Source organism: Vulpes vulpes, chromosome 11 (genome assembly GCF_048418805.1).
Source record: "Vulpes vulpes isolate BD-2025 chromosome 11, VulVul3, whole genome shotgun sequence".
Taxonomy (NCBI): domain Eukaryota; kingdom Metazoa; phylum Chordata; class Mammalia; order Carnivora; family Canidae; genus Vulpes; species Vulpes vulpes.
The window spans coordinates 94,130,185-94,202,273 of NC_132790.1; the positions used below are offsets into that span (position 1 = coordinate 94,130,185).

General features: G+C 37.6%; 1 protein-coding gene across 3 annotated transcripts; it reads left to right on the plus strand.

Annotated features, from left to right (window-relative positions):
• The first annotated feature begins 9,917 nt into the window (after positions 1–9,917).
• On the plus strand, positions 9,918–57,239 carry AGTR1 (angiotensin II receptor type 1). 3 transcript variants are annotated; one of them, XM_026015774.2, is made up of 4 exons: positions 10,109–10,246; positions 15,778–15,868; positions 19,609–19,693; positions 55,225–57,239. In XM_026015774.2, the coding sequence occupies exon 4, from the start codon at positions 55,275–55,277 to the stop codon at positions 56,352–56,354; it is 1,080 nt and encodes a 359-aa protein (XP_025871559.1). In that variant the 5' UTR covers positions 10,109–10,246; positions 15,778–15,868; positions 19,609–19,693; positions 55,225–55,274; the 3' UTR covers positions 56,355–57,239. The 3 variants fall into 3 exon arrangements, with proteins under 3 accessions (XP_025871558.1, XP_025871559.1, XP_072583202.1); XM_026015773.2 differs by lacking the exon at positions 15,778–15,868 and having other exon boundaries at positions 9,918–10,246; XM_072727101.1 differs by lacking the exons at positions 15,778–15,868; positions 19,609–19,693 and having other exon boundaries at positions 10,114–10,246.
• The last annotated feature ends 14,850 nt before the right edge of the window (positions 57,240–72,089 follow it).

The window sequence follows — 72,089 nt, forward strand, 5'->3', positions numbered from 1 at the left end:
TAGTCAAGTAGAAGAAACACAGGTAATAATTTTTAAAACATTTTTATGTGAAATGTTACATACATATAGAAGAATACCTGAAATAAATATATGACAGGATGTCTGGGTGGCTCAGTAGTTGAGCATCTGCCTTCAACCGAGGATGTGATCCTGGAGTCCTGGGATCGAGTCCCACATCGAGCTCCCTGTGTGAAGAATGCGTCTCCCTCTGCCTATGTCTCTGCCTCTCTCTGTGTGTCTCTCATGAATAAATAAATAAATATTTAAAAAATAAACATATGACTTATTTTGCTTAGCATTACAGTCTCTAGCTCTATCCATATTGTTGCAAATGGAAAGATTTCATTCCTTTTTTATGGCTGAATAACATTCTATTGTATATATACACCACATCTTCTCTATCCATTCATCTATTGATGAACTTGTGGGCTGCTTCCATAATTTGGCTACTGTAAAAAAAAATGATGCAATAAACATAAGGATGCTAATATCCCTTTGAACTAGTGTTTTTGTATTGGAGGGGGCAATAAATACCCACTAGTATGATTACTGGAGCATAGGGTAGTCCTATTTTTAACTTTTGAAGAAACTCCAAACTATTTTCCACAGTGCCTACACCAGTTTGCAAGAGGGCTCTTTTTTCTCCACCTCCTCATCAACACTTGTTGTTTCTTGTGTTTTTGATTTTAGCCATTCTGACAGGTGTGAGGTGGTATGTCATTGTAGTTTTGATTTGTAGTTCCCTGATGATCAGTGATGCTAAGTATCTTTTCATGGGTCTCTTGGCCATCTGGATGTCTTCTTTGGAGAAATACCTGTTCATGTCTTCTGCCCATTTTTAATCAGATCATTTGTTTTCTGGGTGCTGAGTTTTATCCAATTTTTATATATTTTGGATACCAACCTTTTATCATATGTCACTTGCAAATATCTTCTCCCATTCAGTAGATAGCCTTTTAGTTTTGTTGACTGTTTCTTTTGCTGTGCAGAAGCTTTTTATTTTGATGTAATCCCAACTTCTACTGTTTCTTTACTAATATAAAACTCCTTTTCCCAACATATTTTTCTTATGACCTGAAATGTTTTGACATTTATTATGTTTTCATACTTGCTTATTTTTTCTTTTATTTTTTTTTCATTTTTTTTCTTTTAAATAACTTTCCCTGGAAACCAAATCCTAAAATGAAAAAACACCACAAAAAATACTCTTTAGTCATCACCTTTCCCTTAAGGTAGCACCTTAATTCTGTCTTTTCCTTCCCTAACAAACTTGTTAAGAAAGTCTATACTTATTCTGTCGAACTCCTAGTTATTTCCTAACCTGTTACAATGGGGTTTTGCTCCTCCATTCTACAGAAACCACTTTTGCTGGCCATGAACCTCCTCCTATTTGAGGAGGAGGAGATTCAGTGATATTTTTTTGGGTTCACATGTTTGCATCTGACACTTAATACTCTCTTTTTCTTTAAACCAAGATTTAGCAAAGCACAGCCTGCTCCCTGCTTTTATAGGGCCCATGAGCCTAGAATAGTTTTCACATTTTAAAATGGTTTAAAGAAAGTTAAATGAAGAATAATATTTTGACATATGAAAATTATATGAAATTTGAATGTCAGTGTCCGTAAATAAAGTTTTATTGGAACACAGACATACCTACTTGCTTATCCATGGCTGTTTTCTCCCCTCATAGGCAGAGTTGTATGGTTGTCTAAAAAGCCTAAAATATTTACTATCTGGCCCTTTGCAGAAAAAGTTTGCCAGTGCCTACTTAAAAGTTACTCCAGCCAAGTTTTCAGGATGCCTGGAAAAGCTCCTACTTCTCTGATAAGATCTCCCAGAGCTGTTGTGAAAATTAAACTAGACAACATATGCAAAATAAGTAAGACTGCATCTGTCTCACAGTTTGTGTTCGAAACAATGTTAGCTCTCTTGTCTGCTGACTCTTCCCCCTCTGTCTATCACTTAGATATGTGTTTCTCGAGACTTCATCTTAATTTTTCTCCTCCCTTTTCTCTTCACTCTCTTCTGTAAACCTCATTTTCTCCCATAACCTCAAGTATCATTTCTACATTCACGAGTCCCAAAACCACATATCCCAGCCCAGATCCTGATTTACTTGGATGTCCTTCAAGAAACCAAGCTGAACACAGCCAAATTTAAATTCATCCTTTCTTTAAAATATGTTCCCCTTTGGTATTCCTGATTTCAGTTAATAGCACTGCCATCCACCCAACCTCCCAACCCAGAAATCTCATCTTTTCCTTTGTGCCTCTCTCTCACCCTTCATATCCAACTAGTCAGTTGATGAATCCTTTCCATTGCATTTAAGAAACTTGTCCCGCCATCCACAGAGCCAGCACTTTAGTTGAAGTCCTCTTCATTTTTCTTCTGATATTTTAAATTTGTCTCCTGGAATTTCTCACTCATTGGGCCCACAATCTGGTCCCATTAGGATATATCCTTTACATTTCCACCAGAATTACTTATTTCCTTCTTATATAACAAATGATAGGACTCCCTACTCAATGACCTCCATGACTCTCATTACTCACAGGATAAGTCAGATACTTGAACCTGACCTTTCAAAATCTTACCCTCACCTCATCCATTCATCCCTTCATCAAATTTTTATTGAGAGTGTACTATGTGCCAACTGTTATGCCAGAATATGGGTACAGAAGTGAATAAGGCCACCGTGATCTTTGCTTGCTGGGGGATTCCAATAGAGCAGAAGAGATCAAGATTAAACAAAGAACCATTACCCTCCTCCCCATATTGGAAAAGATACATTGTCATGGTGTCATCTGTACATGTAGTGACCTCTGTCTAGAATACTATAACCAAAGCAAAGCTCAAACATCCCCCTGGTATGGTAACTTTCTCCAGCTGGGCTATCAGAGTTAATTCTGGACTTCTTTGCATTCCCTGAATATATCTCTAATGTTTAAACATAGTGTTATACAGCCCTGCTAATTCTGTGTTTTTTTAGTTTTAGCCATTCTTTCATTTGCAAATATCTCCCTGAATTGTGAGCATCTTATATTCAGAGGCTATGTCTTATTGATGCCCTCATGCCTAATCCAGTAGTTATTATAGGTGCTTTAATTAATTAATAGTATCTCTTCTGTGACCAAAGGCCCAAAATTGGCTTTTGTCTACACTATAATAATAAGCAATATTTGAAACCAATCAAATAGTAAGAAAATATTTAAAGAGACAGCATATGTTGTTCATCGATAAATGATATGAATAAAATAGCACTTTATTTGCATTTTTAAGTAATTAATTTAAAATTTTTTACTTTTACATTTTGTTCATTGAGGAAAGGCCAAATGATTTGCCAATAAAAGTATATTTTATCTGTTAATGCATAATTTTTATCCAGTAATTTTATGTCTTATTTTAATATGTTCAAAGTATAGTTTCATAAAATATAAATCTCTTTGCTAAGAAATATTAGAAAATATTATCCTCACAGTAAGATATTTGTCTTTTACGAATAATATATTTACATCCTGTTGATCTTCAAGTCATAAACAATGCAGAAAATAGAGAATGATGGATGGGCTGCAGAAAGATTCAAGAAAATAATTATAATAATAACTATTCTAATCTTTAAGATGTGCCAAAGGGGAGATCCAGGAAATTACCAAGCAGTTAATATCAATACTAGGAAAGAATAAGAACAAATAATAATAGAATTGATCAAGAAGTACTTAGGCAAGAACAACTTAATGAACAACTAGCAGCATGAGTTCATGTAGAAAGATCGTGGAATATTAACCAGACAGAAAGTGTGAGTACAAGCAGAGTCAGGCAAAAGAACCTGAATTTGTCTATTTAAAATTATACAATAGCCATTGAAAACGTGTCTTAAAATAATCCTATAAGGATAAATATAAAATTAACTTTTGGCTGATATACTAGAAAAGATAGGACCTCATTTTTAAAAATTTGCTAGTCAGAAGAAACCTTCAACCCAACCACACTTCCACCAGCGGATTCAAAGAGGTACATAGGAGTGGTGCTAGTATTACTTCAATACTCTTACTTCATCTCCCAACAAACAATTGCTCAAACTTTGCTAATAAGTAGTTTTCAAGCCATCCAAATGTAGACTGTTCATATAGGCTGTCTTTGTGAATGCCTCTAACATGAAAACTAGTGTAGATGAAATCCTAACTAGATGACTTCTGTTAGCAACACAGGGGCAGCAAGTGAGTAAATTAAGTTTTGTGTTGTTGTTGTTGTTTTCTTTTTAAGATAATTTGCTTATGTGTAGGGAAGTATTTTGGGACTGCATGGTCAAGTTAAAAATTGTAAATGGGCCAGAGGAAGCTTCATTCAATAGGAATGGTCTCTAACCCAGCAAGGCTCAGAACAGCTATAAACATCTCCCCTTTGCCTTTCACTGATTAGAGAGGAGCCTTCTGCTTGGACCAGGTATCCTGCAGCTCAATCCACCGGGCAGGAGTATATTCTAGGCCAGCATGGGTGTTCTCAAGATGGCCAGATGCCAAAGAAGCATTAGCCAAGTGGGCAGCCTGGTATCATGACCTATGTAGTGACTAAAGGACAGCCAACATGATTGTGTGAATGAACAATCTGACAGTAAGTAAAGGGTCACCCACCAAAACTGAACCAAAACAAATAATGTGGTGGAAAATATTTAGATAGTACTATTCTGAAGACAACGGGAATTTAACTAAAATTGGGATGGCCTAATTTCCTTATCTTTCCTCAACCACTTAAATTCAAACACAATTTTACAAACATCACTCATTTTTCTAGAATTTTTCATCTGAAAGTCTGTTGAATTCTTTATATGGTCAAATTATATCCTGCTTGCCACCCTAAATGCCTACCTTATTCTTCCTAAATACTTCATTTCTCAACACCTTCACTGTTTTAGCAATTATATAAAACCTCCTTCTTTTAAATTAAATATTCAATGAATTTATACAACTCTTATGTATGTCATTTCCTCTATCCCAATTAAATGATTATTAATAATGAGGTTCATAGGGGCATCAAAATGGGCATCAGTCACTTAAGCATTCAACTCTTGGTTTCAGCTCAGGTCATGCTCTCAGGGTCCTGAGATCTAGCTGTGTGTTGGGCTCTGCTCTCAGCAGGAAGTCTGTTTGAGATTCTCTCCTTTCAAATAAATAGATCTTCAAAAAAATAATGATGTTCATAAATTTAAAACACTGACATATTACAACTCTCTTGTTGGGAATTTTATTTGTGTAGGATTTTTTTAAATTCTTTCCTATCATCTATCAACATTTTTATTTATAGTATCAATATACTAACTTTGCTTTTTTTTTTTTAGAGAGTGAAATTAATTCAATACTAAATCGATCCATCTTCATTTACTACATCTGATTTCATCTCTAAAGTTAAGAATAGCTTTATTCCTACTAGTTTTTCCCTCATTCCTCATGAACATTTAAATAAATATTAAATGTTTAATCATAGTTAAAGTCAAATATAACTTTGAGTAACAGATTTTACTCTTAGATCTTCCAAGCCTCTACAATTATATCACATTTGCCAGTTTCTTGGATAACATTTATTGGACTATTCTTATGCTCTGGTGAGTTATAGAACCTTGCAAATGTTCATTCTCTATCTTTATAAATGAAGATAGTAAGAAGTAGTAGAAAGGCTGTTTCCTTAATGATATATGAAGTTCATAACTTGTTTTTTTTAAGAGGTTACATCTGTAAAAGAATATTCAACAATGCTCTTTTGTTGTCATAGTCATATCTTTCTCTATATTCCTATAAAACTATTTAAAGCAGGGATATCAATTTTGGTAAAGTACATTGTATAAGACAGATCTATATCTTATCAAAAATATTTCTTAGAATAGTGACTATATTTGAATAATTGGACAACATACATGCTTAAATTATTGGAGTTAACTTTTTTTAAAAGCTAACTTTAAAAAAAATACTAACTATAGAGCAGGCTCTGTTCTATTTGCTTTACATGTATCAATTCGTTTACTCCTCACTCACAATGAATCAGGTACTATTCGTACTCACACTTTAATAATAATTAAACTCAAGTACTAAAAGGTTAAAAAACTTGCTCGAGTTCACATAACTTATAAACAGAATATTGAAAATTGGAAAACCTTATTTTATGGAAAGATCTAGATGTCCACTGGTTTGGCCAACCTTTACTGTTGCCTCTTAAGAAAACAGAAAATGGACTCCAGGTCTCTAAACATCTCTTTCCATAAAATCATGCTACTTTATATTTTCAAAAACAGTCACATAAAGTTCAAGGGATTAAGTGATAACCTCTGGCAGATGTGAGTGGGAAAATTAAAAACTGGCATGTGATCTGAGTCTTTGAAGACAGCCAAGTTTTCAAATGGCAAAGGTTGGAAGGTAGTCGAGAAATGGATCAATATGGGCAAAAAACCTGAGGAGATATGAAAGGCACATCTGAGAGAATCTAAGTATAAGGTAAAAAATTTAAAAGCTGGAGAGAGAGAAATTGGAATCAAAATGAAATTCTTTCTGTAAGTTTAAACTTGACAAGGCTTAATGATATATTCTTTGAGGAAAATTTTAGAGCAAGAAAAATATAGAAAACATAGGTGTTTCTTTCCATTTTGAGTACTGTAAGTGGCCTGTGCATGAATGCCAATTTATAATCACCAGTAGCTATACAATGAATTATTTGGAAGTACTATACATAGGATAAGAGTACATGATGCGATCAGCCTTACCCAATCAATGTTCTCTCGAAACAATAAACCAAAGTACATGCAGGAGTAGATTACATTAATGTCTGCCATAGTATCCATCTCAAAAGCCTGGCTATATTCTCTGAGCAACTCAACAGTCACTAGGATGGACTCCATTTGGGAACAAACCTGAACACTGAATATTTATGTATGTTTATGAACATTTTTTCCTCATATAAATGCCAAGTACTGACTTGTCATAAATATGAAAGAACCAACTGCACATTCTAAACCATAGGAATGCCCTAGAGTACAGGTGGCACAAGGTGGCACACTCATGTGGTTGCAGCCATTAGACTTTCAAGTTTAGTGTCAGCAAAATGTGTCCACACAGTTGTTCCTTGTTTTCCAAACAGTTTCTGAGCCAAGTTCCCTACCTTCTAGTTCACCCTGCTATGCCGATGTAACTGTTATACAAAATTTGGGTAATATACACAAACATAAAAAGCAAATATAATCTAAAGGTATCCATAAGTATGCCCTTCAAATAACCACTGCTAAAGTACATCCATTTTTTTCTATGCATATGGGTGTGTGTATATTTGAAGCTGGGTTTCAAATCCCTGTCTCTAGTCGTAACTCCTTAGCTCACCCTTTCGCATAGGATCAATGTTTTATTATATCCAGAAAAGCCAAGTGTTTAAACCATACCATTTCTCAGCTGATTCACCACAATAATGATGCCATTAATTTCTTGAAAACTTTTCCTTCTCATCTGCTTGTTTCTGAGGATACAATATCCCTAAGAGCAAAGCCTACCCTTTCCAGAAGTTTCACCCAAAACAGCTGACTCTCTACTCAAGACTGGTCCTCAAAACTATCATCATTTCTAAAAACAAGGAGGAGTTTAGTACAGACACGATGGTGGTTAGTGATTTATAGCACTAAGTCAATTTTAAAATACGAGGTTCTCCTGAACTTCATATAATAATTACAGAAACATTTCCAAATTTCATTCGCAGACTCTGGCATTTGGTTGTCACATTAGTTGAAAAGACTATTTTCCATTATCCCCATTGGAATTGTCTTGGTACCTTTATCAAAAATCAAGTGAGCATAATATGCTAGAATTTCTGGACCCAATTCTATCCCATTGATCTGTATACCAATCTTTACACCAATAAAACACTGTTGAAGTTATTACAGCTTCACAGTAAATTTTGAAATCAGGAATGTGAGTCCTCCAACTTTGCTCTTTTCTCAGAATTGTTCTGCATATTCTGTGTCCCTTGCACTTCTACCTGAATTCTAGGATCATCTTGTTTATTTACCCAAAAACAGCCTATTGGGATTCTGATGGGAGACTGTGTTAATCCATATGTTATATGGAGATTACTGCCATTTTCATAATATTAAGTTTTCCAATCCATGAACATAGAATGTCATTCCATTTATTTAGGTCTAATTTAATTTCTTTCAATGTTTTATGGTTTTAGAATACAAGTTTTACACTTTCCAAAATTTATTCCTAAGTATTTATTTTTTTGACCTATGGTAAATGCATTTTTCCCTCATTTCATTTTTGGATTGTTTCTTGCTGACCTTGCTTATTAGCTCTAATAGTCTCTTAATTGATTCCTTAGGATTTTCTAAATATAAGATCATGTCATTTGCACATAAAAATACTTTTATTTCCTTTCTAACCTGGATGACATTTATTTCTTTTTCTTGCCCAGCTGCCCTGGCTGGAACCTATATAGCACGATTCTGAATAGAAGTGAGGAGACACAACATTCTCGTTTTAATCTTAGATGCAAAAACATTTGGCCTCTCATCATGAAGTATGATGTTAGCTTTTCATAGATGGGTTTTACTGACTACGTTCCTTTCTAGTCCTAAACTAATCTAGCATTTCTGTGATAAATCTCACTCGATCATGGTGTACAATCATTTTTATATGTCACTGGATTCAATTTGTTAATATCTGTCAAGGATTTTTACCTACATTCTTAAGAGATCTTTATCTGAGTTGTCCTTTCTTGTTCTGTCTTACCTGGTTTTAGTATCAGGCCACAGTGGCCTCACTGCATGAAGTGGGAAGTGATCCTCCTTTGCGTTTTGGAATAGCTTGTGAAGAAATTCTATTAATTCTCCCTTAAATATGTGGTCATATTTTGTTCTTTAACTTTTTCTATTTTTTTTTTTAAAGATTTTATTCATTTATTCATGAGAGACACAGAGAGAGAGGCAGACACCCAGGCAGCGGGAGAAGCAGGCTCCCTGCAGGGAGCCCGACGCGGGACTCGACCCCAGGTCCCCAGGATCGCGCCCCGGGCTGCAGGCGGCGCTACACCGCTGAGCCACCGGGGCTGCCCAGTGCTTTTTTTTTTTTTTTTTTTTTTTTCTACTTTTATTTTGTTTAATAATAAATTTATTTTTTATTGGTGTTCAATTTGCCAACATACAGAACAACACCCGTGCTCATCCCGTCAAGGGCCCCCGTGCCCGCCCGCGGTCCCCCCACCCCCGCCCTCCTCCCCTTCCTCCGCCCTAGCTGGTTTCCCAGTTAGCCGACACGGAGGCCGGAGACGTGCGCCCTTCACCGCCTGGACCTGAAACCCATCTACGCTGCGATCCACGACAGCACCGCCAAAGTCTGGGTCCCAGGAAGGAGACGTTGGCTGATTCCTCCTTAAAAAGTGCTCCCAGGGATCCCTGGGTGGCGCAGCGGTTTGGCGCCTGCCTTTGGCCCAGGGCGCGATCCTGGAGACCCGGGATCGAATCCCACGTCGGGCTCCCGGTGCATGGAGCCTGCTTCTCCCTCTGCCTGTGTCTCTGCCTCTCTCTCTCTCTCTCTCTGTGACTATCATAAATAAATAAAAAATTAAAAAAAAAAAAAAGTGCTCCCAGTCGAGCGCGGGCGAGCGCCGTCCCGCCCCCGCCCCGGGCCTCGACCCAGCGGGCAGCCCCGCGCCCCGCGCCCCGGGATGCTGCGCGCATCCCCCGCCTCCGCCGGCGTCTGGAGGCGGGAGGCGGGAGGCGGGAGGCGGGAGCTGGGTCCCGGGGGCGGGGCGGCGGGAGAGGATGCTCGGCGGGGCCTGGGCCGCGGCACCTCCGGGGCGGCGCCGCCCCTCGCTATAAACCCGGGGCTGCCGGGTCGCCGAGGACTGCAGCGCCTGGAGCGGGCCCCGCGGCCGCCGGTACCGGAGGGCGCAGCGCGGCGACCCGGGGAGCGCCCCGGAGGGCGGGCGGCGGGGGCGGGCCCCGACGGCTGCGGGCACCGCGGAGAGCCCCCGCACCCCCCACCCCCGCACCCGCACCCGCACCCGCACCCGCACCGGGCGAGGGGCGCAGGGCTGCGGGGACCACCGGGGACCTCACCCATTCCGGTTCGACCAGACCCTCTGGAGCCGCAAGGAGGACTGTGCGGGGCTGGGATGCGGCCGGGAAAACTTTCCTCCCGAGCTTGTAGCCGCAGCTCCAGGGCGAGGCCGGCTGAGTCCTGCGGGGCGTCCGTCTAAAAGTTGTGCTGCTTCTCAGGTGAAGTTCCCGGCGCCCCCAGCCCCCCCCCCCCCCACCGCCCCGCGTGCCCCTGAGCCCGCTGCAGACCGACTGCGGGGCCCCTGGTCCTGCCCTGGGTCCCCACCTGGAGCGGACTGTCCCGCCGTCAGCTGCTCCCGGAGGCCCTCTGATGCCCCAGACCGGCAAGGGGACAAGCCCGGGCGTCCCCAGGGCCCTGGCCCTGCACCTCGGGAACCCAGGCGGGGTTTTAAGAGCAGCCCCTGTTGGCTGCTTCCCTCCACCGCCTACCTGGAACCCCGTTCCCCAGCTCCCTTAACCGGCCAGCCCAGCCCTTCTACCCTGCCCCCCCCCCCCCCCGCCTTCTCCTCCCCAAGACCTCAGCAAGCCTCTCCCAAAGCCTCTCCTGCCCCCCTGCTTTGGGGCACCCAGGAGAGACCCCGCTCCTGAGCCCACCCGGGGCTGCTTTGCCTCTTCCCTGCTTCCTGCTGGGCCATCAGACTGCTGCGACCGGCCCTCAGGGCCCTCTCTTCTCGGTGGAAGTCTGGGTGCCCCTTTCCCCCACCCGGGATCAAATTTGGGACTTGGCTACATTTATTTCTAGTGTCATTCAGACAAGAGAAAAGTAACAGGGAGGGACGCGAGAAATCTGGGACCCTACTGTTCTGTCTTAGGACTTTGTGGAGCAACTTGTTTCCCCTAAAGGTGCCTTGTCCCCAACATTCGTTCGGTAGATACCGGGGCTGAGGGGCCTAGGTCCCCCCCCCCCAAGCGTTTACTTTAAGCTGTAGCATAAGCTGTGACCGTTTTTGTACGTTTTCTCTAAGGCACTGTCTGCTTTCCCGTGGGCTGTAGAGCGTCCCTAGCTCTAGAGGCCCCGCTAGATCGTCTCTGTTTAGGCTGTTCTGCATCTTCTAACCCAATTCCACGCAGACAGTGCAGGGGGGAGCACAGGAGCCCGCACCCAGAGACCCCCTTAAATGGCCCTGTGCTCTCAGCAGAGTATGTCACAACTCTGAACCTCGGGCCCCTGGCCATCAGGTTCCCTCCAGTGATGAAATCCCTTGATTCCTTTTGTTTCCTAGTGAGGTGCTTAAAAAATAGTACTCTAAAATAATTACCCTTTTAGCCCATGTGTGGGACCCTCAAAACTCTCTAAATAACCCCCCTGGTAAATTATCTGTTCTGGAAAATCATTAAGTCTCCAAGGCTGGTTCCAAAAGTCCATCCCCGCCCCCCGCCCCAACACACACACCCAGATTACAGCTGACAGTTCCCAAAACCTGGTTTCATGGTCAGGGAGTGTACCCCCGGTGCCAGTTCTCAGCATTTGTTAGAGTTTCACAATTATTAGTGTCATGTCTGTCATCTACTCTGTCTCTCCCTTTTTATTTCTGACTTGACTGTTTTTTGTGCCCATCACGAAGCCTCCAGTTCTGGTAAATCTCCTTTCTTTGACCATAAGCTGAATCAAATGCTCCAATGTCCAACTCAGAAGCAAGCTGGTTTCCTTCCACTGGTTCCAGTGACACCAAAGGAAGACTTCTCTTCCTTGAGACGTAGAAAATGTCTTCGAGTCACCGTTGCTTTGCCAACGCTGTCCGTCCCAAGAGTTCTGAGCTTAAAGCTTTCCTGTCGCTCTTTAACCCTAGTTCAGTGTTCAAAAGGGAAAGAAGCTGGATTGTTCAGGTTTCTTACACTGTGTTTCCTTTTTTTTTTTTTTTCCTAGTTTGAGGTAAGAAGTGTGTGTGTGTGTGTGTGTGTGCACACATGGGCACACATTGTGTATATACATTTTTTGGTTTGTTGCTGCTGCTTATTACTATTGTTGTGACTATCCCTGATTATTTGCCCTACACAGGAGGGAAAATAGTGGAAGAAAATTTAATCTGCTACTTAACCAAAGCCCAGGTCAAATACTTAGCTGAGGGAAGCCTAACACCAGTAGTTTAAATGTACGACGCACGTTTTCTATAGTTTGATCTGTGCCACTACATCCTTTCCAAGCAAATAACAGATTTGCTGTATTTTGTTTTCAGATTTGTTACAGGGACCTAAACCAAGTCCTATAACACGTGCATGTTTTGGCTGCCTGATGCAGGCTCCCATCCATTAGCCCCACACTCATTAGTTGACCTAGTGCTCTGACTGCTTGGCCATAACTGGGCTGTGCCAGAGTGTCCCAAGTAAGCTTGCCAATTAAGAATTTTATTTAGATATTTGAAGTAAATCCAAATGTTTCAAAGATTAGAAAGCTGTCTTAAAGACACACTGTGGCAAACAACAAATATAGAGCCAGATCAACAAACTGTGACAAAGCGGTCAAGGCCAGGTTGGGAATGCTCTTCTCCCACGCTGTCTATCTAGTAAACTGGACAAATCACCTTTTAAATTCATCACCACTCAAAAGTGCTATTTTTTTTTCTTCAAAATAGTTCTATGCCTTCCGTTCCAAAACTGCCTAAAGTCGTTGGATTACCTGGTTTGTGTTCCTTGTCATGTAGTTACTTATTAAAATAGTATATCAAAGTTCCCATGAGCAAAAGTAAGTTTTGTTCCATTTCCAGCCTAAATTTAGCTGTCATTTTATATTTTTCTATTTTATTCATTATATGAACTTTAGCTACCAAAATTCAACTTTTCAGCAGCTTGATATATAAAATATATCTTAAATCAAGGATGTCTATAGGGACTTAAGGTAATATTCAACTGATTTGGCATATGATGACCATTATCATGTTAAAGCTCTTAAATACATGCAAAATAAATCACAGCAAACACCACACACACACACACACACACACACACACACACACACACACACACAACTAAAGAGCTATACATGATCTATACATTTGCCAAATGTTTTATTATTCAGTGGCCATTTTAATGACAGATTTGACAATTTGAAATAGAAAATAAAGTATTTATCTAGAACTGTCATAGAAATGACAAGTGAATTTTGATAGTAGGTGCATTAACATTGAAAGTTTTGCTATCTGAGTTTTGATTTTCTGTAGCAGATGGTCACAAGGAAAAAAATTCCCTCGAATGTTAAAATCATCCTTCAAATATTTTACTAACATAGGTCACTATATGCTATAAATATTGTATGACCACTATATTTTACATTATTCTTACAGACCAGTTTAGAAGAGTTTTTGTCGTATTTGTCTGGCTCCTAAGTAGATGCATCATCCAAACGTCTTAAATAGAAATAAATGTCTAGATTTGCCAGTGATTATTATACTTTCCTTCCTATATCTAAGAATATTTTAAATTGGGTTGCTAGGCTTACATTTAATTAATTTTTTAAAATTTAATCGTTTATAAAATGGGTGAAGAAATGGATATGCTTTGTTTTTCCTAATCACATTGTGCCTTCATATTCTAAGTCCTAAGTCTAAATGTCCCTAAAATTTAAAATCATAGAATTAGTAATCATTCAGTTTGGGTCAAGTCTTACGTGATTTCTTATTCATTTTATGCACATATAAGCTGCTTTATTCTTCACCAAATGATGTTAAAACTTATTTAGATCAGTGGATTTAAGTGCTTTGAACGATTAACTTCGGAGTAAGAATACTGAAGAATACATACATGATTGTGTACTTGTCTTTAGATATTTACCAATTAATATTAATCAAATTTCCTCTATCCACCTTGGAAAACAAAGAATTACATGTATGAAATGTATCAGCAATAATAGAAGATACTTACAAAGGAATACTATGTGTTTGAGTGATATTAGCTCCTTAAGGACACACTAAAGTATAAAAATGGTCTTTGCCCTAGAGAAATATTGGCCAAGCTGAATACATATTCGGATATGAGTCTCTCCAATCATCTCAGTGCCACTGGAGTGGGAAGCCATTTTAAACCAAGCTTCCTTCTGTCCTATTTTTCAGACCAAGTGGAATGTCTAATGTGGTCACATTGTTTGATTCCATAATAACCACCCCAACTTTCCCTTCCTTATGGGAGTATACCCCCTTTGATACTATATGTGCCACATCTAATGCATCCTTGTATTCTATTACTAAATGTTCCACAAATCACTTTCTTGCTTGTTAGTTGTTTTCAGCTAAAACCATGGAAAATGTTTTTTTCCATGAAAATTAAAATAAAAAATACGTTTTTCAGATACCTATATTTTAGAAGAGATACACTAAGGAGAAACCATTTTTCTAATCTCATTTGGGTATAGAATCCTATTGCACACAATAAAATGACTTGAAATTGATGTTTTACTAACTGGGGGGACTAACTATTAGTACTGGTTTTTAGTCTAAAGCTGTAAAGACAAGGGGAAAGTGGAGGAAAGAGTAAGAAAAGGAGAAACAGAATAAAAGTTGAAATAGCAAATCAATAGTTCTTTAAGTATTAGGGAAAAGGTAAGGCAAGCATATTACAATCACCTGGGAGGCATGCTAAATCTGTATGTATTGTCTACACTTTGGTTATTCCCATTTCCCCTACTGAGAACCGCTGTGTTGTAAGTTGGGAGCAGCGATCCACAATTACCTCAAGTGTCCAGGCAAAGACCAGCATCGTGGGCATCATGTAGAAGCTTGTTAGAAATGCAGACTTTCTAACTCCACCCAGCCCCATTGGATAAGAATTTTCATTTTTACAAAATCCTCAAGTGATTCATATGCACAATGAAGTTAGAGGAGTCCAAGTGTACAGCACCTAGGCCTTGTTCAGAATGATTACCTAGAGGTTATTTTATTGGCTTTTTAATAGACTAGCATTTTTACATAAAGCTAACATTTATTGAGCACAGACAATTTGTCAGACACAATGTTCAGCCTTCAATATTGTTTTTATTTAAGCCTCACAACTTCCCTATGAAACAGGCACTGCTTTATCCTCATTTTATAGATTAGGATACTGAGTAATAATGGGAGAAGTAAGGGATACTGAGACATAATGAGATAAATAACTCACGCAAATGTGGTAAATGATAGAGTTAAGACATAAACAGGAATTTTGATTCCTGTGCTCTTTAGCTGACACCCCACACCGTCTGCTCTACATTAGGCTGCCTGCTTTTTATTTGAGAATTTATTTTATATTACAATTTGAAATCAAGCTCTGTTTCTCTCATAGAAAAAACGTGATCTATTCCGTTTCAGTTGTTGCATTTGCCTGTCACCTTACCTTTAAGTGCAATAATGAAGAATTCTAGAAATTCCTCCTTTAGTTGGAAAATAAATACTAAAACTATGACAGCTCATTATTTAAAACTTAAGTTGTGATATCTCTATTTTTTTCTCATAACTTACTAAAATTTACTCTTTTTACCTTTTGGTGTTCTGATTCTATAAAGAAATTTTTTTCTTTTAAGTCATTCCCTACCTATATAAACTATTCAGCCTTCCAACTCAAATTCTATACCACTCTTTTCAGCTTTAATATAAACATTTATCTACAAGCATGGTTCACAAAACTAGATGAACACAGTTACTAACCAGTCTGCAAGCAAATGGTGGCTTATTTTAAAGCCAGTGATTCTCCAAATGACTGAACCTCTGAACAATTTCTTCTAGTGCATGTAGATTCTCTGAGAGCTGTCAGTTGGATCTGGCCAAAAGCCTGTTGTTCTGACAAGGGCTCATTGATGTTGGTCAAAAGACTGAGGTGAGTCTGGGTTCCCTGTGATGATGTTTGAGAGGAGAGGTGTGTCAACAGGACTTAGCAGCTACAATTTTCCCAGTGATAAAGGAACATCCTTGGGAGATGGAACTTCACCAGCTGCTTAGATCTGGAGGTTAAGGCAGCACTTAGAGTACAGTATCTAATTTATAACTTACAGCTTAGGACACAGTCAACCCAGGGCTGCCATAATGCCAAGTTGTAGGGGCCTGGCAGGGCGGTAGTGCCCAGGAGATATACTGCACATAGCAGCAAAGATTCTTAGAGCTAATAAATGATAAAATGCCAGTGATTCTCTTATGATCCTTTACAGTCCTGCCAGTCTCACTGAGCCCAAATATTTGTGACTCTGGCTGCACAAGAATCTAGATCTGTTGTTTTTTTTTTTCCGAAATAAATTGAAAAACACGGCATTTCTTCTAGTAAACTTCATACATTTATACTTTTATCATCACTTTTTGACCCAAACTCCTTTTATTATCCAATTCAAATGCATTTTACATGCTTCTAAATCTGTGTAGTATGCCACTAGAACAGGAATGTTCCATTAACCCAGCTTTAGTAATCTTTCTGTTCAAACGATGTCACTTCACATGAAACACATTGTACCATGATGGATCCCAGCCCTTCACCTTCACACAGTTAATTGCTGCCACTTTATCAGGAATGGAAAAGAATCTGATGTGATCCCTACGTAATGATTTCTTGAGTATGTTCTGGCATTTAATCTTCTGGTTTAATAGAATAAATTTTTGAGAGAAACACAAATCTATTTCTTTGAGTTCCTATTAGGTTAAGCCATATGATGGGACATTATATAGTCATTTTTACATAGTTAATAATATTTAATGGCAAGGAAAGATAATCATAAGTGAGTAGAACAATACCTAAAACATAAATCATGACTGTGATCCAGTGTGTGTGTGTGTGTGTGTGTGTGTGTGTGTGTGTGTGTGTTTGATAGATTCTTGTCAGGTTGCCATTTGGCCTTACTTGGGTCATTGGTGTTCTAATGAAAATAGTTTTATTAGTACTGATTTGTGATTAAAGTCACTGATATATTTTTTAAATATCTGCATCTTTGTAGAACAGATAAGACTAGGAAAAATACATAACAATCTTAAAAGCTTTGGAGAGTTATTAAGATCAAGGCTAAGATCAAAAGTTACTTTTTTCTTTCCCCCTTTTTTGGTATGTGCTTTCAAAATCGCTATTACTTTTTTAATCCTTACTTTCAGTTTGTCTCAGAATTTCTATTACTTTCCTTCCAACTAACTCTAGATTTCAGATCTTTAGACAACTGCTACTCACTCTGTAGAGAATGATACTGGCAAATCTAACCTTTTCTCTGTTGTTTTTTTTTACCCCCTAAGGTACAGTAGTGCTTTATAGGAGTTCACAAGGTTTTATACCATGGTGGTATTTTTCTAAGAGAAATAATCTTATGGGAAATTTCTTTTTCTATAACAACAAAACCACTGAAATACTGGGATAAAAAGAGATTTTTCTAATGCCAAAAACATTCCATATAACAATGTTATAGTAAAGTCGGTATACGTTGTGTTTTAAAAAGTAACCTATATTATACCTATAGCCATCTTGAAAAACTCTTCAGTTTTACAAAATTTCTTTCTTGAAAATGTACCCCAAATCCATAATGAAAAATATCGGTTAATGTGGCTACATAAAAAAATTAAAATGATCATAAAGGAAAAAGACCCATAAACAAAGTCAAAAGATAAACAGGAACTTGGGAAAACTATTTGCCATATTCTATATTGTAAATGCCAGTTTCCTTAATATAACATGAGCTCTTTAAAATGAGAAACAGTGAACAACTCAGTTGAAAAATGAGCAAAGGGTCATTACTAGCAAACTAGTAGAATAACTATAAAAAATAAGAAAACAACAACAGAAAAGCTCACCCTCATTCATAACTAAAGAAATGCAAATCAAGACAAATATATACTTTTCATTTATCAGACTGAGAAAAATTTTGAGATTTGATATAAGCTAGATTTTTAGGATCATAAACTGGTATAACCTATATAGAGGACATTTTTCAAGTATCTCTCAAAAATGTGGATTATACAGTTTACTTCAACAATCATTTTGAAACTTTTCTGATACATAGTTTAGAAATGCCTATGTAAAAACAGGATCATTGAGGCATATTCTTAAGCAGCCCAAAAGGGAAACTGAAAAAATAAAACCATAAAGCCCATTAACACGGGGCTAGTTGAATAAATTATCATGTGTCAGTGCAATGAATGAAATACTGTGTAGTGGAGCACCTGAGTAGCTCAGTGGTAGAGGCCTGCCTTTGGCTCAGGCTGTGATCCAGGGTTCTGAAATCAAGTCCTGCATCGGGTCCCCGCAGGGAGCCTGCTTCTCCCTCTGCCTATGTCTCTGCCTCTCTCTGTGTGTCTCTCATAAATAAATAAAACCTTAAAAAAAGGAATACTATATAGTCATCAAAATAAATGAGGCAGATATATGGATACAGTATAGATAGCTCTAACCATATTTAATTTAACCAAAAAAGCAAAGAACAGAATAGTATGATGTGTAAAATGAAAAAAATGTGGCTATATACATTTGTATGCATGTGTATCCTCTTTAAAAGTTAAAAGGATACATATGAAACTGTTAGTAGTAAGTACCTCTAGGAAGTGGATCTGAAAAACCATTACAGAAAGCTAGGAGACATGTACTTTTATTTTTATACTCTTTTATAGCTTGACATTGATATCACAAGCATGTATCACTACAATGAAAAATAAAAACAGAAATACAGAAAAAAAGATCTCTTCAAAAGATTTTTTTGTCAGGATGCCTGGGTGGTTAAGCATCTATTTACCTTCCGCTCAGGGTGTGATCCTGATCCGGGGATCAAGTCCTGTACTGGGGTCCTTGCAAGGAGCCTGCTTCTCCTTCTGTCTGTCTCTCTGCCTCTCTCTGTGTGTCATAAATAAATAAATAAATAAATAAATAAATAAATAAATAAATAAAATCTTTTTTTTAAGATTTTATTTATTTATTCATGAGAGACACAGAGAGAGAGAGAGAGACAGAGAGACAGAGAGAGGAAAGGGGGGAAGGGAGAGAGAGGCAGAAACACAGGCAGAGGGAGAAGAAGCAGGCTCCTTCACTCAGGGAGCCTGATGTGGGACTCGATCCTGGGTCTCCAGGATCACGCCCTGGGCTGAAGGCAGCGCTAAACCGCTGAGCCACCTAGGCTGCCCAATAAAATCTTTTTTTTTTTCCCAATAAAATCTTAAAAAAAAAAAAGATTTTTTTTTCAATTCTGGTGCAATAACACTTATATAGGTTTATATTAAAAAGAATCATTCATCAAAGTTTAACTGCATATTCACAAGTATCTAATCTATTATATTTCTTATATTAGTAGTTACGTCTACAGAAGTATCTTAAATAAGATTGCACTATTTTACCTGAAAACATTGTTTTTTCTCCTCTAGTGTGTACCTGCAAGGGAATGGGGAAAGATGCGGACTATAACCAGGAAGAGGATGAAATTCCATGACAGACTGCCACTTAGCACAGCCTAACTCTACATAAGGACAAATATATCCTTGATAGGGACCAGATGATTTCATTCCCTTTAAAAATACATTTAAGATATAGTGTTAATAGTTACTTTGTCAATTAAAAATGAAAATCTGACCTTATTTAGTGAATCACATTAATCTTTTTCTTTCCAGATTTAATATATGATAAATTGGTCGAAAATGTCTGAGTTCTCATCTGAATGAGACGCAAAAGCCATCCCACAAGTTCTGCATCCAGGTAAAATGTCTTACACCTATAGCACTGTATCTGTCAGTGGCTTTTCTCTAATGTGTCAACAGTGGAGGTAGCACAAGAAGCCATATACACACTATTGTTTAGTGACAGAAACAGGAAGCAGAAAAGAATGTGACTCCAGTCTTATCCCTTATATGCACCTTAAGAACATATTTACTTATGTAATTTTAAATGTCAACGATGTTAGAATTATCATGATATTCCTGTATTGATATAAACCATGTGAGAGATTTGTAACCGCTTGGCAAGGATTTCCATGGGTGGATTGTTCTTCAAACTAGGGCTTTAAGAGAACCAGGGAGGAAATGACTGTCCTCTCCTCAGCCACCCAATGGGGAATTTGAGCTCTATGAAGCAATCACTTCCAGAAACATGTGTCCAAAGACCATAAACCTTGAAACTTGACCTGTTCACCTTCAGAAAATACAGATGTCTCTGAGTCTCATTCCTATAAAAGTTTCTCTTGCTACAGTAAGATACAGGTAAAAAGGCTATGTGGAATTGGAGACAAGGCACCCTTTAGTCCCTCTATGGTCTAGTCCTCTACTAGGCATGAATCCCTATGGAGTCACGAAGCCAGGTGTTATACTCAGAACCTGAAAGGGCAGTGTTGGTAATCAGGGACTTCTCTGTCCATCCATTTCCTATCACATGGCCCTGCCTGATATTTTTCATAAAAAAATTCCTGGGTTTTCCAGATCAAAAGGTTTTTTTGTTTTGTTTTGTTTTTTGTTTTTTGTTTTTTTGTTTTTTTTGATCCTGACAAAAACTCAGCTCAAGGAACAAGCCCTTAACCTCCTGAATTAACAAGGGAGACACTCCCTGGTCCCTCCAGGGGGAATAAAAAGAGTAGCTTGTCCCCTTCTGAATATTTTGTGATTATATTTTATCAAAGCAAAAGAAAGATAGGATAGGTGGTAACTGGGTAGACAAATGTTAGAGGTGACTTTATTCTTTGAGTCATTGGCAAATGGGAAATAGTTGCTGGAAGGCACTCCGTGGTGGTGTTAGGAAACCATTTAAGATTGCTTTAATCTTGGAGACAAAAAACAGTAACATTCTACAGAGTTTTGTTACTGGAAATCTTTAGGTTGGGGGGGATTTGTTCTTGTTGTTTTTTTGAGGTGTCGTTAAGCTTAGAAAGCTGGGCTGTACGTGTTTTCAGCAAAAATCCAGCCCTAGAAAAAGTACATTGAAATATATGTTCTCAATAGGAAGCTTTATTTTACATCCTAAGAGAACTGAACAGAAGGAACTCTTTGTCCATAATACCCCTTCACCCTTATTATAGAAGAAGCAAGGCAGTAATCCAGGGAGGTTCCTGATGGAAATAATTTTATGAACATCCTCTCTTCCTTGTTTTAGAAGCCCTCAATTTCTAACATTCACACATTTGTAGCAAGACTTTCAAAATAGTATGTTTTGCTTACAAATAACAAAACTGAAAAAAAGGAACACTATAAAATCTTAAGCCTGCTCAAACCATTAAGTTGCAGATGAATAGGCAAAACACGCTTAATTCGAAGAAGTTATTTTTTGGTTGGTAAAGAACTGATGCTATACCAATTCCACTACTAACTAGCAACTTTGCTTTTGGTCCCTTGTAAAATAATCTCCAAGGCCCCATCCCAAACCATGGGCACTTACTGAAATACGAAAGGTGTGTTCAGACCTTGTGAACATTAGCGAGTCCATTTTACCAACTTAACAACTAAAGAACTCTGATCTCTTATTGATTTAAACCAGTAATGTGTAAACAGCATTTCAGAGCTTGTTTTATAGGACCAGAGGAATTTAAGGTGGAATCTACTTATGACAAATGAGGAAAACCAGGACATTTAGAAGAATGAATAAAGACTATATTCAGTGGCTTAAAATCTGTAGCCTTGCACTGTCTGGTATGGTAGTCATGTGCCATGTGTGGCTATTCAAATGTAAATATAAATTAACTCTAATTAAATGAAATTAAAAATTCAGTTCCTCGGTTATACTAGCCACATTTCAAGTATTCCAATAGATACATGTAATTAGTGGCTACACTGCTGGACAGCAAAGCTTTACAACATTTCTATCACCATAGAAAGTTCTATGATACTATTGCTATTAGTAACTTACTAATAATTGTAGTGGAATTCCATTGTTATTTGGAAAGAAATTTTTTTGCTCCTTTAAACTTATTTGGAAATTTTTAAGTATTTTCAAATTCCAATTTTTTTCAGTTGTAGGTTATCTAGTATATGGTTCTCACAGTGCTTTTGTCTTTTTCCTATTTATTTGCATATTAAAAATACATGGAATTAAGTATCTTATGTCTCTTCTAAAGTTAGAGGTTCTCGTTTTCTTAAAAATCGTGAGAAGAGGTACATGCAATTATATTGAACTAATATATAGCTGTCGGGGGTTTTTTTACCTGCATCACTGACATCTCCAATCCACTGACATCTTGGAGACAAGGCACCTCTTAGTCCCCCTATGGTCTAGCCCTCTACTAGGCATGAATCCCTATGGAGTCATGAAGCTAGGTGTTATACTCAGAACCTGAAAGGGCAGTTTTTTGTTTATCTCCAAGTAAACAAAACTAGAAAAGATATAGGTCATTTCTAAAAACCTACATTTTTTTTTATTCTTTATATTCCGTGAGGGTTTTTTTTTTTTTTCTGCAGTGATAGATAGGTCTCAGTTGTATTGACGTAAGTACAGATGACTTAATGTTTTTTCAGAAATTGGAGAGCCAAGCAAAATAAGTATTAGATGACTTATTTCTTTTTTTCTGTTTTTATAGAAATGTACAAGATGCTAGAAGTCTCTGGTTTTGTTTCCAAATTATATGTATCACAGAGAATAGTAGTTTTTCAATTTTTAATTAATGTAATCACTACCTGTTATATAGTATATTCTTAAAGTTCTTAGTCATCATTTTTCTACTAATATGATCCCATTATTAAAATGTCAGTCTCCATTACTTTCTAGTCACTTATACCTAGTAGTTCAAATCCATTTGGTTCCTGGACTAATGGTTGTGTGTTACACAGGCAAAAGGTTAAAAACAAACTTGTCTTTGAGTCATTGAAGCATCAAGGATTTGAAACAGCTATATAACTAACTATGAGAAAAGCATATACATATCTAGCCTATATTCCCTTTACACATGTAATAGTGTTATTTTTCGATAAAAGCATATATAATAGAAGTTTGTACCCAGTTTAGAATTATCAAGTATAAATCCTTGAATCTTACCAATTGAAAAAAAGCAAAGTAAAGGGTACTCATTTGAGTAGTTGTTCTTTCAATTTTATATATATATATATATATATAATTACTAATAATACTAATATTATAGTATAATACTAATATATATATTATAACTTTCTTTTTAGAGTAACAAGTTTACCTTCAATTAAGCTATTATCCACAGTTTATCTATAGAAACACTATTCCTAGGCTTGAAAATAGAGCTAGATATGCTTAGCTCATAACGGACTGTATAGGAGACTCAAATTTAGGTTACTGTTAATATTTTTAATAATTAAAAGAGCTCAGAGAATTAGCATCGAAATGTGGAGACTGTTTTGCTGGCAGGGAGAACTTTTGACTAGTACTAAAAATATTGTCATCCTTCCCATTCAACTAGTCATCCCTTTTTTTAAAATATTTTATTTATTCATGAGACAGAGAGAGAGAGAGAGAGGCAGAGACACAGGCAGAGGGAGAAGCAGGCTCCATGCAGGGAGCCTGATGTGGGACTCGATCCCGGGTCTCCAGGATCATGTCCTTGGGCCGAAGGCAGGCACTAAACCATTGAGCTACCCAGGGATCCCAACTAGTCATTCCTTTTAAGACTTTTAGGAAGATTTAGATGTATAGGAATCATTTTTTTAATTCCAGAAAGGTGTAGGATAGCTTAGAAAGGTAATAACACAGCACAGACCTTGTGGAAGGTAACCAATTACCTGGAACTAGGTCTTGGGCACCTTTCCAGAACTTCAACAAATGCTGTGGAGTCCTGGGACAACAGAAACAATGTCATACTGCAAGTCCAAAATCCAGTCAGGAGCAGCTTTCCTCCTCCTCTCAAACAGGCAAGGCCAAAATATTTCTACACACAACATGGGTCACCATAGAAAGCAAACAGAGCTGCTGTAGATAAAACCAGGCAGTGGGTAAAGGCTGTCTCTTAACAGAGACCTTGAAACTTGGCTCCTCAGTGATGTTCCCAAGTCAAAGAGGAAGAACAGAATAGGTGTTTCATTACTTCTGGTCCCTCTAGGATGGTCGGTGTACGGAGCCTGAAGAAAACAATTGCCTTAACAGTGTAAAGCAAGAAGTCCAAACTGCTTTGACAATGTGAAGGCAATGTAAATTTGAGTCACCGATGACAACAGTGATATATGTAATACTAATAGGTCAGCCATATTTTATTCAACTCTAAGCCACTAATAAATGCTAGTCTTTGTTTTACATAAAACATGTTTATTTATACACAACGGAACAAATAAGGAGCTTTGGAAATGGCCTGATTTGTGAGAACTCTTGCCCAGAACACATCAGCTTGGTGGGACAATTGAAGTAGTAGTAGGCTCCCCCTGGATTTCTGCTAGAATTTTGATTTAATTAGATGGATGACTTAGACAGAACATACCATCTGAATTAAAGAGTGAGAAATAGAATATGTTCCAATTAAATAAAGGAAAATTCATACTATGAATAAAACAATAAATGTCAATATATTAAAATTTCTATTTTAGCTACCTTAATATGACAGATTCAACAGACCTAATTTAATATCTTAAAATGAAGAGATCTATGTAACCTATTTTATGATTTGTATCTTCTTAGGAAGATGCCTGACATCTTTAATTTTCATATTTAATCAATTTTTTTCTGCATTTAGTTTCTATGGTGTCACTATCCATCAACCCATATTGGTTGAGTATATATATATATATATATATATATCCCAAGAGAAAGTAATTCTGAAATCCTCCTCAGCAATTCATTCTAACAATTAAGAACCCTTAAGCTAAATAGAATAATTCATTTCACAGGAAACTTTTATTCAATATGTATAATTAGTTTTAGTTAACTTTATTAATGAAATGTCGCAAATCAATTAGGTTTGCAATAATCAGATGCTGAGGACCCAAGAGGGGCTATATCTCTCACAAGAGGGGAAGGTGATATACAATTTAGCTGGGAAGCAAATGTAATTAGATTTGATCAGTTGAGTATTCCTGTCCTGACGTGGAGTCAGACACATACCCAGACCTGAGTACATAGTTAAAAAGAAGTAGAAAAAACAATGTGATTTGCAAAATGTCTTCATGGTCCTGTCAACCACATGCTGAGAGCTGAAATGGGCCTTTGAAACCACAGGTAGACACGTTTTCTTCAGACAGTGCTATGTTTTAAATTTCTTTTTCAAATCCAAATGCCTTATAATAGGGCAGTATATAAACTCTCCTATGTATCACAGACCTCATCATTACCTACATTTTACATAGGGTGTTTCACATATTTATTTAACTGCTCAAATCCTGATGATATTTCAGTTTAAAACTATTGTGATCTAAAAGTTTACTACTAAGTGGGTATTGGTTAATTCTGAAGTTTCTTCCTCAGACTCTAAAATAAAAATATCAAATAAAATGTCATGACAGTAAGAATCCTTCTGAATGAGAATTATATTAAATACAAGTTATTCCTATGGAGGGTTGTAGTTTGCAACAGATTCTGCTGTAATTCATTTAATGAGTATTTTTGTCAGATACCTACATGCCAGTCACTATTCTCAGTCCTGAAAACAAAGTATGAGCAGCAGACAAAAACCCCTGGCTGCATATAACTTATAATCTAGTGCATATAGACAGAAAAATCATCAAGTAGAAGATACAATATGTTCCATGACATGGAGAATGGAAATAGAAATGAGGTGAGGCAGTGCAGTTTTAAAAGGGTGTTTAGAGGAAGCCAAGGTGGCTCAGCGGTTTAGAGCCTCCTTCAGCCCAGCACGTGATCCTGGAGACCCGGGATCCCTGCGTGGAGCCTGCTTCCCCTTCTGCCTGTGTCTCTGCCCCTCTCCCTCTCTCTGTCTCTCATGAATAAGTAAATAAAATCTATTTAAAAAATAATAAAAATAGGGATCCTTGGGTGGCGCAGCGGTTTGGCGCCTGCCTTTGGCCCAGGGCGCGATCCTGGAGACCCGGGATCGAATCCCACGTCGGGCTCCCAGTGCATGGAGCCTGCTTCTTCCTCTGCCTGTGTCTCTGCCTCTCTCTCTCTCTCTCTCTCTGTGACTATCATAAATAAAAAAAATAAAAAAATAAAAAAATAAAAAAATAAAAAAAAAATTTAAAAAAAAATAAATAAATAAAAAATAATAAAAATAAAAGGGTGTTTAGAGAAAGCCTCCTTCGTAAGAAGGAAAAAACTCTGTGGACATCTGGGGAAGGATTTCTCTAGGCAAAAGCAAAGACCATAGGCGGTACTGTGCCAGCAAATTCAAGGCACAGCAAATAGGCCAATATCCTTAGAAACCACAAAAGAAGAAAGTATAACAAAAGAGAGATCAAGTTATTGAAGGATACCAGAACTAATAGGTAGGAACTGGGGGCATTAAGAATGGATGCTAGAAGAGACGTATTTTAAACCTAAATGATTCAAAGACTTACACTGCTTTAAAATGTAGTGAAATGTTTCCAAAATTGAATTTTTCAAAAAGAAGTCAGATCTATGATTCAATCCCCAATGGTTGGTTCTGTGGCTATAATTTGAACTCGAAATATTAAAAACGTACGTTTGATGTCAGTTCCTCCTGGACACCCAACTGATTTCTTTGGGGCCTTCAGTATACTCTAAAAACACTTTGCCTATCACTGGCCTTAATCCCTTGTCTCTGGGTCTGAAAGTGAAACTCCTCAAGTAATAAAGAGTTGCAGGTACACGACATTGCCATTGGATTATTTTTAGTGAAAGCTTTGCCTCCTTAGACCTATATACCAAGGAACTTAACACCAGTGAACTTAACAAGGGGATACCATCCCAGGGATACCACCATATGTAAAATGATTTCATATATTGATTATCCCATTTCAATTATTTCATCTACAAGTCCAACAAAAAGAAAATTCTTTTTTTAAATTTTTTTATTTTTTTAAAAGATTTATTTACTTATTTATGATAGACATAGAGAGAGAGAGAGAGAGAGAGAGAGAGAGGCAGAGACATAGGCAGAGGGAGAAGCAGGCTCCATGCCAGGAGCCCGACGCGGGACTCCATCCCAGGACTCCAGGATCGCGCCCTGGGCCAAAGGCAGGCGCCAAACCACTGAGCCACCCAGGGATCCCCAAAAAGAAAATTCTAAATAAAAAGATACATTTGGAATTGTAAATATGGCATTCATCCACATACAACTAGGAATGAAATTATTTAATGAAAAATTTCAAATTCAACCAACTCTACAAATATAAGATAGTCTGAAGAGAAGGAACAGTCCTGACTTTGCATTATATTTTCTTACGGTTGTTTTCACATAATCCCCATGCTTTTTTCCTGTCCTGCTATTCTTCAAGATTTCCTAATGAGGATTGGGGAACAAGTGTATTTAACAATCTGTATTTGCAGGTTGGAAACAAGAAAATGAAGACTAATAGTTTCTCTCCTGCTAATTTGATTTTCTACAGCTCCTCTCCTACCAGCATAGGTAAAGGACTTAGTTACTATTTCTAGCAGATGGGGCCAAGGAAGAGACAAGCATCTGTGATGTCATGCTTCCCCCGAAATGGGCCAGCTGCCCTACCGGCCTCCATTAGAGACTTCCTTAAGAGTAATAAATGAGAAGTGATCATGAACAGAATGAGGAAAAAGAAAATGCAACTTCCTTTATTCTAGAAAAGCAATACCCAATGGCTGGTTAACCATGCTACAGTAAATGTTTTTGTACATTTCTTCCACACATGTGGAGAGTTTTTAGGGTATGTGCTCAGAAGTGGATATGATGATTTGATTTCCAAAGTGGTCGTGATATAGGGAGATTCCTGAAAATGGGGTTGTGCTGAGTTGCCAGAAAGACATAGGGGTTCAGTCCTTAACTGCCAATGTGTGGCTGGCTCTCTAAACTGAAATATGACCCCAAAAGAACTTCTTCTGGTATAACTCCAGGTCCTAAGGCTAGTTAATAGCACAAATAGTTATTTATTGCTAAATATACAGAAATTTGTTTCCCATTACCCCATATGTCAGTGACATCCCAGAAAATCAGCCCGACAAGGAACTAGACATTTTGAGAATATACAACACATAACTTTAAATGAGAGGTTTTCCTTTTCTCACACAAAAACATGAAAGTCGGTTTGAACTGATGTGGACTTCTGTCCAGGTGAGTGCCTCTGATTTCAGAAAGCATGTACCTCTTTCTGTAACTCCAACGTGTCCTTGGAAATTGCTGCATAAAGGCCAAACTGCCAAGTCTAGTCCTTCTCTGAGAAAAACCTTTTTAGTTGTATGTCAGTAGCCGGTCTTTGTTCTCCTCAGTGCTCATTGCAAAATACAGCAATTCTAATTCTAACTCCCAGTAGTATTGGGAAGACAAGTTGAGTTAAAATAATGCCTGTAATTTAATCAGTATTCGGTCCCTAATAAAAAGCTAGTTAGTCACAGCTTCCTTCCAATCCCTCTCCCACAGATTTCCCTCCTGAAAGGAGATACTTACTATACAGCATTTTAGGGAAAACAAACTTTCCTCAATTGCTAGGGCTGGAGTAATGAAAGGTTTGAAAATAGTATTTTAAGCACGATCACATTTTTTCTTTCCATTCCCTGAGGTCGAACAGATTCTAATTTCAGTTTTTTAACTTCCCTGAAAATAATTTGTCTCTACTTGCCTACAATTTCAATGCAATATTTTATCTTCTTAATGTGGTAGACTCACAAATTTAAATCATCATCTAGATCAGAAAAAAAAAAATAAGTGAGATGTAAAGCATCTAAATGGCAAATCTTCTCACTCAAAAAACTAAAAATGAAAAATCTCAAATCCAGGAATGAATCATCCCTGAAATTCTCCCAAACTGTGAGTTAGTTTTATGGGTGAAAACTCTGAGAGACCTGTTCGAGAAGCAACGACGCCAGGTTCCGTTTCAACATACGTATAATCTTAACTTGTCACAACACTTAATAGGTAACTATGATTGTTACCATTGTATTGTATTACTAGTTTATAAATATAGACACAAAGCAGCAGAGAAAATAACATCCATTAACTGGACACTTACTGGGTCAGGCACTGAGTCCATCACTTCATCTGCATTTTCTTACTTAATCTACCAAAAAGCAAACAAACAAACCCTATAGGCTAGTTTCTCTTATTGGCTTCATTTTGCGTGGATGCTGAGCCTAAGGGACCCACTTTGCTAACCAGTGTCAGGACCAGAATTGGAATTTGGGACTGACTCCAACACCCTGGTTCTGACCATTTCTTTTCCAGATATAACCCATCAAATTCTCCAGAGCCTGAGATCTTCCTGCTGTTGCTTTTAATTATCTGCTTCACCATCAGCATTTTTTAACATATGTGTATATAAGTGAACACCTTGCTAATATTTGTTTATACTGCTATTGGGTGCAAGTTTAAACTACCATCATTTTGAATAGTAGGAGAGTCCAGAGCTCTGAAAGGAATGTTGAAGAGAGGGTAAAGCCGATATTTTTCTGTCACATTTCAGTGAGAAAATTGTTAATTCATATGCCACCAGCCAGACACAAAAATGCAACAGGAAAGGAAGAAAAAAAAAAACATAACTACTTTAAATAATGTGGCCTGTAGTACCAATTAGTGCACTGTGAATTAGTTTCCTTCTGCTGTAGAATTGATCATTTGGATTATGTAGGCAAGCAGGGTAAGATATTACTAAAATGATCCTTGAATCCTAGCTTTGAGATCTATGGAAGACACTAGGTAATTTGCCTGAGAATACAGAGAAAACACTTTTTAAAAGGATAGGGATGGGTTATTTCCCTCTCTGTTAAATATTAGCCTTTGAAATGAACCCAGCTGATCTGCTAAATAACACTTGCAAATTGTTGTGTTTTAATAAAGTGACAGACTGAGAGAAAAGCCACACTAGACTCGCTTATGCTTCTGGAAGCAGTACAGGCCAGGAACATTATGCAATAATGCTTTTTAAAAGAAAGGAGCCTCTTAGCATTACACCTTGCCTGGCAACAAATGTAGCCACTTACTCCAAATGCAGGCATAATTAGAATCTATGAAAATCTACCATCAGAATCCCAAACCCCTGGTGCAATACACAGTAAATTACAGCTTTTATGTCTGTAATATTTTCAACCATTCCATTTAAATATGTGAATATATGAGTGTGCTGTTTCAGGGAGCCTTCCTGTATAAGCCTATGGAAAGGTTTTTACCATTAATAATCAGGTATTCTATAAACAGGATACCTCGTTTTTGGATTTCTGGAAAGCTCAGAACCTGCAATGCTACTGGCAGGGGGCAGACCCAAATGCGCTACTCTAGTAAAAAAAAATCCCTGGGCAAACATGGAACACAGTGAAAACTTGGGGGACCCAGTCTGCAGTAGGTGCCACTAACAATCATCGCCTCAATCACTGCTTTACTATGCAAACCCAGGCTCCTTCGTTAGTTTATACAATCACAGCAGAGTCTTACAAAGTAAGCCTGAAAGAACATTAATTTTTAATCTATTCTTGGTTGACCAATTAAAGAAAATCTTATTTTAAAACCCTCGTAAAAGTTGTAAAATTGGTGTCTTAAACTGAGAATAACTTTTGTTGAAAGAGAAAAATAAATGCTTTAAAATCTAAAGTTAAAAAAACGTAGGCATCTTTAAATAAATCAGGGAAACAACTGTTTTGCAGAAAATAAATTCTGTTCCTCTGATTTGTGACTGGCCATTGAGTTTTGAGTTTGACTATGAAGCTGTGCTCAGCTGTCTAGTGGAAATAGCAAGGGAAACAGGTTATCTCCTTCATTTCCTAAAGTGTGGTGATTTTTTATTCCCAGGTGTTATGTCTTAAAAAGATTTTAAATCTTAAAAAATAGAAATGATATTGAAATTAAGAACTGAAAGTCTCAGCCAGTTGGGTATGATTTTTTTTTTTTTTAATAGGTAATACAGACCTCTAGTGGTTGAACAGTTTGAAAGCCTCTGCAAGGAAAAGAAATTGTGAGGGGAATGAAGGCATTTTAAGGAGGAAAAAAAAAAACCCAAACAGTTATTAGATAAAATTACTCGCATTGCAAAATTCACGTTTCACACACACACACACACACACACACACACACACACAAAAGGTAAGCATGTGCTTCATGGGAATGTGAAGCACTTGCCATCCTTTTCAGTGCTCCTTGATTCTCCTAAAATAAGCAAGGACCCTCCCACCAAAGTCCCAGCAAGAAGTCTGGATCTGTATTAATTTTCATCCAAAAGATTAACATCCAGTTCTTTTATTATATGAATGAACCTGACAGATATCCATGTTACGTGAAATAGCTTTCTGTTCCTTGGTACACAGTTTTGCCTCACTGGGACTCTTCTAAATTTCCCAGAAAAGGGCTCCCCAAGAAAATGCAAGAGACCCTCACACAGCCAAAGCTCACCTGTCCTATTCCCCAGTCTCTCCGAGGGCAGCTTCACACCACTGGAGTGGGCTTAGTGATTGGGGCTTTCCACAGTCTACAGGATGGGCAAACCATTGGATCCATGTACAGCTTAAGTGATTGTTAAATGTCTAACTAGACCAGGTTTCTCAAATTTAAGTGAATCCACAAATCACCTGAAGAATCTTGTTGAAATGCAGATTCTGGCTCAGTAGGTGTAGATGGGACCTGAGATTGCTTTACTAGTAAACTCCCCAGGGTGCTAACTTATATGGCTCATCTAGGACCAGGCTGGGAGTAGCAAGGAGATCTTATAACATCTCTCTTTATTTTTTTAAATAAGACTTTTTGTTTTTACTGATTTCTTCATCTTTTAATGGCATCTCTTAAAATTTAATTTTTGAATTTATAAAACTTTTTAAGTTCTCTTTCACTTGACTATGTACAAGTAACCCTGGAAAGCTGTTACTCAGGTTCTGTAAAGATGAACTTACATTTTAAAAAGGGATTCAGTGTCATCTGGTTAGCTTGAGTTCTTGGTGGTTGTGAGCACCTCTCTAAGCACTTGTGGCCATTGGGCACCTGTAGCTACAGTTAAATATCTGATTAGCCATACCTGGACAGCAGGTGAGATCAGGTTTTGTGCATGCTGAAGGTCCCAAAATAATATCCACATCATAAAATCAAGCAGAATAAAAAAGCACAAGCTGAAATCTAAGAGTCAACAGATCAGAGTAGAAAATGGGAAGATATATTTTTCAGACAAAATGTATTATGATTCCAGCATCTAAATAATTTCCTATTATAGCATGTTGTCAACCTTAATTTTGAAATCCATAATTTTAGAACTTATGTCACGGAGTAGTCTTTAAAAGCCTCTTGCAAACTTTTAACATCCAGTTTCAAATCAAAAATAATATATTAACAAGCTGTAGCATGGAGGGAGTACATAAATTATCATCATTGCCCTGCATGAACAGTAATTCACAGGTTTGGCTCAGACACGACTTAGATGAAATAATTAACTATGTACAGTACTTAACAGTAAAAAAGTAATTAATCTAGCTGCCTCATACTGGTTTGGCCTAAATAAACATGCAATAAAAAAGCCATACAATTTTAGTATTTTCTCACATTACTAAGTTTGAATTTTAATATGTCAGAAAACAGATATCTTCTCTTTAAAAAACATCACTTTCTTTTAAAATGTCAAAGTACTGATCATAAACTGAATGAATTCCATGTATTTGTAATTGTAGGCAGATGTTCTCAATTTATAATTATGTATTTTACTTCATAGGAATTTGGTAAAAGTGATTACTTTAAGGTGAAATAAAGAAAAAAAAACAATTTTTTTAACCACAAATTACATAGACTCTGCTAATGGGACTATAATCCTGTGGTGGTAGAGCTTTGACAGAATGTTTCAGGTAAACTTGTTTTTTGCCCCATGGGTTTTTGGAGGAGACAAGTTGCCTTTGGCCTGTAGCCCCTTTACCAGTAGGTCCACAGGTAAATGGCAGGGTCATTATTTAGAGTAAGGGCAATATATAAGGCAAATGCCCCTTTTTGGACAAGAACAAAAGGTTCAGGTGATTTCTGCTAGGGAGAAAGTTCATCCCATTCAGGTGCTGTGTTTTGTTTTGTTTTTTTAAAGTTCACTTTCAGTGTATGGATACTCCTGTGCCTAATCTCATGGACTATAACATGTTCTCCCTTGTATTATTCCATCAATTAATTATTGTATTATTATCCCCATTTCATAAACAAAGAAGTGGAAGAGGCTGAGTAATTCTTCCAAAATCAAATAGCGCACAAGGTGTAGGGTCAAAACTCAAACCCAGAGACTTCCATGTCCAGCCAAGATGTAGTAACAGGGATTTATTTACCTTCTTACCTAAAACAACAATTAACTCTCTCTCTCTCTCTCTCTCTCTCTCTCTCTCTCTCCGTGTGTGTGTGTATACATATATGTGTGTGTGTGTGATATATGAAACAATGATTTATATGTGTATGAAACAATATATGAGGAACAATGGTTTTCAAGACAGTATACATCAGGCAATAAAGGGCAGTAATCTCTGAGGGATGGAAAACAAATGAAGTGAACCCTATGGTTGTCCCAGCTCACTGCCTGGGGGTAGTTTCTAGCCTTGGCACAAAGAAGAATCCAGAAGGAGCTCCCAGGTCTCCCTGAGTTGAGGAGATAAAGCTGGGAGTCCAGAGAGGCAAGGAGCTAGAGTTCACAGGGCAGAGTACCAGAGAGTTTTACAAAGGAAGATCCCAGTAATCTGCAAAGTATTCCCCTTGTGTTTCAGTGCATGTGTATGAGTAATCATCCAAAAGGATTAGAGGGGACAATCCCCAGAGAACACCCAAAGCCAAAAAATAGTTCCTGTTCCCACCAGCCTGAATAAAAAACCTTGTAATTCATGGGGCATCTGGTACTATACTCAAAAGGATTTTTTTTTGCTTCCAGAATACGAAAAAAAATCATCACTAGACTAAATGCTGTTCTGGTCCCACCTAACAAAGCCTAAAAGGCAGATGTGAGGGAATCGAACTGTTTGCAAGTAACTTAACTGCCTCCCAGAACAAAGCTGGAGAATTTTCCTAAGAATACAAAAACATCCTAGAACCAAGAGAGCAAAATTCATAGCATTTGACATCCATTCAAAAATTACCAGATATTAAATAAAAGAAAGTACAATCTATAAAGAGAAAAAAATCAATTAATGGAAACAGACTTGATAATGATACAGATGATAAAATTAATGCAGAAGGATATTAAGTGGCTATTATGTGTCCCAATGTGTTCAAGAAGCTAAAGGAAAGTTTGAACACATGAGGTAGAGGCATGGAATATATAAAAAAGACTGAAACTGAATTTCTGGAGATGGAAACTATGGTATCCCAGATGAAAATGCACATGTAGGCTTCAGATACTAAGACGTTCCTTCTACTATACCCACAGTATTCTTTCCTGTATCCTGAGTTTGATCCCAGCAGCCTAATACTTAATATTTGCTTATTACTACAACTCCCAGGCAAATATTGCCTTTAATAGGTGGTTACCAGCTAAAGACGATAGCATTCCTGAGGCCATGGAGCCCTCAGGGGCCATGTGGCCCGTTCCCGTCTCTTTTTGATCCCTCCACCCCACTGCCTATCTCTCCCCAATGAGCAGATTCCACTACTTTCCATGAACTGCTACTCCTTCATTCTGCTATACAGACTCCTCAGTAAACTAGCTGCTAGTGGTCCTCAACATGCACCTCCTGAGTTAAAAGGAAATTTACATTATCAGACCAACATTTTTTATCTTTGTCTTTTATGTCTTACCTTGAAAACTCTGTAGTTTGAAAAAGCATGAAATTTAATCTATTCACACAATTTAAAATAGAAGTTAGTACTTTTACTAACTGTGGTTTTGATTTGTATTTCCCTGATGCTCCCCACTCTTCCCATCTAAGGTACCATGCGTAAAATCATGAACTGTGTTCTTCTAGCTAACCAGGCAATTAACCAAAATGTACATGCTGTCCTGTTGCAAAATGCAAAACATGCTCACAAGAACTAAACTATTTTTCCAATAAAACTGAAAAATCAACATGTCCAGGAAGTTTTATCAGGGCTAGAGGCCAAAGAAATGTATCTGCTAGCCAAGTATTACTATTCATCAGAAATACTCCATATTCATTTTTAATCTTGTATAATTCCTTCAGTCAGTGTATCCACCTAATCAACATCAGATAAATTCTCTTTACATACTTCTGTGTTTGTTTTTTCTTTGTATTTGGATTCAACTAATTAACATATACTGTATTATTGGTTTCAGAGGTAAAAGTCAGTGATTTATCACTCTTACATAACCCCAGTGCTCATTACATCACATATCCTCCTTAATGTTCATCACCCAGTTATCCCGTCCCCCCACCTCTTTCCCCTCCAGCAACCCTCAGTTTGTTTCTGATGATTAAGACTCCTTATGGTTTGTCTCACTCTCTGATTTCATCTTGTTTTATTTTTTCTTCTCTTCCCCTATGATTCTCTGTTGTGTTTCTTAAGTTCCATATATAAGTGAGAACATATGATAACTGTCTTTCTCTAATTGACTTATTTTGCTTTACATAATACCCTCTGGCTCCACCTACATCATTACAAATGGCAAGATTTCATTTTTTTTGATGGCTGAGTCCATTTGTGTGTGTGTGTGTGTGTGTGTGTGTACCACACCTTCTTTACCCATTCATCTGCCGATGGACATCTGGGCTGTTTCCATAGTTTGGCTGTTTTAGACATTGCTGCTATTGGGGTGCAGATGCCCATTCGGATCACCACATTTGTACCTTTCTGGTACAGTAGTGCAATTGCTGGGTCGAAGGCAAGCTCTATTTTCAACTTTTTGAGGAACCTCCATAATGTTTCCTAGAGTGGCTACTCCATCTTGCATTCCCACCAGCAATATAAGAGGGCTCCCCTTTGCATCCTCTCCAATATCTCTCGTGTCCTGACTTGTTAATGTTAGCCATTCTGACTCGTGTGCAGTGGTAACTCATTGTGGTTTTAATTTGTATTTCCCTGATGCCGAGTAATGTGGAGCATTTTTTCATGTGTGTTGGCCATTTTGGATGTCTCCTTTGGAGAAATGTCTGTTCATGTCTTCTGCCCATTTCTTGATTGGATTATTTGTTCCCTGCGTGTTGAGTTTGATAAGTTCTTTATTGATTTTGGATACTAGCCCTTTATCTGATACATCATTTGCAAATATCTTCTCCCACTCGGTTATCTTTTAGCTTTGTCGACTATTTTTCCTTTGCGATGCAACAGCTTTTTATATTGATGAAGTCTCAGTAGCTCATTTTTGTCTTTGTTTCTCTTGTCTTTGGAGATACGTCTAACAAGAAGCTGCTGCAGCCAAGGCCACAAAGGTTGCTGCCTGTGTTCTCCTCTAAGATTATGATGGATTCCGGTCTCACATTTGGGTCTTTCTTCCATTTTGAATCTATTTTTGTGTATGGTATGAGGAAATGGTTCAGTTTCATTCGTGGCTGTCCAATTTTCCCAACACCATTTATTGAAGAGGCTTTTTTCCATTGGATACTCTTTTCTGCTCTGTTGAAGACTAATTGACCAAAGATTTGAGAGTCCATTTCTGGGTTCTCTTATTCTATTCCACTGATCTTTATGTCTGTTTTTGTGCCAGTACTGTACTGTCTTGATGATTACAGCTTTGTAATAGAGCCTGAAGTCCAGAATTGGGACGCTATCAGTTTTGGTTTTCTTTTTCAACATTCCTTTGGTTATTCAGGGTCTTTTCTGGTTCCATACAAATAGAGCAATTTATACATTCAATGCAATCCCTATCAAAATACCATCAACTTTTTTCACAGAGGTGGAACAAATAATCTGGGTTTGTCCTTAAACCTACAGTGAATTAATTTAGAAAATATATTTGTATCAAAAGCACAAATGTGTAAATAATTTCATGCTTGGTGCATAACAGTTCACCTTAGAAACATTTTACTTAAATGAAGCTTTCAAAAATAAATATTTTTCAGCACTTATTAAAAAATATTTTAAAACCTTTTAAAACCTAACTTCAATGCCAATTATATAACCAGGGCCATTAGGGCAGTGTAGCTCTATGATTAGCATCAGTCTCTTTCATTATTGATCATCCTTTTGGTACTAGATGATATTTTTTGAATAAATGTTAAAATAACAGCAAGTATACCCAAATATCACAGATTCTATACTGTATTCTAGTCTCCATTTGGAGACTTCCATGAAATGAAGCAATGGCTCTAAAAGATTAATAGTATCTTTAACAGTGTGGAACAATGAAAAGGGAAAAATAAGTTGCCATCAGGAACAATGAAGCAGGGAGTGACATCTAGGCTGCCATTCGGGACAGTTCTAATACTCTGAGCTAGGCTCTCCTCCTGCAGAGCCAAATGAGGCAGACTGGCTGGATGAGAGCAGGGATGAACAATAACCTCGGCCCATCTCATATCTGTTCTCCAACCATCATAGAGGAGTTGTTGAATATGTTGAATATGAATATGGAAATGGAAAGGGAATTTCTGAGAGATGCACTTCAAGTATTTAGTGCAATATAAAAACACTGAAATATGGGGGTCTGTAGCATCTTGCTGAGGCTTAGAGTCTGTTTTCTGAGTTGTAAAATTAGGCAGTTGACCTGGATCCTAGATTATAAATTGTCAGCCCTTGGACCAAACTTGATCTGCAGAAGAGTTCTGTTTAGTTCTAGGCAACATTGCTATTTTTTTAAATATATTTTTATTTTATTTATTCAGAGAGAGAGAGAGAGAGAGGCAGAGACACAGGCAGAGGGAAAAGCAGGCTCCATTCAGGGAGCCTGATGTGGGACTCGATCCCGGGTCTCCAGGACCACACCCCGGGTTGCAGGCAGTGCTAAACCACTGCGCCACCGGGGCTAGGCAGCATTGCTATTGTAATTATTTGCATTAACTGAATACATTTCAAGAAAGGAGATTTCAAATAAAGTTTTAAATCTCTAGCTTATCTTTAAAAAAAAAATCAGTCAGTGCCTCCCCACATCATGACTGGCACAATCGGCTATAACTCAGGTGAGACTCCCACCCCCCACCTCCTCTGAGAAAAAGGAGAGTCCTCCATTCACCACCATGACTGCTTCCCTCAACTGTTATTCCCAGCCCCTGTAACATCTGAATATGTGAACCTTGGAGCATGTAATTCCAGCAATAAAATGTGATGAATCTCTGATTTGTTTCAATAAAAGCAAAAGACTGTAGATAATAATAGTTCAACTACATTATAGGTGAAAATAGACTTTGCTTGGATAACCTGACAACAAATATACCATTTAGAATAAAGTAATTGTGTATTTTTACAGGGACAAAGGATGAATATATATATATATACATACACACACACTGCCTATATATACACTACACTGCCCTTATATATATATGTGTGTGTGTATATATATATATATATTCTATGAAGAAGAAAAGGAATAAATATGACCTATAAATTTCCTTCTATAGCAGAAATTTCTGTGACTTCCTGATCCACATTGAGATAAAACTGCTCTCCAAACGTAAGCTGAAAGACTATTCAAAAGTCATTCGACTTTTTATGTAAAGAGAACATCTTAATTTGTTGGTGTAACATAAATCATGTAATTTGTCTAGAGAATGGCTTTACACTGATCATTGACATGTATACAACTATGCCTACTGAAATACTGATTTATAAACACTTTCTGTGAATTAGGACCTGTTTATATCAAGATATCCAAAATTATTAGCACATTTTGCTATTCTCACAAAATTCTAATGAACTTCACAAATCTGCCTTGCTCTATTCTGAGCACAAAAATATTTAGCCTAATTTGTTTTCCCATTGTTTTATATAGTAATAAAGTAGTAACACAAATGTTATTACCAGAAACAATACAGTGCTGTATAATTATTAGAAAGTGAATCTCATGAAATCATATTAAAGAACAACAATTACCACATGTTAAGTCAGTTAATTCAAGGAAGAAACTTATATGAATACTAGGGGAGTTGTTGGCAAAGAAATTCTTTTCTCTGAGTTCTGCATTTTGAAGGAAATTTTTGCTGTTTAATTAGTTGAGGTATGATTCACCAACCAAAGGTCCATAGTGTGATATTTTTTCTCCCTCCAACTTAATCTTGAGACCATCTGTCCTTTAGATGTTCACACTTTCACTCTTTTTTTTAAAAAAAAATGGATTCTTCCCAGATCCTTTACATTGCTTTATGGGATTAGTAACAAATTATATCACTAGATTGTATTGTATGGACAGGGCTCCTAACATCATTCCAGCCTGTTTTTTGGCTATGTGTGATAACATGACAAATTACACATATGTAAAGTAAAATTTTAGGGGGTAATTTACTTAGTATTCTATGGGAACATATATATCAAGAATATAAGTAATTATAATAACAATAGATAACATTTACTGTTTAACATATGGAAATCTTTTCCCCCATGTTTTATTTAACCCTCACATTAACAGTATATAGTTTTTATCCCATTTAAAAGATGAGGAGACTAAGTCTCCAAGAGATTCAATAAATTAACCAGTTACATGATTAAGTCGAAGGTGGAGCCAATATTTTAACTGACCTTTGTGACTGCAAAGCTTACGGATTATTTCCTATGATGCCTGATGGCCAACAGACTCTACTAAAGTTAATGTTTCCTTTTAAAATTCTAAGTGCTGAATATATATACCTCTTGATATATACATTAGCTTTCTACTTCAGTCATGTGTTAAACTTGTTTTTATTGTATCTATTGATACTGAATGGGTATAATATATGGTCTTTTAAGTAAATTATGTTAAACATATACTCTTACATCATTCTTCCAAGGGTAAGGTAGAGGCTTTATAATCTCATTCCCATTTGTCAGGTCAAAGTCTAATGAAGGTTTAATGATTTGCCTAAGGTTTCAATTTCCAGAGAGACAAAGAAAAAACCCCCAGGACCTCCAGCCCCAGTTCTAGACTAGTGTTTGTACTAATCCTTTTTTACCCCTGTTAAATCCTGCAATCAACTGATTTCTACTCTTCAATTTCTTAAATTATGTTGCTTTCTTACTCATTGCTTTGGTTTTATATAGCATTAAAATTTGACATCAACATTCACTATATCTTTTCACTCTTAATTCTGAGTATTTCCATTTGATTGCTTATTTTTGTACTTTATGGGGTTTTTTTTCCTTATTTCTCTTTTACCCCAATTATCCAGGAAAGGCTGCCTGCATCTTTTGAAAGCTCTGATGTTCTCAATGAAAAGACCTTCTAAATGACCTTGTTTGTCTCCCATGGAGTTGCATATCACAACTTCAAATGCCTCACTAAAATGTTACCCGTTTGGCATCAGTATACAGAAAAAGCTGCACTCCGTGATAAGAAGTACAGTGGTGTTTTCCTAGTGAGAGACTAGAGTTCTTAATAGAAAATGGGGCAATATAATTTCCTCAGATTTAGCTGGTATTTCAAACACAACAGTGCTTATCTTGTCTTCTAGAACTAGTCCATAAGGAATTTGTAGGGACAGTACCACATGAACCAAAAATTAATATTCTGCTCATGGGACTCTATTACTATTGCTCCTTTAGAAATCCTTTTTCCAGAAATGTTCTTCTTTGGCTACAAAAACAATCACTCAATGCCTTTATGGATCAGAAAGGCAGTTGGGTAGAGGAAGCAAGTATGAGAGACTCAAACTAAGTAATTGAAACTCTTGGGTTGCCAAACTTGCAGAGTATGGTTTGTAACTAATGGTATGTTCATCCGCTCTCTCACTTTTTTGTACTTTGTTTTATTCTAGTGAGAGCCTGGATGACAGACTACATTTAATGTGTATTCCACAGGGGGTAAAAAAAGCCCTCATGTGAATGTAAAGCTGAATTTAAATTTAAATATTGCAAAGTCAGTTCAGACCCTAACACTGCAGATTGACTCTGGTCCTGTCAGATTCTCAGCAGTGTCTATGGCAGTGATGCCACCAGAGGGCAGGGTTTGACTTCCGGACATGGTGGCTTCCTCCTTCCCGAGGTAATTTAGGGTCCGCTGTAACAGCCATCAAATCTCTTAAACATCTTATAATGATTCTAAGCTCAGATCTATTTTCTGCTGGACTTATGCAGAATCCTGGAGTTCTGAAAAATGGTTAGAGAGGGTATTTTCTAGAATAATCTGGCACAACAGATATTTAGTCAACTCTCATAATTTCAGAGCCCCTACCAAGTATTCAACATGCCCTTGGACATTTGAAGGTTACTCAGCAGGATTTTACCTTTGATCTGTAGTTTCCCTGGGATGATATGAATATAATACTTGAAACACAAGCTACTAATAAAAATATAGTATACAACTAACTTATTCCATAAAAAAAAAACCCAAGAACTACAGAACCAAGAATTGAAAAAAACCAGGGGTACTAGAATAAGGTTTCTTAAGAGCTGCACAATTGACATCTTAGGCTAGATAATTCTTTGTTGTGGGGTCCCATCCTGTGCCTTGCAAGGTGATTAGTAGTATCCTTGGTCTCTACACACTAGATGCAAGTAGCACTGCCCCTCCCCTCACTCCCCCTATTTGAAGAACTAAAAATGTTTCCACTCAGCATAATACCCTCCAGTTCCATCCACGTCAAAGCAAATGGTGGGTATTTGTCGTTTCTAATGGCTGAGGAATATTCCATTGTATACATAGACCACATCTTCTTTATCCATTCATCTTCCGATGGACACCGAGGCTCCTTCCACAGTTTGGCTATTGTGGACATTGCTGCTATAAACATTGGGGTGCAGGTGTCCCGGCGTTTCATTGCATCTGTATCTTTGGGGTAAATCCCCAGCAGTGCAATTGCTGAGTCATAGGGCAGATCTATTTTTAACTCTTTGAGGAATCTCCACACAGTTTTCCAGAGAAACATTATATGGTCTCATTGATTTGGGGAATATAAAAAATAGTGAAAGGGAATACAGGGGAAAGGAGAAAAAATGAGAGGGAAATATCAGAAAGGGAGACAGAACATGAGAGACTCCTAAATCTGGGAAACGAACTAGGGGTGGTAGAAGAGGAGGTGGGCGGGGGATGGGGTGACTGGGTGACGGGCACTGAGGGGGGCACTTGATGGGATGATAACTGGGTGTTATTCTATATGTTGGCAAATTGAACACCAATAAAAAATAAATTAAAAAAATAATAATAAATATTAAAAAATAAAATAAAAATGTTTCCGGGCATTGCCAAATGTCCCTAGAGGGCAAAATTATCCCCTATCAAGAAGTGCTGAATTAGAGAATGAAATGATGACCTTACCCATGCCCCCAAAATAACTGACCCTTGAAATTTTAGATTCTCAAAAATATAAGGACCTGCTTTTTCAGCCTGTTTCCTCATCTGAATGGGAATGATGATACTTACCCTCATAGGCCTTTGTTGTTATTAGGGCTACCTTAACAAAATACCACAGCCTGGGTGGTTTCAACTACAGAAATTGACTTTCTCACAGTTCTGATGGCACAGGGTTGGTTTCTGGTGAGACCTCTAACCCTCACTTGCAGATGGCCACCCTCTCACATAGCTTTTCCTCCATGCAGGCACATTCCTGATGTGGTCTTCCTCTTATGAGGACACTTGTCACATTGGATTAGAGCCCCAACCTCATGACTCATTTACTGGTAATTACCTCTTAAAAGGCCCTACCTCTAATACAGTCACATTGGGTATTAAAGTTTCAACCTATGGATTTTGAAAGGACACAATTCAGTCCAAAACAGGGCTCTTGTAGATACAAAAGCAATTATCACAATTCTTGGCACATAATAAACACTCAATTAATCATAACTCATAAATATTACTAATGTTAATACTAAGCCACCTTTATAAGTCCTCTTAGTGAATCAGATACCAGCAAAATCATAGAGGAGTAGGAAACAATGGTACATTAAATAAGTTTATTTGAACTCTTGTGTGTCACTTTATGCTGAAATTATTAACTGAAAAGTTTAAATTGGAATTTTCCCCACTGACATAGCTAATCACTTTGAGGATGCTCTGTCTGCCTCCATGTGAAGTTCAAAGGGCAGTAGGTCTTGCATCCCCAATATGTGATGAGTAGTTAATGTTCCGGAAAGAAACTTGTAAGTACTTTGGTGGAGTTCAATGTGTAAGAAATTCTATGCACAGTAGTTCCCCCTCCCCAACCTAATGTGTGGTTTCACTTTCCACAGTTACAGTTACCTGCAGTCAGGAAGCAGAGGTCTGTCCTCCTGACATAGTGTCAAAAGGTCAATAACAGCTTAATGCTAGGTCACAATCTACATCATTCACCTCACTTCGTCTCGTCACGTAGATATTTGATCATCTCACATCACTATAATAGAAGGGTCAGTATAATACAAGGTATTTTGAGAGAGAAACCACATTCACATAACTTTTATTACAGTATGTTGTTATAATTGTTCTGTTTTATTATTAGCTATTGTTCTTAATCTCTCATTATGCCTACTTTATAAATTAAACTTTATCAAAGGTACTTATGAAGAGGAAAAAAAAACACACTATATGTAGGGTTGGGTACTATCCATGGTGTCAGGCATCTTCTGGGGGTCTTAGAATGTAACCCAGTAAATAAGGGAGGAGTAATGTAAATATTTCTCCAAGAGGAGGCTTAAGAGTGATAATTCACTTTCACCCTCTAATTTGTTTTATAAGCTTCACCTGTCTTACAAAAGATAGGCCCAAAATAAATTGGGGAGGACAAAGAATAGTTGCAAACATCCATGGTCTTCAGCTGGAGCCAAGTAACTGTGGAGATTTTGAAATTGCAAAGGAACATGGGCCTTCTTTAGCCAAAAATATTTGCTTATAAAAACTCGAGGATGTTAGATATTTCTATCACACTGGCTTAGCATTTGAAAATTCTGCTGGCTCAAGTGCAACTGTGCTGTCTTATTTGGGACTGTGGGATTCCCTCCCTAACTACAGTTGATTTCTGATTGGAGGCTTGTAACTTTGAGGACAAGAACAGAGTCGACTTAGCTAGCTGGAAGAACAAGAAGACTTTTACTCTCATGAAGAGAAGGAAGTGCTGTTGTTACAGCAGGTTTGGGAAGAGTGGAGTCAACGTTGACAGTTGCTGACTTGAGCAGTTTTGTTGTCAGTAATAAAAGCAGAGACTGCTTGCTGAAAGCGGAGGCAAGAAAAGGAGAAATTGCTATGGCAAAGTTAAAAACAAGAGGAGATGGTGGTCTTGGTGTGGCAGAGAGTGTTCAAAAATATTTCCTTGTTCTTAAAGAGTTGCTGCTGCATGAGTAATATGCCACTTCACTACATAGCCCTTCTATGCAGAAATGCTGTATTTCCACTTTACAAACCAAGGGATGCATTTTATTTTACGTTTAGAGGAGAAACAGGCAATCGAAGGCAAAAGTGGTGCAGCATCTTATGCAGCTCTCTTGGAAAGACTTCTTTTTTTTTTTTCCCTGCCGCTCAGACTGCACACAAATACTGGGAATATATTTTCATTTCAAATCTGACGTGTGACATCTGGTAACCCATTTATTGCTAATGAAGTTTTCACAGGAAGCAGCAGTCACCAGGATCTCATTGTATTTTTCAGTTGGCAAAGTGCTGTTACCTTTTATTGGCCCAGCATTGATGCCGCTTATCACGGGCTGTTTAGTTAGAAAATACAAGTAGTCCCACATAGAAGCGAATGGAATGGTAAATAATAGCAAGATAGAAGGGTCTAAACTTTTTGTTACAATCAGTGGTGTGATTTAAAAATTATGTAGGTATTCGAGAGAATGGTCAGAGCTGGAGAACCGTCCAGTCCAAGCGGCTTGTCAGCAGTGCCGCCTGCCTCCCTGTCTGAGCCTCTCTGCCTCTTTTTTGGTACATTAGCTTCTTCCACTTCCAGCACCCAGTGCAGCTTCCCAATTCTCCTTATCCAGATTTGCTTGTAGGGGGGAAATTAGTCATTTATACCATCGTGTACATTTAATAACACTAACAAAAGTCTCAAATTTTCAGTATCTTATGACATCTCCATATACACAATCTCATGAGGTTCCCAACAATGTTGTGACACTGACAGGAATTTTTTTTTCTTTTTTTTACTTCTTTGTTGTCATTATCATTCTCCAGATGAAGAAAATGAGTCACAGGTTAAGAGGAAAGCTAAAGACATCACAGCTCATATGAGATAAATTCATATACTGATTCAGATCTTTCCGTTTCCATCACCGTGCTCTTCTGCTGTGTTAGTCTGGCTTTTACCTGAGTCAGTGTATCTGTTTCCTCCCTCAGGCAGATCTTGGAGGTGTAGAAGTGGGTACTGTCAACCCAGTTCCCCCTTAGAGAAATTCCAGACATTTATGAATAAGTGCAAGGGGTATTTTACTGGATAACATCCTGTTGGGCACCCCTAAACCACACTAGTCCTAAGTGTCTGAAAGAAATACACAATCTAATGAATAATTCTCAAGCTATATTTTAGGAGTCTGTCATACTGACTTTAGGTTTTGATGCCTCAGAAGAGCCAAATGAAAAACATTTCAGCCAAGGGCACTTTTGTCATTTGGACTCGGTTTTGCCTATTAATCATGATTAGCAGCATACAAGCCAGAGTTGCAAATTAAGGTGACAGTAGGGCAATGATTTTAAAACATTAGTGTGCATCAGAACTACCTGGAGGGCTCATTAAAACATAGCCTGCTGGACCCCACCCACAGAGTTTCTGATTCTGTAGGTCTGGAGTGGGGCCTGAGATTTGCACTCCTGAGGAATTCCCAGGTGAGGCTGATGCTGCTGTTTCTGGGACCACATTTTCAGAACCATTGCTAGAAGGGCTCTGTAGGTGAGGGAAGCATCTAACACTGTATTTTCTAATTTGGTAGTCAGCCTCAAGGGATGACTGAACTCTTGAAGTGTTCAGCTGCTTTCAACTGAGATGTGTTGGATACATAAACTATGCTCCTAATTTTTAAGACTTGGTACCAAAAAAAAGTAAAATATTTCCATTTGTATACTGATTACATGTTGAAATGATAATATTTTGGCTATATGGGATTAAATAATATATTATTAAAATTAATTTCATCTTTTTCTTTTTACTTTTTTAGTATGGCTACTATGAAATTTTTAATTACGTATGTGGTTCACATTAAATTTCTTTTGAACAGCAGTGACCCAAAGAATTGGAAAATAGAGAGCAATGAAGATTAGTAAACCACAGAAAATTCAAATCCCAAAAGCCGTAAGTGCTTCAGGGGCCAAAGAAGATACATCTATTGGTCAGATTTAATCTAAGGGCCCCACTTTATACCCAGACATTTGCTGCTACAAGTATTAAATGTAGAAGCCATACGGTATCTGCCATTTGAGCTTTCTTTCAGCATTAATCAAATGCCTCATTATAATTCTTGAAATAAATGCATTAGATTAAAATAATGAAAAACATTTTTGCTGAATTTCTGAATGAAGAAAGCTCCATTAGTTTTTGAAGTTCTGAGCTTTCCTTCATTAAATTTCACTTATCCTTGCATTAGAGAAATTATAAGATTTATATTTTCAAATTGTTTTTATGTCTTCCTAAGACTTCACTGTTTACCTTTAACAATCTATGAAATAGAGGTGAGAACAAGTGTTAGTATTTCCATTCTAAATATTTTGTGATATTTAAGGGGTCCCTGTATATGATTGTGTCAGTGGTTAGTGACAGAGCAGACTATTTGACAGGACTCTAGTTCAGCGCTTTCTCTAAGAGACTATTCTGTCTCAGTTTTTAATGCCTTAAAAAAAAAAAACACATAAACTGTTTCAAAAATAAATGTAAGTCTATGATATCAAAAAAAAGTAACTCTCTGATAATATCAAACATTACCTTACAGAATTCATTTTCTTAGGACAAAAAAATCTATTTAGCCCTTCAAAATACTGACTAATATAACACTTCAAAATAGTATTTCCAAATAATATATTACTGTGAGGTTCTTTTATAATACTCTGCCCTCACCCTCTGTGTTTTTATCTGGCCACCTGAATCCCATTAACTATTTGCTAAACTTTAAAAAGTTGTATTTTCCCCACAAAGAAACCTGAAAATAGGTTTGTTTTGTATGAGTTATTTTAACAATAACACATTGTGCCACCTTTTTCATAGGATGATGTAATCCTGACTTTCTAACTACAGGCAGGGCATGAACCATGACTGGTTCAAAGTCACCTAATTAGTGAATGAGAAAGTCAAAATTAGAATCCTAGGCTCTTTATACAGTGTATAGGACCAATTTGTAGACCATCATTCAGAGAGTATTCCTATTGCAATCAGAACATAGGACAATTTGGGGAAACATGTACAATACAGGTATTATTTGATCTTTCTAGCTTCATTTAAAATGTATGATCACGTGATTTCTATAAATGTTAAAAACTTTAATCTGAAGTGAATTGCCAGGTGGCCAATAATTTCTAACATAAAACTCATACAGCATATAAATTCTGCAGTAATACCATAATTTCTTAAGAGTACAAATTAATTAGTGCTTCCCTTCTTTCCCAGTAACTTTCCTCATACTCCTTAAAGTGGAATGTGAAATGAGACAAGCAGCTTCTGCTGCTGATTTAGTCTCAGAGAAGTAGAAAAATAAATAAACAAAAAGAAATAAAGTCTCAGAGAAGCAAATATGCAGTGGCTTAACATACAAAATTTGGGGGTTTGCTCACAAGTTGGATAAAACAGCTGTTGATGGAGATACCTGTATAGGAGCTGCCTTTTTCATCTGTTGAAAAAGAAAACCTTGTGAACAGTCTCCAGGAGCCTTATTATTAAAAATGATGTTTCCTCCCTTTCGATGAATGGCCAAGATGCTGATCCTTTGAAATGTGATTATGATTCCCTTGGGGAAATTCAGTGAGTCCCTAAGTTTGAGGAATTTGGGAGTATAAGAGGACAGGAGTTTATTTATATACAAACTTTCTTCCAAGTTGGATTTATTTTCCTTTTCCCCTAGTCTGTGCAGCACAACTCTTTCAAGGCTCACTGAAGCCTCCCATGACCCTCTATTTTTAACATAAGAATATTTTCTACTATCACCAACATGTCAAAGGAAGATATCTAGCACATGATTAGACTTAGGACATATATTTCATCCCTACTCGTTTCTCTTTTCTTTTTGAAAATAAAAAGTAAAAATAAAAATACAACAAAAAACAGCCAAGAGTTAGAACAGAGTTGGAAGAAATATCATAGGAATAAAGGGAGTTAGTTGTTTGGGGACTTGGAATATTCATCACAAGTGAGTTGTTTGAACTATTATGATAAATAGAAGCATCTGAAGTGGAGAGAAGCTGAACAGTAGTTTAGTGTTACTTTCTTATATATTAAAGTACTGAATCATTTCTAACAAGCAAAAATTTAGGATTACTTTCCTTGATGTGTATACCTAACGTGGAAGGAACTTCTGATTTTCCTTCCAGAAAGCTGAGTTCTTTCTATTCTTAGGCTATTTTGCAAAGCAAAGGGGAGGGCTAGTTGAAGATGGCAGGACATTTAACCACCATCACCACAGCTGGTTACAACTGGTATGTGCAGAAGGAGGAAGGCAGTTCTGTTTTCATTTCTTGTGAGGGCAGGCCATAGTGGATGAAACTGACTTGGGAAGAGGGCCAGAAACCACTGTTTACCACTTAGACGTATCATTAAATTTAAGGACACTGAATCTTGAGTACTGATTTAATATGGCAATAATTTTAACAAAATATATTGTGTGTCCTAAGAGAAATATTCACCTAGGAATTGCAGAGGTGAACCAAATCATCTCCCAGAAAAGTATTCAACATAGAGACGTTAGTCAGACTGCCAGCCATTCTCTCATGCATCTGATTTAAAAGCAATTCTGGTCACTTGCCCCATGGTGCCACGCTCTGTGCCAAGCTCCCTTCTTCGTGGCTGCCAGGATTACCACTGTGGAGGAGAGTACCACCAGAAGGGCTTGGGTGCTTCGCTAAAAGGCATGAGGGTAAACATGAATGGGGCAAGACTATAATCAAAAGCTTATTGGGTCCAAGCAACTTAACCATTATCTCCAAATAATGTGTAGGGCAACTTCCCGTCAAGAGGAAGACAATGAACTTAGCAATCATGGGCATTACCCTTCTTTCTCCAAACACATAAAATATCAGATCACAGCTCTGAAGAAGAATTGAGACCACATGGGGCTCCTGGGTGGCTCAGCCAATTAAGGGTCTGTCTTGGGCTCAGGTCATGATCTCAGGGTCTTGGGATCAAGCCCCATGTAGTCAGGCTCTCTGGTCAGCAGGGAGCCTGCTTCTCCCTCTCTCTGCCACCCCCTAGGTCGTGTGTTCTCTGGCATAACCTCTCTCAAAAATAAATAATTTTTTAAAAGAAAAAAAGAATTGAGACCACATGGGCCAGAGAAGAATCAATACCGGTTACAAAATCAAGATAAAGTTTTAGTGAGTTTACCAGGATGGAAGTCAAGACCATTAGACATGTGCACTAAAGGCAAATGAAACAGGCTTTCCTGGGTAAAGTCAGAAACTGGAAAACTACTGCCTATTGTGACCAAAACTAGATAACTTCTGCAGACCAGCAAAAATCTGAGAATGGGCTCTCGCCCATTTGCATTTTCTGCAATTTGCATTATCTGAAGAAAAAGTATGGCATTGGTAACTAGGCTGAGTACTGGCATTAAAAACCTATCCAGATCAAGTGAGTGTTTTATGCCCAAGCAGAAATTTCACAGGCCACCACCATCCAGACACCAGGCCTCCTAAAGAAGTTAATCCCCACTACAGATTAACTCACAGTCAGAGATTATAAAATTTTAGATGAAGGCAAATGCCAAGAAAGAGTGTCCACAGATGAAACAAACAGAATTTATATGAGAAGAACTACGAACTACAAATAGTAAAAGAATTGGATAGGGACTCTTAACATACAGATGTTTGAAATGTTTAAAGAGAGAAGGGTACAAATAGACCCCATAAAATAAGAACAGAAGGTTAAGAAATAAGAACAAGTCGATTTGAAAAAGAAACAAGTAGAAACTCTAAAAATTTTACTGCCAATTTCTATGATTCAATGAATTCACAAATGGATACTGACTAACAGTTGTTCCCTATAGAATGCCTCATTCATTACTGAGGGGGAAAAAAACCACACAGGAGCAGAAATAGTTGCTTTCTAAAGTCTGAATTATAAAATAAGAGCAATAAAGAGAATGACTTTTGAACAGGATGGTTTATTGAGCTGCCCAGCACTGTAAGCAAATGACTTACAAACACTAGTCTACTCTTTTAGATATTTGAGAAAGATACTTTGATAGAAGATTATTCTAAAATATAATTACTTTGTTAGTTCTCTCTTTATTATCATAGGAAACTATGTGGTATTTTTTTCCCTTAGATTACAAACTCATTAAAAAAGGAGCTTGTAATGAACAATTTAATTAGATTGGTCTTGGCTTGCCTAAAAGCTTAAGAAGGTATTAATATTCTAATCAAAAGTCTTGGGGAAATATTCTTAGAATTAGAAAGAAGAAAAGAAGGAAGGAAGGAAGGAAGGAAGGAAGGAAGGAAGGAAGGAAGGGAGGAAGGAAGGAAGGAAGGGGGAGGGGGAAGGGAAGGGAAAGGAAGGGAAGGGAGAGAGAGAAAAAAATGTTTCTTAGGCTTGTTTTTAAGAATAAAGGAAGCTGTCAAGGAACACAAGGTATCTACTATGAAAGCAAGTGATGGATAAATGTAGTGTGGCCACCAAGGGCCAGCTTTGTGTTTACAGCAGACTGAAAGTTCCCACCTGACTCATGGCCAATGTATTCAGCTGTTTGAGGTGACTTTTTTACTCATACTCTGAAGGAACAACATCCTGCTATTTTTAGCCTTTTATGGCAAGAGAAAGAGCTTACCAATGATACAATTTAAAAAAAAAAAAAAATCTTGCATGGTTTTTTGAGCCATGCCTAACTCCATGTTTGCCTTGCATTAAAAAAAATAATAATAGTAAAGATTCAGAAAAACACATTTATTAAAAACAAACTGTTTGAAAACTATGCCCAGTGCTTTTGTGTTATTTCATTTAATTACCATAACAATCCTGTGCAGTAAGAATCACTGTTCCCATTTCCTACAAATAAGGGAACTGAGGCTTATGTTCAGAGAAACGAAGTGACTTACCCAGAGCCGTACAGATCTGTGGCAAGGGAAGATTCCATTATAAATATTTTGACTCCAAATCCCATCTCTTTTCCCCTGAAGAAGAAATAGTGCTATGGAATTTATATAAGCCACAGAGACTGTGTAAAAGCTATGGTGAGACCCAGAAATAGGGAGAGGTGGATCCTCCTGTGTTGTTGTTGTTGTTGTTGTTTTATCAGTATAACCTGCCTGCCTAAAACCCTACTGGGAGAAAAAGTAGGATAAAATGTAGCTGCTTTCTAGGACTCATAAGTTTGCCGTCCCTAAACATCACATCTCTTTCCTTTGGTTCCTCATCAAAACAGCGTCCTTTCAGCTTCAAAGAGAAAAGAACCCTACACTTTTCACACTCATTTATCATCATCATAGGTGCCTACTAATCACAGGAGTTCCATTTTACCTCTTTCCTGAGAATCAGGTTTTCTCTAGAAAGCCTATCAGTGGCAACAGTGCAGACTGAGAATGAGATTTCTTGCACACCAGTATGGCCATGTCACCCTCACATCCAGTGCACATTCAGACCCCACACCACTGCCCAGGGGGTTGTACGATATCTGTAAATTTACAAGAGCAGTTTCCCATGGATGAGGCTGCAGATGTCTGTAGGGAGGGCAAAGTTCAATGATGACAATGTCTACTCCACCTCAGCTGGCCCATGTTGCCTTTAAGTTCTAACCACTTTGTTTCCATACATCTTCCAAAGTCCAAATGCCAACTTCTCTGGGAAGTGCCCCTGAGCACTCCTCCAGTCTCCCACCACCAAACTGGATCAATGATAAATACAGAATATTCCACATGACCCTGTTATGGTATAGTATTCGACAATGGAACAATTCTGTCTTTAAAGCTCTTCTCCCCGCCTTGCCCCTACTAGACTCAAATGCCTGAAGGAATATGAACTTATTCACTTTGCATCCTTAACCCCAGCACATAGTAGGTGTTCAGCGGATATATGATAAATGGATGACTGCCCACTGAATGAACTGTTTGCATTTATGCTTCCCTATGCTTGCTCCCACTGTTTCTATCATCTAAAATTCCCCTTCCCTTTCCGTTCCCCTCAAATATGAGAAAAGTTGTTTCCTTACCTGGCAGGAAGTCTTGGTCATTACTTATATAAACATTTATGTAAAATGTTCTTCTAATTAGTATACTCAATGTGATATCCAGAGTTTCTCAAGTGATATGCTCACTTAAATAATAAATACCTTACTAAAATGTCCAGGGATGTTCCCCTAGTTGTTCAGAGCAGCCTTTTATATATTAAGTATTAGTCAATGTGGATCGATGGGACTGAAGAAGAAACTGAACTCGGATTGTGAAGGAATTGGAGTCCGAAACTATGTTTATAAATCGGTTCTTTCAAATGCAAATTCTTTCCCATAGAAATTCTTTAATATATGATGGTTACGGTTCCAGGCTATTCAATAACCTTCTACCCACTCAGAGATAGTATTCATAGAACCAGCCTGAGACGTGTACTCTTAGAGTTAGGGTCAAGAGAGAAAAGAAGAAAAAGAGGAGAATTTCCTCCCTATTTCCCAGCACCCAAGCTCAGAGCACCCAAGGGATTCTAAAGCATTAAGTTTATCCCTTCCTATCTGTTAGTGGCCTTGCATCCAAGCTGAAACAAATATTTACCTCTGCCCTAGTTTTCAGTTATAGAGTTCACGCTGGCTGCTTTTTAATCTTTGAGATTCTTTAACCTTGACATTTCCACTTTTTTTCCTAGGCAAAATCCAACTGATCTCAACCAGATGTTAGAACAAATAAGTAAATTAATACACATTAAGGCATAAATGACTGCTAGCCCGTACACCTTCCATGAAGCCTTTAATTTTTAATAGGGAATAGTTATTTACCTAAAGGAATTTATACTTCTACGTTGGTATAATTTCAGCAACTATGATAAAATAAACTGAAGAGTCAACAAAATGTAGGGAAATCCTTCTGGATGAGGAAGAAACACGTCATATCTCCTTGAGAGCCTAGCCCTAGTTTCCATTTTATTTATTCCTTCTTTTCATCTTCTTCTGTTTTAGAAACCAAATACTTCTAAAAGTACCAAGGAGTTTTTTTTTTTTTTTTTTTGTCTGTTTGTTGGGTTTGGTATGATTTTGTTTTTGGTTTTGATTTTTTATGCAAGGCGAGGCCCAAGTTAACACTGAGTGTTTTCTGTAAGATCCTTTCAGGAACAAAATATAAATTATTTCTTTGGTCCCAAAGAAACTACTCTCAATATGCTATACTCATAGCTTTTAAGTTATATGCTATTTACTCATTCTTTTGTCCTCCGGCACACTGTTCATCAAGCATTTATCATCTGTCCCCTGGAATAGTCTGGGGCCTACATTATTCGAAACAGGCCCTGCCCTCAAGCAGCTGATGTACCACTGGAGAACACTGGTCAACAGACCATTATAATATAGTGTCTGTATCCAGAGTGGCTTAGCAAATGGAACAGCCAGTTGCCTAGACAAGACAGAAAGGCTCCACAAAGGATGTCACCTTTGCTTGTTTGTGGATGCTAATGAGAGAAGGGGGGAAGAAGTTCCAATTATATAAGGCTAAGTAGAAAAGGAGAAGATAATGAGGATAAAAAGCCAAAACCTTAAAAAAAAAAAAAAAAAAAAAGCCAAAACCTTGGGTAAGGAGAATACCTACCTCTCGGGAGAGGCAAAGAGGCCATTTAAGAAGCTCATTCTTCCTAGTGTTCTCTCTTAAGATCTGGCTACCTGAGTCTTATCCTTCTCACAGCACCACCTACCCCAAGATGGACACCACCATTAGGTGTATGTGTTCATCCAGCTCTCCTGAAGGCCAAGCACAGCTATCCTGGGCAGACTAGCAGTGTCTTATTCCTGTTCCTCTTCTTGTCCAGGACACCTTGCTACAAGAGAAACGGATGGCCAAGCCCTTCTATGGACCTGCCCCTGGTGTAGCAAGAGGGTCATTACCCAGCACCTCTTTCCTACCCAGACCCCCTCCCCCACCCAGCACCCCTTACCCACCTGTGCCAGATGCTGAGCTTCTACCTCAGAGTGTGCCTGTGCCACATCCTGTGATGTTACACTTGCAGCGTCCTCAACCTCCCTCCCAAAGGTTTTCTGATGGACTCTGCTAGGGCAGAAGATGTTGATTTTCTAAATCACATAAATAAATAGCTTGATTACTCATTATGTAAAATATTGAAGCAAATATTTGCAGAAGTCTTTATGGAGCTCATTCCTGAGCATCTGATTCTTCCAAAAATCCTAAAGAACTGCTGCCATCTTAAGCTCCCACAAAAGACATGTTTTATTGATAACCCTGACCTATTCTGCTCATCTGACATTCCTGTTATATGAATGGTTAACCCCAGAGTTCACTCCAGAAATCTCTGGCAAGCACAAAAGTTAGGAGATTCAGTCTCTTTTCCTAGACTGAGCTGGAAGTTAAAGAATAAAGTGGGTATTGACTGTAGTGGCCTGGGAAACCATGGCAGGAATGCTAGTCCACAAAGTTTTGAGCCCTCTCCCTTATCCCTTCCTAAATCAGTTCCCACAATGACCAATTCCTCAGTAACCCGGAGGCAGCTATTCTGACCACTTCAGGGAGGATGCTAATAATGTTTATATTTGAGTAAAGATTAGGAAATGAAAGATATGGTTTGAAGAATAAGATACAGATTGTCATACTTCTAAGGTTAAAGACTAATTAATTAGCCTTGCCTACCTCTGAAAAACCACAAGTCTTCCTGAATAATGAATTTAATTCAGTGTTATTTTCTGAGATTTAGATTATGTTTTTAAAATCAATTTGGAAGCTAGGAATTACTTCTAGAAAAAATGTAAAGGACATAAAGTTTATTTACATAGGATCCCCACTTCCATTTGTCTGGAGGGTATTTATCACTTCCTAGAAAAGCAATATGTTCTAAAAATTAATTTAAATGTGTAAACTTAGACTCTCTCAGTTCAGTTTTTCTCCAGAAAATATTATTGATTTTTTCCTAAGACAAAAGTTGAGTTACTATATTTATGATTGAAAAATAAAACTGCATGTTTATAACCCAAAGTTAATTTTTTTTTATCTTTTCATTTTTATTTTCTCCAGGTGCATTTGGCATAGTGTCTGAGACTAATTAATTAACCCAGGAGATCAAAATGATCCTCAACTCTTCCACTGAAGATGGTATTAAAAGAATCCAAGATGACTGTCCCAAAGCTGGAAGGCATAATTATATATTTGTCATGATCCCTACTTTATACAGTATCATCTTTGTGGTGGGAATATTTGGAAACAGCTTGGTAGTGATTGTCATTTACTTTTACATGAAACTGAAGACTGTGGCCAGTGTTTTTCTTTTGAATTTAGCATTGGCTGACTTGTGCTTTTTACTGACTTTGCCACTATGGGCTGTCTACACTGCTATGGAATACCGCTGGCCCTTTGGCAATTACCTATGTAAGATCGCTTCAGCCAGTGTCAGTTTCAACCTCTATGCCAGTGTGTTTCTACTTACATGTCTAAGCATCGATCGTTATGTGGCTATTGTTCATCCAATGAAGTCCCGCCTTCGGCGCACAATGCTTATGGCAAAAGTCACCTGCATCATTATTTGGCTGCTGGCTGGCTTGGCAAGTTTGCCAACTATAATCCACCGAAATGTGTTTTTCATTGAGAACACCAATATCACAGTTTGTGCTTTCCATTATGAATCCCAAAATTCAACCCTCCCCATTGGACTGGGCCTAACCAAGAATATACTGGGTTTCTTGTTTCCTTTTCTGATCATTCTTACAAGTTACACTCTTATTTGGAAGACCCTAAAGAGGGCTTATGAGATTCAGAAGAACAAGCCAAGAAATGATGATATTTTCAAGATAATTATGGCAATTGTGCTTTTCTTTTTCTTTTCCTGGGTTCCCCACCAAATATTCACTTTTCTGGACGTACTGATTCAGCTGGGCATCATACATGACTGTAAAATTGCAGATATTGTTGACACCGCCATGCCCATCACTATTTGCATAGCTTATTTTAACAATTGCCTGAATCCTCTCTTTTATGGCTTTCTGGGGAAAAAATTTAAAAAATATTTTCTCCAGCTTCTGAAATACATCCCTCCAAAGGCCAAATCCCACTCAAGCCTATCAACAAAAATGAGCACACTTTCCTACCGCCCCTCAGATCATGGAAACGCATCCACCAAGAAGTCTGCTTCATGTGTTGAAGTTGAATGACACACTTGAAACCTGTGGGTGAAGTAATCTTGTAAAAGAAGAAGCAAGAAAAACATTCCCCTATAGTATATTCCCCTTCACTATCAAATGAGCATTAGCTACTTTTCAGAATTTAAGAAGGTCATTTGGTCTCTGAACCTTTCTAAAGCTCTGAACAAAAGCTTTCCTTTCCCTGTGCAACAAAACAAAGCAAACCACATTTTGCCACATTTTACATTAGAAAGATGATGGCCACTCAAAGAATGAGGTCAGAAACTGGATGGATGTGATTGGGAAAATTTTACTGGCAGAAATTCCATCTCCCCAGTCTGCTCTTGTTCTGTTAAGGTTTGATTTCCACATAAAGGTATGTGGAATATGTTAAACCTCGAGAGGAGCAACAGGGTCAGAGCTCAAGATTGCTCTGCCCAATTTCCAAAGGGCAGTAAGCTTTTGTTCCTATTTAGCAATTAGCAACCCTGGCCCACTTGTACCTGCTACTGCACATTCTGTACATAGACTTGCTAAGTAGTAATTGTCAAGTTTCAGAAACTTTTGCGAAATTCAGCTAATGTCTTACAGATTCACACTGCCAAAACATGCCAACTATTTGGCTTATTTGTATACAGATATTACCAAAGTCATATATAAAAGCTAAACTACTTGTAAAGGTGTTACTCTGGTCCTAGGTAGTAGTGTCTTCCTAGTCATATCGGTTGTGTTTCATAATCTGAGAAGTATATATATTTTGTGATAAAAAGATTATATATCATAAAGTATGCCTTACAGTTTTAAAAAATATATGTTTTATCTGTATATGTATATCTATATCTCTAAACTGTTGTTACTTGATTAAAATCTGGTAAACATACTTACATTAAAATAAAATAATTTTATTGTAACGTATTTAATCTCCATTACTTAAAAGAGATGCTGATTTATTTTTAAAACAAGACAAATATAACTATGAACACATTTCCATTTAAATTTTAATACAACAGACAGTTTAATACTATTTCTTATAGATTTTATATCCTGCCATTGCAAAGATAAATAATACAATTTATTCCACTGCACAGCATGGAAAAAATATATCCTTTTGAGTTTTTCAAAATTTTTCATGCGACAAAGAAAAAACCCATTTCTTATGACACGAATATAAGACACTATTTTACACATAATTTTTTAATAGGACTTTTCTAATTATATACATGATCATTGTAGGAAATGAAGATATAGTAAAGCATAAAAATAAGTTACAATTAGTTTTCCTGCTTAAAAATTACCATTTTTAACATTTGGGTGCATTTTCTTCTACTTTTTTTGCATTCATTATACACACATACATATATGGATTGTGATATTTGAGTTAGAATATGTATAGTACTTTGTATACAGACTTTTCACTTGATGTCATAGCATGGTAGCTTGCTACACCATAAATATTTTTTCTAAAACATTTTAATAATTGAGTAACATTACAAAACACAGACACATTCTGATATAGTTAGCTAGTCCTAAAATTGGAACATTTAGCTTTTTCTGATTTTTCAAGATCATAAATTGCACTGTGACAAATGTGCAAGTATTTAATCTGATAAATTACTCACAGTACAGTTCTAGAAGCAGTACGACCAAGGACATAGATATGAACATTTTTAATACTCTTAATACATATTGCCAAATATTTTCCAGAAAACTTATAACAATTTATAATACTACCAACTATGTATGAATATATCTCAGCACAGTACCCGAAGCATGCCATATTTACTAAATTTAAACAATAAGGAAATTTTACTGGAATCCAGTTACTACATCCTATAACAGGGATGCACCTGCCCTAGAGAAAGTACTCTAGCATTCCTGCTTCATTTTTCTCCCTAGAGGCCTCACTGGCTTGGGAGCCCACATGGAGCAGGCTGATGTGATCATCTGACTCAATAAACAGTAGCCAAAAGAGGGGGGTGATGTATGAAACAGTCAATGGAAGCTGTGGGCAAGGGGGTGGGCATTCAGAGAGGCGTTATTGGGCTGGTCTGAATCTCCACAAAACAGCCTATTATATTCACATTGCCAAGGATAGAGAATTTATTTGAGAATAAATGTGGCTACATATGTCTCATATTATTTTCCTTTAACATTATTTTTAATTTCGCTAACTCCAAAGTTCTGTTACATTTTCACAAAGTATTATGCTTAAAAAATAAATTCTATCTCACTCCAAATTATAGTGTAAACTTATCCTATTTGAATTCCCTCCCAGTCAAACGTATAACTGTTCATTTTTTTTAATTCAATACTCATCTTAATCTAAGTTATTACAAGTACTTCAAATTTGCAGAACCATTTGGTAAGTTACAGTTGGTAAGATTTCTGGCAGATAATTGCATTTAGATATCCTTTATGTCATGTATTTATTAGCTGGCATGAATAACACGTTCCAAGCCTCATTTTCATTTAAATTTAATCAAATTATATTGTGATTTTTTTTTCCCAGTCCCATTTTGTGAAATGGACATTGGTAACTTCAATGATTAATCTTGCTTTTTTCAGTAAGACCAACTTAATATTGAAGTGCAGATTCTACTTACAAAAATGTTAGGACAAGATGCCATAATTTACTCTTCTTGGACATATTCAAAGGTTAGGTGAACTCCTTATATTTTTTTTTGAATTTTTTTGGAATATTTTGAAAATTTATGCAGAAAGGAATATTTACCATAAGGATACAAGTGCCAAATCATCCCAATATGTATTCCAACAGTAAACATTTCAATTAGCTGCTGTGGGCAGTATGAAAGAGAGCCAAGTAAGCAATAGCTTGATTGGCAAGCCATGGAAAGGCTCAAAGAGATCAGATGCCACAGATTCTCAGTTTTATAAATCTGTATACTGGGCCATTTTTTCCCCCAACAGAACATGCCAATCTGGGGAACCAGAGAAGAGAAAACAGATTCAGATAAATCACAAAAGTGAAGTGAGTGAAGAAAACGAGTCCCAAGGAATTTTGGATACTAGTGTGAAAGATGATTTCCCCAAGGGTAAAGAAGAAAGTAAATCAGGAACAGATGAGACTGAGGAGTAGTAAACAGAAGCCTGGAGGCAGCCACATACTGCCTCAAGGCCCAGGGTGCAATCCTCACAAAAGAGCTACATGTGGATGTTTAGGTCCCCAGGGCCATGTTGTATTCTCTGATGCCTATGTCATACTTCAGAACCAGCATCCATGTCTCTAATCAAGGAACAGAATATAATGATCTATAGCTGATAGCTACATGTGTTCCTTCCTGGTTAACCAATAAAAACTTGCTTTCTGATGCCCAATAGACACATGAAAAGATATTCAACATCACTAAGCATGAAAGAAATGCAAATCCAAACCAATGACATATCACCTTACACCATCAGAATGGCTAGAATCAAAAAAAAACAAGAAATAATAAGTGTAAACAAGGATGTTGAAAAAAGAATCCTCATGAAATATTGGTGGGAATGTAAATTGATGTAGCCACTAGCGAAAACAGTAGGGAGGTTCCTCAAAAAGTTAAAAATAGAAATACCATATGATCCAGTAATTCAAATACTGGACATTTACCCAAAGAAAACAAAAACACGAATTCAAAGAGATATATGCATCCCTTTGTTTATTGCAGCGTTATTTACAATAGCCAAACTATGGAAGCAACCCAAGTGTCCACTGATAAATGAATGGATAAATAAAAAAGATGTAAGATATGCATACACATACACACACAGTGTATATACATGTGTGTGTGTGCGCACACACACACAATGGAATACTCAGCCGTAAAAAACATGAATCTTGCAATTTGTAACAAACTGTATAAACTTAAAGAGTATTATGCTAAGAGAAATAGAGAAAGAATTTCACTTATACGTAGAATCTAAAATACAACAAATAAACAAACAAACAAAAAGGAAAAACAGACCCATAAATACAGAAAACAAACTGATAGTGGCCAGAGGGGAAGTAAGTATGGGGATAGGCAAAATGTGTGAAGGGAAAGGGAATACACGTTTCCAGTTATGGAATGAATAAGTCATAGGAATAAAAGGTATAGCATAGGGAATATAGTCAATGGCACTGAAATAGTGTTGTATGGTAGAAAATGGTAAATATACTTGTGAGCATAGCATAACATGTGGACCTGTTGAATCACTACATTTGTTGTACACTTGAAACCAATGTAACATTGTATGTCAACTATACTTCAATTAATAAATAAAATAAAATAAAATAAAATAAAATTTTAAAAAGATTTTCCTTTTATTAGCGGCCAGCACATCACTCACTGGCCATCTAGCGGGAATGATACCAGTCTAGGTCCCAAAATATCTTGGTCCCTAACTTAATAAGGGTCACATGAACTGTCCTTCTTTCATGTCTCCTTAGAAGAGGGTGAGGACTAGGACATCCAGTGTAGTATACCTGTTAGAGGGTAAGAGGTATGGTGATATGGAAGGATTTGTAGTTGGATGGGACTAAGGGTACTAATAGTACCTACTGTCATAAATTATTTTAAATAGAACTCTTCCCCTGAGTTTTCACACTGATAAAACACTCTTCTGTTGCCTACAACATTATAATAAATATGATCTAGACCATGAAATGATAAATATAGAGAGGAAATGAGCACCCGTATCACCTGAGAGTTCCAATACATGATCTGCATGCTGTCTAGGCTCCCCTCTCTCTCTATGACCTGGATGTTCTCTAAACTCTTCAACCTTGTGAATACCATATCCTACCCTCCCCAAATCCAATGGATAAGACCTTCATTCAACAAGCTGACCCTCCTTACTTGAGAAATGAAGGGACAAAAATACAAATTTTCAGAGTGAGCCAAAATTAAATTACTGCCTCTTTTTTTTTTCATTTTTTAAAAGATTTTATTTATTCATGAGAGACAAAGAGAAGGAGGCAGAAACATAGGCAGAGGGAGAATCAGGCTTCCTGCGAGAAGTCTGATGTGGGACTCGATCCCAGAACCCTGGGATTGCAAGTTGAGCCAAAGGTGAGACATTCAACCACTGAGCCACCAGACAGGTACCCTACTGTCTTTTTTTTCTTTCAAAAGGATGTTAGAATGAGAGAATTTATCTTTAATGGTATTTAATCTAAATCACCCATTATACAAATTAGCTTTGTAGAATAACCCTTTAAGAATTTAAATACCTGAGATTTGCCCTTCAATCAGTATTATAGGAAAATACTATGTGCACAGAGATGTAAATCTGATGAATAAATGTTAATTTTTTAACTATTTTTTAAGATTTGTTTACTTATTTTAGAGAGAGAGAGAGAGCACGCATAGGGAGAAGGGCAGAGAGAAAGAGGGAGAATCTCAAGCAGATTCCTAGCTGAGCCTAGAGCCTGACACATGGCTCGATCTCACCATCTCATGATTTCACAACCCTGAGATCATGACCTAAGCTGAAATCAAGAGTCTGACCCTTAACTGACTGAGCTACTCAGGAGCCCTTAATTTTGAAACTTTTATAAGCCAGTTCACTATTATAATTACTCTGCTTCAAATATCAAAATGGTAATGAGTCATATATGTCTCTGAGTCCATTTCTTCATTCTTTCCATGTCTTAATAAGCTTCCTTTGAAAAATTGAACACGATGAAAAATAGTAATCCTGGCTGACCCTCCCAGTGAGTTGGGACATATTTCACAGAACCTCTTTCCAAGCCAGATGAAGTACTACTATGCCAGATCAGCACACACATTTGCTAAATGAAAATTTTCATGAAATAAGCTTTGATTCTTCTAAATGGCAGAGAGAAAACAGGCTGGAATTAGCCAACAGAAAGAAGCTTTCATAGAGTTCACCACAGAGAAAAAAAACATCATACCTGCAGACTCCAGAGCAGAGATACTATGCATAAGCTAGCACTGTGTGATGGAAAAGCCCCCAGATCTGGATTTGCTTTGATCTGGCATTCTCCTGGCAGCTATTGTTACAGCCAAGTTTCTAAGTAGTACTGAATGGACACAAAGCAAAGTATGTTAGCCAGAGAATGTAAAGCTGTACCTCAATTTCAATCATTGCACACATGCACCAAAACAAAAGAGAGAGAGAGAGTCCCCATACACATAATCTGATGTCCTTACAATTAAGTAAATGTGATTTTCATTCATTCATATAACAAGTGGAAGGAAGGAAGGAAGGAAGGAAGGAAGGAAGGAAGGAAGGAAGGAAGGAAAAGAAAGAAGAGAAGAGAAGAAAGAAGAGAAGAGAAGAGAAGAGAAGAGAAGAGAAGAGAAGAGAAAGAAGAGAAGAGAAGAGAAGAGAAGAGAAGAGAAGAGAAGAGAAGAGAAGAGAAGAGAAGAGAAAAGAAGAGAAAGAAGAGAAGAGAAGAGAAGAGAAGAGAAGAGGAGAAGAGAAGAGAAGAGAAGAGAAGAGAAGAGAAGAGAAGAAAGAAAAGAAAAAAAGAAAAGAAGAAGGAAAGGAAAGGAAAGGAAAGGAAAGGAAAGGAAAGGAAAGAGGGAGGAAGGGAAGGATAGAGGAAGAAAGGAAGGAAGGAAGGAAGGAAGGAAGGAAGGAAGGAAGGAAGGAAGGACAGACTTTTTCACTAATGATATAATCTTTATGGCCGCTCTTTGAATACCCCTATCTGTTCCACCTTCTTCCAGAAACAGCCACCTATTTCCATTCGGTGCCCACCACTTCCCATATTTAGTCCAGAGTCTGGTAGAGCTCTACTCCTATTGCCAAAACATCCAATGGGGAATGTGAGAGGACCTAACCAAATCTGCCCATCTGATTGTAATGGAATGGGCACATAACCTAAATGAAACCAATCAAGGTGAATCTCTTGATTTTGAAACAGGCTATCAGATAAAAAGCTTTCTCTTTCTCATATAGACCATAAGTAGATATGAGGAGAAGTTGCAACCATTTGGTCATTCAAAAGGGAGAGGCAAGAATTTCCTAGAGTTTTCACAGGAAGCCTAAGAATAAAGCCAATGTATGAAATCAAGATATGAAAGGCTTGACTAAGAAATGGAGAGAAACCAAGTCCTTATGACATCATTTTAAAATTGACTTTCTGTGCCAGGAGCTAGCATTACCCTCTAAACTTCTCTTTTCTCTTAAGCCAGTTAATAGGTTTCCTGTCAACCAAAATCCAATCCTTAGCAAAATCTAAATTACAGCTGCCATTTATCAAATTCTTACAGGATAGTCACCGAGTTTCCTGTTTATATGCATTATATTATTTAATCCTCACAACAACCAGTTTATCAGTCCATTATTATCCAATGAGACAAAAAGAGGCTTAGAGATTTTGTATAATCAGTGCAAGATAACATGACTGGCAACTGCTAGAGATGAAATTTAAACCCAGGCATTTTAATTCCAGAATATGTGCTCTTATTTACTAAACTATGCTGCCTCCCTCCAAAAAAGGGGGCGGGGCATCACAAAACACGAATCATATAGGTACCTTCCAAAATATTGCCCACATCTGCTTATTCAAAATCAGTGTAATATTTTACTTTGTTTTACTGGGTTTCGAGCTATAATTACAATAGTCTTCATCCTTGAAAGTTGGGCTCATTAATGGAAAGTACTAATTGACCTTATACGACATAACACTGGATTTTACATTTATTGTAATTTGATTTTGGATGAGCTTATACTGGTTCTAGCAAATAAACAGGCTATGACTGCTAACCATCACAGTAATTAGTTCAGTGCTCTCTGGTCCTTTCTGCATCCAAGATTTGAGATAGCATTTCCTAAATGAAAGGGGGAAGGAAATTCCGAAAATAATTTTCATATCGAATTTTACTTTCTTACAACCTAATGGAATAATGTCTTTTTGGAAAAAACATTGTGGAGAAACTCTATTCTGAGATAGATATCCTTTTCGGGTATACAGTTCAGATTCGGCAATAAATTCATATGAAGAATATACCTCGAATAATGAAAACAAAAGTGTGATTTCATTTATTTCAACTATGCCCAGAAAATGGGAGCATGAAGGTGAAAATCACAGCCATGAGTCCTGAGGACAGTTCTAGGAGCATTATAAAAAAAAAAAAAATCACCTCAAAATAGATGGTAGTCAAAACAGTGAGAGATCAGAGAGTTGCAACTGATGAGGTAGAACATGCTTACCACCTCACTTTTTGCTTCCAGCTGCAGGACAGATAGAAAGTACTGGTTACACATGAAACATTTCTTAACGTTTTAAAGCAATTCAGCCACAAGCTGAGAGAATGACCATGACATGATGAAAGTTCCAGCAGCCAAATGAATCAGAAAGTAGTGATGAAACCTATCATGATAGGAAAGTGAGCACAGAGGTAGATGAGTGATTCTCCACTGGGGATGATTTTGTGCTCCAGGGCATATTTGGCAACGTGTGGAAACATTTTTGGTTGTCACAACTTGGGTGAAGAAAGCACTACTGGCTGGCACCCAGTGGGGAGAGATCAGAGATGCTGCTAAATGTCCTATAATGCACAAAACTGTGCCACAACAAAGCAATCATCTGGTCCAAAATGTCATCAGGGCCAAGTTTGACAACTCTTGGGATCAAGAAGGAAGGGAAGGGCAGGGTGCCTGGGTGGCTCAGTCAGTTAAGTATCTGCTTTTGGCTCAGGTCATGATCTCAGGGTTCTGGGATGGAGCCCGCATTGGACTTCCTGCTCAGCAGGGAGCCTGCTTCTCCCTCTCCCTCTGACCTTCCCTGCTGCTTGTGTTCTCTCTCACTCACTTGTGCTCTCTCTCTCTCTCTCTCAAAAAGTAAAATCCTAAAAAAAAAAAAAACTTTTTTTAAAAGAAAAGAAGGAAAAGAAGAGCATTATTCAAGCAGCATGTGTTAGCATCATGCATGGTAGTAAATGAGAAAGTATTTGGTCTTCAATTTTTATGACTCCTCTCTTTTACATGCTTCTCCCCTCTCTTCCCCCTCTCTCTTTTATGTGTTTTCCCCCACCTTCTCAAATTGCACTGCATGTGACTTCATCCAAATAACCTATTTCATGGAAAAACTGTAATAAAAAGTACAGTGTCAGGGTGCCTGGGTGGCTCAGTCGGTTGAGCATCCAACTCAGTTTCAGCACACGTCATGATCTCAGGGTTGTGGGACTGAGCCCCACTCAGTGGGGGGTCTGCTTGAGACAGTCTCTCTCTCTACCCCTCCCCCTGCTGACTCCCTCTCTCTATCTAAAATAAATAAGTAAATCTTTTTAAAGACTGCAGTGTCGTTTCTGGGGCTAAATAGGCAAATCTTATAGGCTTGCACAAAATGTATATTTTAAATTCACTCATGAATGTTGGGAACAAAGACAGCTGGTAGCATGACCTTAAAGCCAGTGGTTACACCTCCACTTCCATGGGAGACCAAATAAAGGTGTGGGTCCCACTAAACAGCTAATCCTCAGAGAAGGCACTAAGTGCGGAAATGAAATACGTGGGCATGATGGTGCAGCTGGCAGCTCTACCAGGACACCCTATAGTATTTCTAGCATGTGATGCAATTCTAATGAAAAATTTTATTGAACAAAATCAAAGGTATATTTTATTTTTACTCTAGATATTTCCACAGAGGATTTTAGCAGCTTTCAATAAAAGATCACATTAAAACAGGGTAATATTGTGGAAATCAGAAACAAGGACCACAGAAAGGAAAAAGCAAAATGACCGAAGATGCAGGCTAACAGAAGAGTTGTGACTGAAAAAGATATTAGGTTCTGAACCTCTTGCAGGCAGGATGAAAAGAAGAAAATATTACAGTACTTCCAGTTATTTCTATCAAAGCAACAGCAGGCCAGGTTCCCAAGGAGCAGAATCGTCTTGACACTAGATTCCTTAAGAGAATCTCTCATATAGGATTGTGGATGGAGATAAACAGTCACATGATGGATCATTTTTCATTTAGGACTGATTTTTATAGTGTTGTTTTTGTGATGATTCTATAAAGACCAAGAGCATGACACCACCAATCCAGTAGGTGGTGATGTGAGGGTATCCACTGCTGTGGTACAAAAGCCGTGTTTGGCACGAATAGCAATGCACTTGTGAGGTCAGCGGGGACCTCTGGGTCCACTGAAATCTTAGTAAGATTGACTCAGGCTCCCTGAGAAAGCCCAAGATCTCCAAAACTTTCTGCAGAAGTCTGAGAAGTTTACATTTCCATGGTCTCATTCGAGCCATCTGCTTCTCCCAGTTCAGTTTAGAGGTCATCTCACTATTCCATACAGGCTGTAGGATGCCCCCATTCCGTGTGATACAGATGTAAAACAGTTCCAACTACACACACACACACACACACACACACACACATTCATAGACATTAAAGGATACTTTGTATTCAAAAAGCCCTCTGGACATTTCTCCCTATATCCCATACAAGTTCCCACCTTCACCCCATCTCATACATCATCCCTTTCTTTCTCCACACTCTCCTCTAATATTAGCATCTCCCTTGGGAAAGCAAACCCAGTTTCTCTTATTTTTCCATATAAAGCATCCTGGTCATTTACCTTCACTATCTCCCCACTGCTGATTATCAACCATATCTGAAGCAGACTAAGCGACTCAGTTTCTCCCCAAAGCAGGCTGTCAGAAATGACTCAGTTTCTCCCCGAAGCAGACTGTCAGAATATTTCCTTAGAAAAATTCTAGCACACACATGTAAGATAGAGAATTGTTCAACCCCATTACTGATAGTCTAGTGGTACTCAATATTAGTACTTTCCCAGTAGTGGAAAGCAGAAAAACTCGTCATGGAATAGAGGGATCTCATAATATTATTTATTCAGGATTCATGCCCCATCAATCTTCCTATTTTTCTGCCAATCTGATATGTCACTTCCTAGTATCCCTACTTTCCAGAGCTTATTACTGCTTTGTGTATGGACGTGCCCTCAAGATCTGTGTGGATATACTCACTCATGAAGCACACTCATGGGGTTCATCCAATGGATTTTTAGGTGGAACTAGCTTCTCAACTTTTCCCCCCTTATATCCATTTAGCATATCACTAGGCTTAGTTTCAAACAAGTTCTCATATTCCACAGTTATTTGAAAAATTTAAAACATCATCTTTATTTTAAAATATAAATCACTGTGTTGCTAATGCCTAAATGTACACTTTCTAAGTAATCATATTCTCCATTTACCATAGGTGGGCATAAAAATCATGTTATTATAACCTCACATTTTAAGAAATACTGGTGGCAGGTGATTAATTTTATTGAAGCTAAAGATTAATTTTTCTTCCCTTTAACTATATGTTCTTTTAGTAACTTTCAGGGCTAATCAAGAGATTATCAAATACCTTACACTTGTATAAATTGTTCTTCCCCTGTCCCTTATCAAGGCAGATTTTAGTTCCATCAAAAAGGGTCTAATAAAGCTGCACATGTTATCAACTTTAGGAAAGGAAATGCCATTGGATATGATCTTTTGCAACCCCTTCATTTCATAGGCAATGACACCATGGCCCTAAAAGGTGAACCTAGACTTCTTGGAGGCTTTCGGCTTTAACACAGGACAATGCCTTACAAGAAATGGGATTTTGAACATGGAATTCCAACTCTTAAATATGGGGACAGAGGGAGAGAACTTTGGAGCAGATGTTTCTAGGACTCCTGAAATCACTCCATAGGTCAACCCTGATAATAGGAAAAAGCAATTAGAGGAAATGACAGGTCACCTCTCAGGGGATCTGGGGAAGGGGAAAAAGAGAAGTTAGCTTTACCAGTAATTAGGAAGGAGAAACCTAGTTACATGAAGAAGCTGCTCAAATAAGCCAAACCCAGCCTAGTAGCAGTTTGTCATTATTTCTTCATAGCGACAACTTCCACATGCCCCAAGGGTTGTGATTCCCAGTTCCTGAGACAGTGAAACTGCAAAGCAAAGGACCTGTGGCAGGAACAATCCAACCCTGCTTTAGGAGTGTTATCTACTCACACTGGAAAGTGAGGACCCAGTTAGTACAGGAAGTCAAGAGTACAGCCAAAGTTTGAGCTCAAATCTCCTATTTCCTAGGAGAAATGCTGTCACCTAGGAAGTATTTCCCATATGAGAGAGTCGTACTAAAATGAATCTTGGGGAGCTTCTGCTCAAAATTTGACTTTTGTTACTTTCAACATCATAACTATCTATGAAGTATCATTTAGGCTGCTTGACAATTATAATAGCAGAAACTCAAAACACTAAATGCATTCAAACCAGAAAACGCTTCACACCACAGACCAAGGTTACTGCAGCTGCTCCCACACTGATTCTAGGGTTTCTCTAATCTCATTCCAAGTCATCGAACATCTCTGAAGTGTCTATCACTCTGTCTTTGCCACGTAATGTGGTATTGCTTTGAGGAACAAGCTGGAATTTCTTGCCTGTTAAAATGACAGTGCTTAGACTTCATGTAAATCCTAAGACTCAGTCTGTGCAGCAATGTCTCAGGCAGACTGTCTATTAAAAGATGGAGAGAAAGAGCCATTATATCTCTTTCAGGGTTTTATCTTCTCTCAAATGCATATGGATGCACAGCAAGCCAGCAGCAATACCACACTTCCCTGGTCATTGAATATCCTGCAGTGCACTTCTTAATTAAAACCAGAATCACAAATATGATTGCTTAAGTGCCAAAAACCTGGCCAGCTTAATGGCCAATCAGAGAACTACATAATCATTAAATCCATTTGAACTACTATTTTTTTTTCCTGAGGTGAATACGGTTAAGCTCTAAATATTCTTATTGTTTTCTGTCCAGTGTATTTTTTTTAAATGCGGCTTCTTTTGTCAGCATCATAACTTCCATTTCAATTCTGTCATCAGATTTAACCCTATGTTACAATAGTTTATTATGGTTTTTTGTGTGTTTTTTTTTAACGGAGTTTGTAGCAATGCTGGGGATTAAGGAATAATTTGAGTGAATGACACATACAGTGTTGCCTAGTAACACAGGCTGATCTGTACAAAGCCATAAATTGCAAAATTTCATAGCAGCATAAAAACTTTTACTGGCACTTAGGCATATTTTTCCCTGATTGAAGCAGAATTCATGCAACAATTACAACCACATGACAAAAGCTGGTAATGATTAGCCTTCAAGTGCTGCTGTTATTTCCTGACAGTTCCAAAGCTGTTTTTTTGTTTGTTTCAGGAAAGAAAGCATCAAATTCTTTATGGACCAGCCTCACACACAAGGCAGCACCGAGCCTGTTAATTAGCCAGTGCCAGCATTTTAACTACTGCTCCCAATGAAGAATGGAAGAGTCATATAATGATTTACAATTCTAATTAATTTGTGTCAACCAAAACCAGCTCTAAGTATACCAATACACACTTTAGAGGGCAGCCCTCCGCACAGTGGTGCCAACATGCCTGAGATGAGAACTTCATGAAGATCAAAGCTAGAAGCCGGGAAGGTTATTTTCAATTATTGTAACAAATATCTTCAGGAACTATCTTAAGATATCTTCAACATTTAAAGATATTGAAGTACAAAATGACAAAACAAGTTGTTAGAGGGTTCAGGGAAAATTATTATTTTCACAATGAATTCAAGGCAACCTGTTGAGTAATATCCCCTCGCCAGCCCAAAGAAAACACGGGTTTGTGGAAATAATAATTTATCATACCCTGATACACACTCACACACACACACACACACACACACACACTGAATGAATATTTTGCTGACTGGATACCAAGTGACTTCTTTTTCTCTGACAAACACGTTTCTATGAATAGATTCACCAATGTCAAGGGATTCGTACTACAGCTCAAGGAAATTGAGGAATAAATGCTTTGATCCTTTCATAAACTCTTCATTCTTCTAACACTGGCTTGAATAAAAAAAAAAAAACACTTTTAAAACTTTAATAGGTAATGCAGGCACCAAAGAATGCATCATGTAACACATGGGAAGATTGTATGTTCAGGCTTAGTCTTTCCACCAACTTTGTGACTGAGCTTCCTGGTATACATCTCGGTGAATCCTAATTTACTTTCATTCAAGCTCCATAACGTCAAACTTCAGGTCTGATTCCTCAAAATCCCCAAGCCCAACATAGCAACAGTAAAATACTCGCAAAGATTCAGATGCCACCAAAAGAGAGGAATAAGATGGCACTGAGAGCAAAGGCAGACAACGAAATAAAATAAATAGACAATAAAATAAACAACAACAACAACAACAAAAAAAAGCAGATAAGGGAATCCATCTAATCCAGAGATTGCAGGCCAAAGAGAGCCCATCCACACACCATAGACTTGGAATGCAAGGAAATAGTCCAGAAGTACAAAAAGCCCACTACTTAGGGACTGTGGGACCTTGAGAAAGCTGTTTAACCTCCTGGAGTTCCAGTTTCTTCCTCCACAAAATTAGGGGATTGAATTAGATGAGCTCTAAAGTCACTAACAGGAGTTCCTGGATGGCTCAGCCAGTTGGATGTCTGCCTTCAGCTCAGGTCATGATTCCAGGGTCCTGAGATCACATTCCAAGTTGGGCTCCCTGCTCTGTGGGGAGTCATCTTCTCCCTCTACCCATCCCCTCTGCTCATTCTCTCTCTCTCATAAATAAGTAAAATCCTTAAAAAAAATAATAAAGTATCTAACAGCTCTGAGATCCCATAGGTAAATCCTTCCACTGATCTATAAGAAAGTCTCCAAGGCTTCCCAGTCTCTGATTCTACAATGAGCAACAACAAAGAAACCAGCAGGCAGGCAGAGCTGAGAAACTAAAATTATGCATAAGCCGCAATGGTCAAGGTGTGATGCTTTCCAAACATACAACTGCACATTATAAAAATGAGACCTGTGTAATTACCTAGCATGCCCAGAGCAGAGTGGACACTTAGCAAAAACGACCCCCCACTATTACCCCTCTTATATACACGCAAACCTCCAAACAAGTTTTGCTGTTGGCCTTCCTATATGGAGTGAGTGTGATTGTGAGTGTGAATTAAAAAAGATTAAAAATAACAAATCTTAAAAACTAACGTAGCAAGTGGCAACACATTGTCTGGATTATGTATAGACTGAGTAACAATTTAGTCACTAGTTTCTGATTAAATTTTAGCACCGATTCATTTCTTTTGAAAATAAGTCGACATTCATCAAATAAATCCTAAGCGAAACATGTTCTCTATACTGTGTTAGAAAGCAAAAGAAACACCAAATTCTTGAATGATCAGTAATGAATTAGATGGATTATGAATATTTTTTGTTTCATTAAAACTAGTAATTCATTCTGAAAGGCGGCTACAGAACATGGATTCAACACTCTGCTGAAGCTAAGAAAAGCATAATGAGAATAACAGAACCTCGGAGCATCTTTCTACAATTAGTCCAAGAGAAAACAAACAGATTTAACAAACTTCTACTCACTTATTTTTGGTCAGAATGAAATAAAGCATATAGATTCCCTGAAATATACTCTAAAATATATTACTTGAAATTTCTCAAGATTTCTTAAAGATGAATATAGTATAATTTTCAATAACTAAGGTAAACATTCTAAACTACATGACTTATCAGAGCCATGCATAATTTTGTAGTCTGATAAATTAACCAGCATGACTAAAGTATTTTAGACACTGCATTACCCAAATGAAATGCACTTTTATTAAAAGTCTCTGGCCCAAATTGACAGGTAGAAAATTTGTGAATCTGCCAAAAGGACATACTCTATTCCTTAACCTCACAATTTAGGAGTACATTTTCCAATGTAACCAAAATTGGGGGACTTTAGGTTCTTAA

Coding starts and splice junctions, on each gene's coding strand:
- AGTR1 (XM_026015773.2), top strand. CDS start 55,275: ATGATCCTCAACTCTTCCACTGAAGATGGTATTAAAAGAATCCAAGAT.